Source organism: Eschrichtius robustus, chromosome 10 (genome assembly GCF_028021215.1).
Source record: "Eschrichtius robustus isolate mEscRob2 chromosome 10, mEscRob2.pri, whole genome shotgun sequence".
Taxonomy (NCBI): Eukaryota; Metazoa; Chordata; class Mammalia; order Artiodactyla; family Eschrichtiidae; genus Eschrichtius; species Eschrichtius robustus.
This window is the reverse complement of record NC_090833.1, coordinates 36,801,305-36,867,063: the sequence shown is the minus strand read 5'-3', so window position 1 is coordinate 36,867,063 and position 65,759 is coordinate 36,801,305. Positions and strand designations below refer to the sequence as shown.

The following is a 65,759-nucleotide window of genomic DNA, read 5'->3' as shown; positions in this document are numbered from 1 at the left end:
GAACTTGAAGTCAGCTGTGTCTAGTTCAAGCTGAGCCAGTTAAGACTGGGTAGGACCACTGACCCTCCAACTGCGTGTCTGTTCAGTGACCCTTTGACGTCAGAGGGCTGAAAACCCCACCCTTAGATCGTGCTAAGCATCTCCATTTTTGACTGTGCAGAACCTGTAGCTTAGTTATGCCTGAGCAGAATGATGATGACCACACCTTTTCCCAATCACCTTTCCCCGCGCTCGCCATGCTCCCCACGCCCCCTAAGCCTCAGACCACCCTGCTGCTTTATTCTTTATCCCATTAATACCCCGAGCCCTTTGCCTTCTGGGAGGCACATCTGAGACTTGTTCTCTGGTCTCCTTGCTTGGCTGCCTTGTAAACAAACCTCTCTTTGCTGCAAATCTCGGCATCTCAGCATTTTCACTTGCTGCACGTTGGGCAAACCAAACCTGGTTCGGTAATACTATTGTTTTTTTGTTTTTTAAGAATAGAAATGTATTCTCTCACAGTTCTGAAGGCTGGGAGTTCAAAATTAAAGTGACAGCACGGCTGAGCTCCCTCTGAAACCTGTAGAGGAGAATCCGTCTTCCCTCTTCCGCTTCTGGCGGCTGGTTGGTGATCCGTGGTGTTCCTCGGCTCACAGTGTAGCACGTCAGTCTCTGCCTCCCTGGTCACAGGGCGTTCATCTCTGTGTCTCTTTTGCTCGTATAGAGACACCAGTCATATTGGGTTAACGGCCCACCCTACTCCAGGATAATCTGATCTTTGCTAATTATATCTGCCATGACCCTGTTTCTTTCTTTTTTAAAAAAATATGAGTGAGGAAGCACTACTTTATTTTTATTTTTTGGCTGTGCCACTCAGCTTATGGGATTTTAGTTCCCTGACCAGGGATCGAACCGAGGCCTTCGGCAGTGAGAGTGAGAAGTCCTGACCACTGGACCGCCAGGGAATTCCTGATCCTATTTCCAAATAAGGTCTCATTCTGAGGTACTGGGGGTTAGGGCTCCAACATATCATCTTTGAGGGACACAGTTCAACCCATAACACTCAGGGTTGCTTCCTAGTCCTCTGTCAGTTCCCTTAGCCCTGCCCCTAGCTCTTCAAAGTATCTTTTCATTGAAACTTCTTCAATTACCCTTTTGTGTATGCTCTGAAGTGGATCTTTGCTCTGACCCTTACAGGCTGTGTGATCTTGGGTAAGACGCTTAACCTCTCTGAGCCATGGTTTCTTCACCTCTAAAGTGGAAATAATTTTCATACCTGCTTTATCTACTTTACTGTGTTGCTGAAAGCTCTTTATAAACCAAAAAGGCCCATAGCACTGACTGGGGTCATAATCATCCTGTGTGTGATGCAAGATACAGTTGGGAAAGGGCTGTGTCTAGACCAGAGAGCCCCAACCCCCGGGCTGTGGACCGGTACCGGTCCACGGCCTGTTAGGAACCAGGCCTCACAGCAGGAGGTGAGTGGCGGGCAGGCAAGCGAGCGAAGCTTCATGTGCCGCTCCCCATGCTCCCCATCGTGGGCATCACCACCTGAACCATCCACCCCCCCACCCCGTCCGCGGAAAACTTGTCTTCCACAAAACCGGTCCCTGGTGCCAAAAAGGTTGGGGAGCGCTGGTCTAGACTGTTCTGTTTGATCTGAACCAAACCTAGTACCACATACCGATACATGCCAAATAAACCCTTCTTGACGTTGTCAGTGATGTATCTCGTGCATCCTGGCCTGGCCTTGAGAGGCTGAACACTGAACTGCTTCTCAGAATACAATTTATCCAGGGCCATTTTTAAAAATTTCTTATATTTTATTTAAAATTTTTTTAATTTTAATTTTTTGTTGAGGTATACTTGTACAATATTATATGTTCCAGGTGTACAACATAGTGATTCACAATTTTTAAAGGTTAGTACTGTATCTTTATTTTTTTTTAAAGAATTGAACCACCTCTTTTTAAAAAATATTTATTTATTAATTTATTATTTATTTATTTAGGCTGTGCCGGGTCTTAGTTACGGCACGCAGGATCTTCGTTGCGGCATGCGGACTTCTTAGTTGTGGCACGCATGCAAGATCTAGTTCCCCAACTAGGGATCGAACCCAGGCCCCCTGCACTGGGAACACGGAATCTTACCCACTGGACCACCAAGGAAGTCCCACTACTGTATCTTTAGATAGACATTTCAGAAAGTTAGAGCTTTGGAAAGGCAGAGAGGAAAGAACCTGAGATTCAATGTCTCCAATCTTTCCCTCATTATGCATAGGGGAAACTGAGACACAAGAAAATTTGCTACGTTAACTTGCATATGCACATCTAAAAGCCCATGGGCACGCTATTCGGGGGGTGGGGTGGGGAAAAGCTCCCTTTGTATTAATGAGCTCCCACACACCCCTGAGGATAGCCAATCTGGTACACTTCCACTTTTGGGCATCCTTAAGCTGACACCAGTCGAGTTTATGATTCTGGAGTCTGGCTGCCCTCATCTTTGGTGAATGAGGTGGGTCACTTGGCCAGGATTCAGAACTATTCTGTTTGGGTGGCTCGGTTTCTGAATATTTTTCAAAAGCTATAACTTTTGTTGCTTTCATTATTCTACAAGTAACATGTTTATGGTTGAAATTTTAAAAATATAGGTTGCCAAAAATAAAAGTTGATCCCCTATAACCCTATCAGAGGGGAACACTGTTATGACACTGTGAGCAACTCAGCCCTTTGCCTGTGTGTTTACAGTTGTAACGTGAACAGTCCCAGCACTAACTGCCCCGAATGCACAAATGGGGTCACATTTTCATGAATTCCCAGATTTTATAGCGCGTATTTCCCATCCAAATAACATCAGTGTCTCAGTTTATCCATCTCTAACCCATCCTTCTGCAGTCTATTCATTTGTTTTGGGAGTTCCCCAGGGGCTGCCTCACAAATTTCATACTTCGTTCCTCTTTCTTCTCTCTCCTTTCTCCTTTCCATCATCACGTGGGGCCAGAAGAGACCAGGCTTCCCCTGGCCCTGGATATCATGGCCTTTATCTTCCTGAGAGCTTCAAACCTCTGCTACTCAGCTGTCACCTGTGGGATGGAGTGGCTTTCTGCATTATGAGGGAACTCCACGGCTGCGTCCTCAGCTTGGTTCTCCATTCAGTAGTAAGTCCCCTACGCACGAACGAGTTCCGTTCCGAGAGCACATTCGTAAGTCCAATTTTTTGTAAGTCCAACAGAGTTAGCCTAGTTAGCTAGTACAATCAGCTATATAGGACTGTACTGTACTGCATTAATTTTGTATCCTGCAACCTTACCAAATTCATTGATTAGTTCTAGTAGTTTTCTGGTGGCGTCTTTAGGATTTTCCATGTATAGTATCATGTCATCAGCAGTGACAGTTTTACTTCTTCTTTTCCAATTTGTATTCCTTTTATTTCTTTTTCTTCTCAGATTGCCATGGCTAGGACTTCCAATGCTATGTTGAATAATAGTGATGAGAGTGGACATCCTTGTTTTGTTCCTGATCTTAGAGGAAATGCTTTCAGTTTTTCACCATTGAGAATGATGTCTGCTGTGGGTTTGTCATATATAGCTTTTATTATGTTGAGGTAGGTTCCCTCTATGCCCACCTTCTGGAGAGTTTTTATCATAAATGGGTGTTGAATTTTGTCAAAAGCTTTCTCTGCATCTACTGAGACGATCATATGGTTTTTATCCTTTAATTTGTTAATATGGTGTATCACATTGATTGTTTTGCATATATTGAAGGATCCTTGCATCCCTGGGATAACTCCCACTTGATCATGGTGTATGATCTTTTAAATGTGTTGTTGGATTCTGTTTGCTAGTATTTTGTTGAGGATTTTTGCGTCTATCTTCATCAGTGATATTGGTCTATAATTTTCTTTTTTTGTGATATCTGTCTGGTTTTGGTATCAGGGTGATGGTGGCCTCATAGAATGAGTTTGGGAGTGTTCCTCCCTCTGCAATTTTTTGGAAGAATTTGAGAAGGATAGGTGTTAACTCTTCTCTAAATGTTTGATAGAATTCACCTGTGAAGCCATCTGGTCCTGGACTTTTGTTTGTTGGAAGATTTTAAATTACAGTTTCAATTTAATTGCCTGTGATTGGTCTGTTTATATTTTCTAATTCTTCCTGGTTCAATCTGGGAAAATTGTACCTTTCCAAGAATTTGTCCATTTCTTCCAGGTTGTCCATTTTATTGGCATATAGTTGCTTGTAGTAGTCTCTTATGATCTTTTGTATTTCTGCAGTGTCAGTTGTAATCTCTCCTTTTTCATTTCTAATTTTATTGATTTGAGTCCTCTCCCTCTTTTTCTTGATGAGTCTGGCTAAAGGTTTATCAATTTTGTTGATATTCTCAAAGAACCAACTTTTAGTTTTATTGATCTTTGCTATTGTTTCCTTTGTTTCTATTTCATTTATTTCTGCTCTGATCTTTATGTTTTTTTCCTTCTGCTAACTTTGGGTTTTGTTTGTTCTTCTTTCTCTAGTTCCTGTAGGTGTAAGATTAGATTGTTTATTTGAGATTTTTCTTGTTTCTTCAGGTGAACTTGAATTGCTATGAACTTCCCTCTTAGAAATGCTTTTGCTGCGTCCCATAGGTTTTCGGTTGTCATGTTTTTGTTGTCATTTGTTTCTAGGTATTTTTTTATTTCCTCTTTGATTTCTTCAGTGATCTCTTGGTTATTCAGCAGTGCACTGTTTAGCTTTCATGTATTTGTGTTTTTTACAATTTTTTTCCTGTAACTGATTTCTAATCTCATAGTGTTGTGTTTGGAAAAGATGCTCGATACAATTTCAATTTTCTTAAATTTACCAAGGCTGGATTTGTGACCCAAGATGTGATCTATTCTGGAGAACGTTCCACGTGCACTTGAGAAGAAAGTGTATTCTTCTGCCTTTGGGTGGAATGTCCTAAAAATATCAATTAAGTCTGTCTGGTCTATTGTGTCATTTAAAGCTTGTGTTTCCTTATTTATTTTCTGTCTGGATTACCTGTGTATTGATGTAAGTGGGGGGTTAAAGTCCCCCACTATTACTGTGTTACTGTCAATTTCTCCTTTTATGGCTGTTAGCATTTGCCTTATGTATTGAGGTGCTCCTATGTTGGGTGCATAAATATTTATAATTGTTATGTTTTCTCTTTGGATTGATCCCTTGATCATTATGTAGTGTCCTTCCTTATCTCTTGTAACACTCTTTATTTTAAAGTCTGTTTTATCTGATATGAGTATTGCTACTCCAGCTTTCCTGTGATTCCTTTTCATAGAGTATCTTTTTCCATCCCCTCACTTTCAGTCTGTATGTGTCCCTAGGTCTGAAATGGGTTTCTTGTAGAGAGCATATATAGGGTCTTGTTTTTGTATCCATTCAGCCAGTCTGTGTCTTTTGGTTGGAGCATTTAATCCATTTACATTCAAGGTGATTTTCGATATGTATGTTCCTATTAATATTTTCTTAATTGATTTGGTTTTGTTTTTGTGGGTCTTTTTCTTCTCTTGTGTTTCTTGCTTAGAGAAGTTCCTTTTGCATGTGTTGTAGAGCTGGTTTTGTGGTGCTGAATTCTCTTAACTTTTGCTTGTCTGTAAAGTTTTTGATTTCTCTGTCAAATCTGAATGAGATCCTTGATAGGTAGAGTAATCTTGGTTGTAGGTTTTTCCCTTTCATCACTTTAAATATGTCCTGCCACTCCCTTCTGGCTTGCAGAGTTTCTGCTGAAAGATCAGCTGTTAACCTTATGGGGATTCCCTTGTATGTTATTTGTTGCTTTTCCCTTGCTGCTTTTAATATTCTTTCTTTGTATTATTATTATTTTTTTAATATATATACTTATTTATTTATTTATTATTTATTATTTATTTTTGGTTGCGTTGGGTCTTCATTTCTGTGCGAGGGCTTTCTCTAGTTGTGGCAAGCGGGGGCCACTCTTCATCGCTGTGCGCGGGCCTCTCACCATCGCGGCCTCTCTTGTTGCGGAGCACAGGCTCCAGACGCGCAGGCTCAGTAGTTGTGGCTCACGGGCCTAGTTGCTCCGCGGCATGTGGGATCTTCCCAGACCAGGGCCCGAACCCGTGTGCCCTGCATTGGCAGGCAGATTCTCAACCACTGCGCCACCAGGGAAGCCCTGTATTATTTTTTGATAGTTTGATTAATATGTGTCTTGGCATGTTTCTCTTTGGATTTATCCTGGATGGGACTCTCTGCACTTCCTGGACTTGATTGACTATTTCCTTTCCCACGTTAGGGAAGTTTTTGACTATATTCTCTTCAAATATTTTCTCTACCCCTTTATTTTTCTCTTCTGCTTCTGGGACCCCTATAATTCGAATGCTGGTGCATTTAATGTTGTCCCAGAGGTCTCTGAGACTGTTCTTAATTCTTTTCATTCTTTTTTCTTTATTCTGCTCCCCAGCAGTTATTTCCACCATTTTATCTTCCAGCTCGCTTATCCATTCTTCTGCCTCAGTTATTCTGCTATTGATTCTTTCTAGAGTATTTTTAATTTCAGTAATTTTGTTGTTCATCACTGTTTGTTTGTTCTTTAGTTCTTCTAGATCCTTGTTAAACGTTTCTTGTAGTTTCTCCATTCTGTTTCCGAGATTTTGGATCAGCTTTACTATCATTACTCTGAATTCTTTTTCAGGTAGGTTGCCTAGTTTGTCCTCATTTATTTGGTCTTGTAGGTTTTTATGTTGCTCCTTCGTCTGTAACATACTTTTTTGTCGTTTCACTTTTTTTTTTTTGATGGTTGGGCTGTATTCCTGTCTTACTGATTGTTTGGCCTGAGCTGTCCAGCACTGGACTTTGCAAGCCGTTGGGTAGAGCTGGGTTTTGGTGCCGAGATGAGGACCTCCAGGAGGCCTCACTCCGACTGATATTCCCTGGGGTCTGAGGTTCTCTGTTAGTCCAGCGGTTTGGGCTTGGCTTTCCCACCACAGGAGCTCAGGCCTGACCTCTGGCCTGAGAACCAAGATCCCGCAAGCTGTATGGCGTGGCAAAAAAAAAAAGGAAAAGAAAAAGGAAAAAAGGAGCAGTACAATAACAAAGAATTAAAAAAAAGTAAAATTAGAAAGATAAAAAATATATTAGGAAAAATAAAAATATAATTGAAACAACTTCAACAGGGTAAAATAAAACCACAACAGAGAAAGGAAAAAAAAGGGGGAACAAGCCAAAAGGAGCAGAACAATAACAAACTATAAAGAATAAAATAAAATTAGAAAAATAAAAGATTTATTAGAAAAAATAAAAAGATAAACAACAACAACAACAAGGTAAAAGAGAACCCCAACCTGAAAGAAGAAAAAAAAAAGCCTTGGCTATGGGCGGTGGAGTTTTGGTGGGGGGGCGGGGTGGAACTTAGGTAGGGGTGGGGTTTAGGGTGGGTGGGGCCTAGGCGGGGGATGGGGGGGTGAGTTTCAAGCATGGGCGGGGCCTCTGCTTAGGACCTGCCCAGAACGGAAGAGGTAGCACATCCAACAGGGGGCTTCTGGAGTGTGGATTTCTGGAGTTGGAGGTAAGGCCCTGGGTGAGGGTGTGTGGGTGGGATTTAGGCCCAGCGTGGTTGGAGGGGGTCTCAGAGGGGCTACCTCTGAGTGTAGAGGTAGGGCCCTGGGTGGGGGTGTAGGGGTGCGGCAGGAGGGAGGCTCCGAGGGCAGAGGATTAGGCCTGGGAGCCCAACAGGCTCCCCGGTGCCTAAGTGGACAGGCAAAGTGCTGGCCGTGTTCCCTTCCATTCCTCTGCCCCCCACCCAGTGTCTCCCCTGTCCCCACTGGACCCCTAACCGTGGGTGGGTCCCGCTGGGTGTAGGAACTCCTCCCCTCCACCAGCCGCCCCTCAGGGGTGCCGGTCCCATAGGTCCGGCCTTTACTTTTGCTCTGCCTTCTCTCCCTCCCACTCCCTCAGGACCTGTGTGGCTGGAGGGGGCCTCGGTGGGCAGAGGATCAGGCCCGGGATCTCAGCAGGCTCCCAGGGGCCCAAGTGGGCACGGGAAATGCTGGCCATGCTCCCTTTTGATCCTCTGCCCTCCCAATGGTCCCTCCCTTTCCCTCTCTGGGCGTGGGATCCCTTTCCCTCCCCCAGCCGCCCCTCAGGGGCCCTGGTCCCATCCTGCCTCCACTTCTCCTGCCCCGTCACTCCCCCCAATGCCCAAGTCCTACCCGGTCGTTGGGGGTTCCTCCCATTCCCTTAGGTGTCAGTGGTCCCCCACCAGTGCCTGGTAGGTGCCCTAGTTGCGAGCAGACGCGAATTCCAAGTCCTCCTAGCCTGCCATCTTGACTCCGCCCCCCCACGAAAAAACCTCCTTGATTGTATTTCTGCATGCGATTCTCTACTTAAACATAACAAAAATGTTCTGTTTTTAAAACAAATTGTGATGGGCGATGAAAACTGGGTACTGTACAATAATGTGGAATGGAAGAGATCATAGGGCAAGTGAAATGAACCACCACTAACCACACCAAAGGCCGGTCTTCATCCAAAGAAGGTGATGTTGTGTATATGGTGGGATTGGAACGGGGTCCTCTATTATGAACTCCTTCTCGGGAAACCAAACGATTAATTCCAACAAGTACTGCTCCCAGTTAGACCAACTGAAAGCAGCACTTGATGAAAAGCGTCTGGAATTAGTCAACAGAAAATGCATAATCTTCCATGAGGATAACGCAAGACTGCATGTTTCTTTGATGACAAAGCAAAAACTGTTACAGCTTGGCTGGGAAGTTCTGATTCATCCACCGTATTCACCAGACATTGCACCTCCAGATTTCCATTTATTTTGGTCTTTACAAAATTCTCTTAATGGAAAAATTTTCCATTCCATGGAAGACTGTAAAAGGCACCTGGGACAGTTCTTTGTTCAAAAAGATAAAAGTTTTGGGAAGATGGAATTATGAAGTTGCCTGAAAAATGGCAGAAGGTAGTGGAACAAAAGGGTGACTATGTTGTTCAATGAAGTTCTTGGTGAAAACGAAAAATGTGTCTTTTATTTTTACTTAAAAACCAAAGGAACTTTTTGGCTAACCCTATACCTAATCCAATATTTCTACCTTTTATTTTATGCTCTTATTTAATTGTACTAAGCTGAAGTGGTGAGAATAAGTATGCTTGCTTGTTCCTGATTTTAATGGGAATGCCTATGTTTTTTCACCATTAATCATGATGTTGGCTATTGGTTTGAGATATTTTTCTTTTTAATCATGTTAAGAGAGTATCCTTCTATTTTTCTGTTCATTTGCAAAATTTATCAGGAATGCATAGTGAATTTTATCAAATGCCTTTTTGCCATCCGTTGAGATGATTATATGGTTTTACTTTTTTCATCTCTTTATATAAGTAATTACAACAATAGATTTCTAAAAACATCAAACCACCTGACATTCCTAGAATAAACTTTACTTGTTTATGGAGTGTTAGTCTCTCAATATTCCGCTAGGAATATAAATATGTTATTTGTTTTTTAGAATTTTGAGGTTTGTCTGCAGTGTTTTTGTACTGTCATTGTGAGGGGTGTCAGGGTTATGCTAGTTGTATAAAGTAAATTATATAAATTTAAAAAAATCTTTAAAGGTTTCTTTCTTTCTCTATTCTTTGAAACAGTTTAAACAGCTCCAGCTATTTGTAAGATTATTTTCTTTATTCTTTTTTTAAAATAGACTTTATTTTTTAGAGCAGTTTAAGTTCACAGCAAAATTGAATTGAAGGTACAGAGAGTTTCCATATACTTCCTGTCCCCACACACAGGCAGTCTTCCCCACTATTAACATCCCCGTTTGTTACATTTGTTACAATTGATGAACCTACATTGACACATCAGTCACCCAAAGTCCATAGTTTACTTTGGGGTTCACTGTTGGTGATATATATTCTAAGAGTATAATGTATCCACCATTATAGTGTCCCATACAATAGTTTCACTGCCCTAAAAATCCTCTGTGCTCCACCTATTCATCCTTCCCTCCTCCCTCCCCCCCTGGCAACCATTGATCCTTTTGTCTCCATAGTTATGCCTTTCCTGGAATGTCAGAATGTCGTATAGTTGGAATCACATAGTATGTAGCTTTTTCAGATTGGCTTCTTTCACTTAGTAATACACATTTAAGATTCCTCCATGTCTTCTCATGACTTGATAGTGAAGTAGGAGATAGATGGGCTCCTGGGCCAGACAGCTGGTGTTTGCCAAATGGAGCAAAACTGAAGTTTTGTCCTCAGCCAGACAAGAACAACACCCGTTTCCCTTCCTCCGTTGATATGGAGGGAATGAAGTAGCAGTGGGGATTTTGTCGCAGCAAAAATAGAAATGAGACTTTTCTTTTCTGATAAACACGGAAAATAAGGAAACAATAAACAGGCTAGGGAAATAACATAAACAGGCCTTAAAGAGTTAAGCAATCTTGGTTATTCTTTAGATGTTACTACTAACAAACACTTGTAGCTAGACTTGTCCTTCACAAAGCTGATTGCTCTCTGACTCCATATGAATTACCCTTTGCACCTGGCGTTTCTTCTCCCCCTACACTCCCTCGTAGCACTCTTCATTTCGGAAAGAAGGTCACGGGCCAATAACTTCAGGGGCACCAGACCCGGTTGCTCAGCCACTTGACACCAGCTTTGGCCATGAATTTGCAGAAGAAAAGAAATGCAAGACCTTAATTACTTTGAGCCTTATCACCTACCCCAGACCATGAGCCCCAGGCTATATAACTTTTTCCTATTCCCCAGGGAATGGGGACACAGTTCTTGAGGTGCTAGCCTGCTGTGTTTTCCCCTTTGCCAGGTAAACATTAAAGCCATTTTTCTTGAGACTTCCCTGGTGGTCCAGTGGTTAAGAATCTGCCTTCCAACGCAGGGGACTGGGTTCAATCCCTAGTCGGGGAACTAAGATCCCACACGCCGCGGGGCAACTAAGTCTGTGTGCTGCAACTACTGAGCCCATGCTCTCTGGAACCTGCGTGCTGCAACTACTGAGCCAGTGCTCTGGAGCCTGTGCGCCACAACTAGAGAGAAGCCTGCGTGCCAGAACGAAGAGCCCACGCACTGCAACGAAAGATCCTGCATGCTGCAACGAAGATCACGCGTGCCACAACTAAGACCCGATGCAGCCAAATAAATAAATTTTAAAAAAGAGTAAACATTAAGGGGCGGAGTCAAGATGGCGTACTAGGAGGATGCAGAATTTGCGTCTCCTCACAACTAGGGTACCTACCAGGCACCGGTGGGGGACTGTGGACACCTAAGGGGATGGGAGGAACCCCCAGTGACCGGGTAGGATGTGGGGCATGGGGGGAATGAAGGGGGAGGAGAAGTGGAGGCGGGATGGGACTGGTGCCCCTGAGGGGTGGCTGTGGGAGGGGAAGGGATCCCACGCCCGAAGGGAGAAATTGGGGAACCATTGGGAGGATAGAGGATCAAAAGCGAGCGTGGCCAGGTTTCCCCTGCCCACTTGGGCCCCCAGAAACCTGCTGAGATCCTGGGCCTGATTGTCTGCCCACCGAGGCCCCCTCCAGCTGCGGGTCCTGAGGGAATGGGAGGGAGGGAAGGGGGAGCAAAAGTAAAGGCCAGACCTCCAGGGCCAGCACTCCTGAGGTGTGGCTGGGAGAGGGGAGGAGTTCCTACATCAAGTGGGACCCACCCACGGTTGGGGTCCAGCAGCAATAGGGAGACCCTGGGGGAGATGGTGGGGGAGGGGAGCAAAGGAACAGAAGGGAATGGGGCCAGTGCTTTCCCTGTCCACTTAGTCACCTAATCCTCTGTCCTCGGAGCCTCCCTCCTGCCACGAAGAACCCAAGACCCACCCCTACACCCCCACCCAGGGCCCTACCTCTACACTCAGAGACCCCCTCCAATGAGCTGGGCCTAAACCCCACCCACACACCCTCACTCAGGGCCCTACCTCCAAACTCCGGAACTCCACACTCCAGAGGGCCTCCTTTCCATGCACTGCCTCTCCCCTTCCACACAGGTCCTAAGCAGAGGCCCTGCCCGATGATTGAACGTCACCCTGCCCCACCTACCTAGGTCCTGCCCCACCCTAAACCCTGCCTCTGCCTAAATTCCACACCCATCTAAACTCCACCCCCATAGCCAAGACTGGTTTTTTTGTTTGTTTTTTTCCTCTTTTAGATTGGGGTTCTGTTTTACCTTCTTGATCCATTGTTCTTGATTCTTTTATATTTTTATCTTTCCTAATAAATCTTCTATTTTTCTAAATTTATTTTATTCTTTATACTTTGTTATTGTTCTCTCTTTCTGGCTCCCCCCACCCCCCCTTTTTTTTTTCTTTTTTCTGTTGTGGTTTTATTTTACTTTGTTGCAGTTGTTTCAATTATAGTTTATTTTTCCTAATATATTTTTTATCTTTCTAATTTTATTTGTTTTTTATTCTTTGATATTGTACAGCTCCTTTTTTTCTTTCTTTCTCCCTCCCCCCCCCTTTTTTTTTACTACACCATGAAGCTTGCGGTATTTTTGTTCCCAGGCCAGAGGTCAGGCCTGAGCTCCTGTGGTGGGAGCTCTGAGTCCAAACCGCCGGACTAACAGAGAACCTCAGACCCAAGGGAATATCAATCGGAGTGAGGCCTCCCAGAGGTCCTCATCTCAGCACCAAGACCCAGCTCTATCCAACTGCCTGCAAACTCCAGTGCTGGACGTCTCAGGCCAAACAACCAGGAAGACAGGAATACAGCACCACCCATCAAAAAAAAAAAAATGAAATGACAAAAAAAAATGTTACAGACGAAGGAGCAAGGTAAAAACCTACAAGACCAAAATAAATGAAGACAAAATAGGCAACCTACCTGAAAAAGAATTCAGAGTGAAGATAATAAAGATGATCCAAAATCTTGGAAACAGAGTGGAGAAAATACAAGAAACATTTAACAAGGATCTAGAAGAACTGAAGAGCAAACAAACAGTGGTGAACAACACAATTACTGAAATTAAAAATACTCTAGAAGGAATCAATAACAGAATAACTGAGGCAGAAGAATGGGTAAGTGAGCTGGAAGATAAAATGGTGGAAATAACTGCTGGGGAGCAGAATAAAGAAAGAAGAATGAAAAGAATTGAGGACAGTCTCAGAGACACCTGGGACAACATTAAATGCACCAACATTCGAATTATAGGGGTCCCAGAAGCAGAAGAGAAAAATAAAGGGGCTGAGAAAATATTTGAAGAGATTATAGTTGAAAACTTCCCTAACATGGGAAAGGAAATAGTCAAGTCCAGGAAGCGCAGAGAGTACCATACAGGGTAAACCCAAAGAGAAACATGCCGAGACACATATTAATCAAACTATCAAAAATTAAATACAAAGAAAAAATGTTAAAATCAGCAAGGGAAAAGCAACAAATAACATACAAGGGAATCCCCATAAGGTTAACAGCTGATCTTTCAGCAGAAACTCTGCAAGCCAGAAGGGAGTGGCAGGACGTATTTAAAGTGATGAGAGAGAAAAACCTACAACCAAGATAACTCTACCCAGCAAGGATCTCAATGAGATTCGATGGAGAAATTAAAACCTTTACAGATAAGCAAAAGTTAAGAGAATTCAGCACCATCAAACCAGATTTACAACAAATGCTAAAGGAACTTCTCTAGACAGGAAACACAGGGGAAGGAAAAGACCTACAAAAACAACCCCAAAACAATTAAGAAAATGGTAATAGGAACAAACATATTGATAATTACCTTAAATGTAAATGGATTAAATGCTCCAACCAAAAGACATAGACTGGCTGAATGGATACAAAAACAAGACCCGTATATATGCTGTCTATAAGAGACCCATTTCAGACCTAGGGACACATACAGACTGAAAGTGAGGGGATGGAAAAAGATATTCCATGCAAATGGAAATCAAAAGAAAGCTGGAGTAGGAATTCTCATACCAGACAATATAGACTTTAAAATAAAGACTATTACAAGAGACAAAGAAGGACACTCCATAATGATCAAGGGATCAATCCAAGAAGAAGATATAAAAATTGTAAATATTTATGCACCCAACATAGGAGCACCTCAATACATAAGGCAAATGCTAACAGCCATAAAAGGGGAAATCGACAATAGCACAGTGATAGTAGGGGACTTCAACACTCCACTTTCACCAATGGACAGATCATCCAAAATGAAAATACATAAGGAAACACAAGCTTTAAATGACACGTTAAACAAGATGGACTTAATTGTATTTATAGGACATTCCATCCAAAAACAACAGATTACACTTTCTTCTCAAGTGCTCATGGAACATTCTCCAGGATAGACCATATCTTGGGTCACAAATCAAGCCTTGGTAAATTTAACAAAATTGAAATTGTATCAAGTATCTTTTCCTACCACAACGCTAGGAGACTAGATATCAATTACAGGAAAAAAACTGTAAAAAATACGAACACATGGAGGCTAAAAAATATGCTACTAAATAACTAAGAGATCACTGAAGAAATCAAAGAGGAAATCAAAAAATACCTAGAAACAAATGACAATGAAAACACAATGACCCAAAACCTATGGGATGTAGGAAAAGCAGTTCTAAGAGGGAAGTTTATAGCAATACAATCCTACCTCAAGAAATAAGAAAAATCTCCAATAAACAACCTAACCTTACACCTAAAGCAATTAGAGAAAGACGAACAAAACAAAACAAAAAAAACCCAAAGTTAGCAGAATGAAAGAAATCATAAAGATCAGATCAGTAAGAAATGAAGGAAATGATAGCAAAGATCAATAAAACTAAAAGCTGGTTCTTTGAGAAGATAAACAAAATTGATAAACCATTAGCCAGACTCATCAAGAAAAAAAGGGATAAGACTCAGATCAACAGAATTAGAAATGAAAAAGGAGAAGTAACAACTGACACTGCAGAAATACAAAGGATCATGAGAGATTATTACAAGCAACTATATGCCAATAAAATGGACAACCTGCAAGAAATGGACAAATTCATAGAAAAGCGCAATCTTCCGAGACTGAACCAGGAAGAAATAGAAAATATTAAGAGACCAATCACAAGCACTGAAATTGAAACTGTGATTAAAAATCTTCCAACAAATAAAAGCCCAGGACCAGATGGCTTCACAGGCTAATTCTATTAAACATTTAGAGAAGAGCTAACACCTATCCTTCTCGAACTCTTCCAAAATATAGCAGAGGGAGGAACAATCCCAAACTCATTCTACAAGGCCACCATCAAAACCAGACAAAGATGTCACAAAAAAAGAAAAATACGGGCCAATATCACTGATGAACATAGATACAAAAATCCTCAACAGAATACTAGCAAACAGAATGCAACAGCACATTCCAAGGATCATACACCACAATCAAGTGGGGTTTATCCCAGGAATGTAAGAATTCTTCAATATACGGGAATCAATCAATGTGATACACCATATTAACAAATTGAAGGATAAAAACCATATGATAATCTCAATAGATGCAGAAAAACCCTTTGACAATTCAACACCCATTTATGATAAGAACTCTCCAAAAAGTAGGCTTAGAGGGAGACTACCTCAACATAATAAAGACCGTATATGACAAACCCACAGCCAACATCGTTCTTAATGGTGAAAAACAGAAACCATTTCCTCTAAGATCAGGAACAAGACAAGGTTGCCTGCTCTCACCACTATTATTCAACATAGTTTTGGAAGTTTTAGCCACAGCAATCAGAGAAGAAAAAGAAATAAAAGGAATCCAAATTGGAAAAGAAGAAGTAAAGCTGTCACTGTTTGCAGATGACATGATACTATACATGGAAAATCCTAAAGATGCCACCAGAAAACAACTAGAGCTAATTAATGAATTTGGTAAAGTAGCAGGATACAAAATTAATGCACAGAAGTCTCTTGCATTCCTATACACTAATGATAAAAAATCTGAAAGAGAATTTAAGGAAATACTCCCATTTACCATTGCAACAAAAAAGAATAAAATACCTAGGAATAAACCTATCTAAGGAGACAAAATACCTGTATGCAGAAAACTATAAGACACTGATGAAAGAAATTAAAGATGATACAAACAGATGGAGAGATATACTATGTTCTTGGATTGGAAGAATCAACATTGTGAAAATGACTATACTACCCAAAGCAATCTACAGATTCAATGCAATCCCTATCAAACTATCAATGCCATTTTTCACAGAACTGGAACAATAAATCACACAATTTGTATGGAAACACAAAAGATCCCGAATAGCCAACACAATCTTGAGAAAGAAAAATGGAACTGGAGGAATCAGGCTCCCGGACTTCAGACTATACTACAAAGCTGCAGTAATCAAGACAGTATGGTATTGGCACAAAAACAGAAATATAGATCAATGGAACAGAATAGAAAGCCCAGAGATAAACCCACGCAAATATGGTCACCTTATATTTGATAAAGGAGGCAAGAATATACAGTGGAGAAAAGACAGCCTCTTCAATAAGTGGTGCTGGGAAAACTGGACAGCTACATGTAAAAGAATGAAATTAGAACACTTCCTAACACCATACAAAAAATAAACTCAAAATGGATTAAAGACCTAAATGTAAGGCCATACACTATAAAACTCTTAGAGGAAAACATAGGCAGAACCCTCTATGACATAAATCACAGCAAGATCCTTTTTGACCCACCTCATAGAGTAAGGGAAATAAAAACAAAAATAAACAAATGGGACCTATTGAAACTTAAAAGCTTTTGCACAGCAAAGGAAACCATAAACAAGACTAAAAGACAACCCTCAGAATGGGAGAAAGTATTTGCAAACGAAGACCTAAATAGACATTTCTCCAAAGAAGATATACAGATGGCCAACAAATACATGAAAAGATGCTCAACATCACTAATCATTAGAGAAATGAAAATCAAAACTACAATGAGGTATCACCTCACACGGTCAGAATGGCCATCATCAAAAAATCTACAAACAATAGATGCTGAAGAGGTTGTGGAGAAAAGGGAACCCTCTTGCACTGTTGGTGGGAATGTAAATTTATACAGTCACTATGCAGAACAGTATGGAGGTTCCTTAAAAAACTAAAAATAGAACTACCGTGTGCCCCAGCAATCCCACTACTGGACATATACCCTGAGAAGACCATAATTCAAAAAGAGTCATGTACCACAATGTTCATTGCAGCACTATTTACAATAGCCAGGACATGGTAGCAACATAAATGCCCATGACAGATGAATGGATAAAGAAGATGTGGTACATATATACAATGGAATATTACTCAGCCATAAAAAGAAACAAAATTGAGTCATTTGTAGTGAGGTGGATGGACCTAGAGTCTGTCATACAGAGTGAAATAAGTCAGAAAGAGAAAAACAAATACTGTATGCTAGCACATATATATGGAATCTAAAAAGAAAATGGTTCTGATGAACTTAGGGGCAGGACAGGAATAGAGACACAGACGTAGAGAATGGACTTGAGGACATGGGGAGCGGGAAGGGTAAGCTGGGACAAAGTGAGAGAGTAGCATTGACATATATACACTACCAAATGTAAAGTAGCTAGCTAGTGGGAAGCAACTTCATAGCACAGGGAGATCAGCTCGGTGCTTTGCGACCACCTAGAGGAGTGGGAGAAGGAGGGTGAGAGGGAGACACAAGAGGGAGGGGATATGGGGATATACGTATGCATATGCCTGATTCACTTTGTTGTACAGCAGAAACTAACACAACACTGTAAAGCAATTATACTCCAACAAAGATGTTAATAAAAAAAAGAGTTAAACATTTAAAAAAAAAGCCATTTTTCTCGTTCCTCCAGAACTCTGTCTCTGTATTTCTTTTCGACATTGATTCACAGAGAGCCAAGATTTTGGCAACAACAGCTCATTTCTTTTTAGTGCTGAATAATATTCCATTGTCTGGATATATCTTAGTTTATCCGTTCACCTACTGAAGGACATCTTGGTTGCTTTCAAGTTTTGGCAATTATGAATAAAGCTGCTACAAACATCCGTGTGCAGGTTTTTGTGTGCACATAAGTTGTAACTTTGGGTAAATACCAAGGAGTGTGATTGCTGGATCATACAGTAGATAGAGTATGTTTAGTTTTGTAAGAAACTGCTAAATTGTTTCCATAGTGGTCTACCATTTTGCTTTCCTTTAAACCTGTTTTTCACATGACATTTTTACTATTAAAATTTCACCTGGATATACCTAGATGGTCTGGTCTGGCCTGTCCTGGCCTCTTCAAATAGTTTGCCTAGTACTCGGTGCAACTTTTGATCTAAAGACAATTCTTCAGGTAGGAAATTTTCTTTATTTCTTTAACAATTGTTTCTCCATGGCTCTGTTCTCTACTTCTGGAATGTCTATTATGCAAGTATGCAGTTGACCCTCCAACAACATGTGTTTGAACTGCATGGGTCCCCTTACACGTGGTTTTTGTTTCCAGTACTAAATACTACAGTACTACACGATCCATGGTTGGTTGAATTGTGGATGCAGAACCCCTGATATGGAGGGCCACCTATAAAGTTATAGGTGATTTTCGACTGTGGGTGGGTTGGTGCCCCTGACCCCCCATGTTGTTTAAGAGCCAACTGTGTTTGATTTCCTGGGCATTTCTTCTCTCCCTCTTTCTTTATTCTTTTTCAGAGTTATGGGGAAGGTTTTCAAAGCAGTCTTTCTTGAGTGGTTTTTAATTTAAAAGTAAATTTCTTTTTTTGCATATTTCCCAAACTCACATATGGACTGACCTTTTGAATATTATTTAGAATATAAATTTGAGAATTTTACTAAGTGTCTGTTTTCAAGATTCTAGCAATTCTGGTAGTAAGGATACAATACCTTATATCTTTTTTCATGTGTCTAGTAATTTTTCTTTCTTTATTCCCTTTACAGAAGGACCTACCTAGATCTATGTTTGTTTGGGATTAGAATTTGAAGTGGTTCTAGAAAAGATTATGCAGATTATTTTCAAGCATATTGGTTCCAGGCAATGGAGAAAGGAAAAAAAAAGCCCACTTGTTTATGGTGTAGTTTTCTAGGTAGGGGCATCCAGTTGGCCATGATTAGTGCAGGGAGGGCTCTTGAGAGAAGTTTGCCACTGCGCTGGGCAACTTCTTTTCAGTATTTATAGAGGCAGCTCAAGGTTTGCTGGAGGAATTTCTCCTTTCTCTAACTGGCATAAGCACACAGGTTAGGAACCTTGTGGCCAATGTCTCTGCTTTTATGTGCAAACCAAAAGATGGGCTAAGTCTTGGCCAACTACCTTGCAAGCAGACACTTTTGCAGTTCCCAGCATCACCCAAAATGTTTCCTGCCTGTGCCAACCTCACCCTAATGCATAGTCCTGGCTGTCTATCATGGGGCTTAGGGTGGCTCTGCTGGGGCAGCCCCTCAGTTGGGCTCCCTGGTGATGCCCTTCCTTAGTCAATACATCCATCGGTCTGGTTCCATCTGCACTAGATCTTGTAGAAATTCCTTACAGTTTCTGGACCAGAATTTGGGACAGAAAGGAGTTAAGAGGATGGGTTCAAATTAAGATCTATAAGCAAAGATCAGGGAACTATAACTTGACAGGTCCGAATACAAAACTGATTTATTTACCGTGTCACCGCTAGGTGGTGCCACCAATTAGTGAAAACAATGGTTGCTGTCATGGGACAACCGAAAACCACTTGCAGCCAGTAGAAGCACAAGTTTGTGAGCTTGTAGGGAACTTGTGTGCACTTGTGCACTTGTGTATAAGTGTGTGCACACACAACTCTTGGTGCATGAGTTTGCTCTCCGTGCAATGTTGGTTTACAAGTGTACACATGTGTGCAAGTCCATGCAGAGGCCTGTGCACCCTGGAGAGCATGGGCGTGAAGCTAATGATATGAACTCCAAAAGTCTTGACCCATCAGCCGTATGTATTGTCTGGAACTCTGGCCCCTCATCTTGGAAGGCTGCTTGTGGAGCGTGCAGAAGCCCCGACCCTAAGGGAGATATACAGCGACAACGCCACGGGACAGCTTTTCTGAGGCAGGGAATCCCTAGATACAGCCACACATCCTCTAAGGTCATCAGTCCTGCAAGCCCTCCAAGGAGGTCTCAGTCACTTGTGATGTCCTGGAGGACCATGGTCTGAACACCTTCCCGAGTGCCCAAAGCTTGCAATCAAATGCCCACCTTAGGATTGTATCTTCTGTCCAGATGGGGAGTGACCCTGCACTTAAGAAAATAAATGTGTGTGTATGTGTGTGTTGGATGGGGAGCTCCCCCAATTCCCTGCCCCCCACAGAGTCATCCAAATCCACACACCCTTTCCCTGTTATCTCTGTGGACGGTCCTCAGCTGATCTCAGCTCTCACTCTGGAGCTCCCCCTCACTCCAGGAATCGTGCTGTCTTGATCATTTGCTGTCTAGAATAGCCCACAAAGCTGGGGTACCTTAGGCAAGTCCCCTCCCTCAGTTTCTCTGGCTCTCAGTGAGGGCTGGGTCTGCGTGATTCCAAGAGGCCCTTAGTGCCGACTGGAGTTCTGCCAGTGGCAGGGCCCTGCCCCCCTCCCGTGGCTGGTGTGGAGTGGGAGTCTCCTTGCAGAAGCTCCCAAGAAGGAGAAAGTTCTGTTTGGCTTCCTCCTCCTCCTTCCAGCACACTTCCCTCCTAACAGGCCCCCAGGGAAGGCAGCTGGGCTCGCAGGCCTCTAGAAGCCACAGGAGGGAGTTCTCACTTGAGCATCATTAAAAGTTCAAGTGGCTTCCTCCCTCCACACGCACCCCCCCGCCCCCCCGCCCCAGGGTGAAAGCCCCAGGACTCATTAGGCCCGCTGCCCCCAGAGCCCAATTTGGTTGAAGGGAATGCTTGGCTTTTCCATCCGGAGGAGGTTTGCCCTAAGGGTTTGGGGCTTCCCTGAGAGAGCTCGTCTCAGATTGAGGTCAGAGAGGGAAGGTCCCCAGAGGTCACCTCTTACCCTGGCACTTTTCCAGAGGAGGAAACAGGCTGCAGGGGAGGGGCTTGTCCAAGGTCCCACAGAGGTGGGCTCACTGTGGAGGGCCCCCGGGCGTCCGTGGTCTCAGGATGGAGATGCAGAGCTGGGGGCTTCGGGGAGGCCCTGCAGCATGTGAGCAAGAGCTGTGAGAACAGTCCGACAAGCCCACAGCAGAAGGGGCTGCCCGGGGAGATAGTGGGCGCCCATCCCTGGACATGTGGGTGGGACGGGTAAGCGCTTGTCTAGATGAACAGAGGATTCAGGACCAGGACGGGGAGAGGGATCCGAAACTGCTCAGGTCCTGCCCCCTCTGTAAATTCTCCCCCAGGCAGGAATGGCGTGTCACAACTGCTGGGCAGGGAGGCTGGGGTGGAGCGAGGGCCTGCCGTTTATGGCCAGTTGAGCCTGTTGGTTGGAAGCCAGGAGGCTGGCACTGGGCCCTCTCTGACCTCAGCGGCCTCCTTCCTGCCTCCTGCAGCCCTGGGCTAACACCCAGACCCTCTTAGCTCCCAGATCCAGCAGGACTGAGGACGCAGAGACAGTTGTTCAGCTTCCCTGGATGATAAAACCCTGCCTGCGGGGCCTGCCTGAGGTCCGGAAGTGTGGGACAATTGCACGATAGAACCTGACTAGTCCAGGAGGCCTCTGTGGGCTGCAGGACAGGGAGCCGCAGACTCTCAGATGGCACGAGGTCTCCCAAGTCGACTGGTGCAAACTGCACTACCTTAATATCAGTGGCAAACGTGTCAGGACCTGGTTTAAGTGCCTTATAAATCTTAACTCCTTGAATCCTCAGAAAACCCTATGAGGAAATATACTCTAATGAGCCATTTTACAGATGAAGAAACTGAGGCACAGAGAGTTTAGGAGACTTGTGCACAATCACAGGGCTAGTGAGTCATGTGGTTCGAGAACCCATGTGCTGTGCTCTAAGAGAGGAGGGAGCAGAGGCCCAGGGAGGGGACAGAGCTGGCCCAGTCACTTGGCCAAACAGCAGGATTGGGGGCGTAGACTCTTATCTCCAGCCTCCGGCCTCTCCCCACCCCGCAGCCCCTCCTTTCAGCTTCTCTGTCCCGACCAAGCCTCGCTGTGGGCCTCCCCAGAGCTAACAGTGGCCAGGCCTCCCCTTGGCTGGCAGCTCCAGCCCAAAGAGGCTGCACCCACATTCCCTGGCTGCTCTCCAGCCCACAGGAGCTGAGAAAACAAAGTCCAGTGACTGTGAGGGCTGAGCAGAGGCTGCCGAAGGGGAGGAAGCAGCGAGGAGCCACCGAGCGGAGGCCGCTGTCAACTCCCAGATGCTGGGCCTCCTGGGGAGCACGACCCTCGCGGGCTTGATCATAGGCGCTGCTGTGGCTACTCTGCTGCTGCTGCTGCTGGCCGCCTGCTTGTACTGCAGGCAGGAGGAGCCTGACGTGGAGAGGAACCACCCCGCTGCAAGGAGAAACCGAGTCCGGTGGGCCCAGCCTCCGATCTCCTCAGGCCGGGGCCACCTGGGACGCTTGCACCATTTCCGTTATTCTGGCCGTGTGCCTCACATGCCCCACACGGCCCTCCATCACCACCATCACCTCGCCCACCACCACGCCCACCAGGCCCAGCGAGGCCGCCGCTGATGCCTGAATGGCAGCCTGCCCCACCATCACCAGGATGCAGGGACCCCGAGGTTCCCGTGCAGAAGGGCACCTCTCGGTGGTGAACGTCAGGACATGCTTGGGCTTCATTCGCCTACTGTGCCCTGTGTGCTACGGAGGCGGAGAACTGAGGAGCACCAGGGGTGGCCCTGCGCACACCGGAGGGTGACAGGGCTGAGAGCAGGGGTGGCGGTGGTCCTTTGGGGGCGGACGCCACCTTGTGACTGTAAGTCCCAACGGGCACCAGAAGTGACGTCCAGTCTGGTGCAGGTGCACAGGGGTGTGGGGATGCGCAGAAGGTGTATCCTGCTCTCTCCGAACAACCAGGCCTCTGGCCGGGCGTAGCTGGGAGGCGCCCTGGTAACGCCCTTTCATTTGCAGAAGGCAGTTTGAGGCTGCACAGTCAAGTCAATGGTGCCTTAATACAAGAAAATAAAAACCACTAAGAAGCTTTTGTGAAGAGGCTCTTGATTGTAACTCAAGTGGGAGGGAGGGAGCGGCCAGCCCTGTGTCTGCCTTGCCCTGGACCTTCCTCTCCGGTGGGAACGAGTGCCTGGTGCGGGCCCTGCAGTGGGGGAGATTGGGCGGCTCTGCAGGGCTCGTGGACAGTAGGTGAGAAGGCCTGGGGCCTGAGCTCTGATGAGGGGGAGGTTAGGGTTTGCAGGCAGCCCTGCCCAGAGAGGGCTCATAGCGAGGAGGAGCGAGGCCGTCCAGGCTGGCCCCTGGGCTCTACCTCCAGGGCTCTTTTCAGTCCATCTCTAGGACAGACTGCGCTCTGGAATTGCAGAATCCCCCTTCCATGGGCTGTGCTGAATTAATGTTTCTTTGGTAACTGGGTCAGGGTTTCCTATCCAGGCCTTGAGTCTCCAGCCAGCCTGACCCGCCCGTGCGTGGCTGGCACTGTGTCTGGGAGGGAGGGTGTGGTGCTGGGTGGCCTTGGGAGAGAGCTCGCCTCCTCGGAGTCTCAGTTTCCTCTTCCCTAAAATGGGATAGATGACAGAAACTTCTTGCCAAAGCCTGGAGGCCTGTTCCCAAATACCCCAGAACAGCTGACGGAATTCCAAAGTGAGCACGGAAATCTTGTTCTGAGGCCTTCCCTGAGGAAGGAAGTCCTGTGAGCCAGGGTGGGAAGTGGAGGGGGAGAGGCTTGGGGGCCAGGCCAGGTGGTGGGGAGGGGCTGGAGAACAGGCCAGAAAGTCCGGGGCCTGGTGACTGACTCACTGGAACAGAATGTCCTGTTTCTTTTCTATTTCCTGGTGGATTCTCTGTGAGGGCTGGGATGGGAAGGGGTGGGAGGGGGAGAGGGAGGCAAATTCACACTGAGAGCTGGACTAGACTTCAGGCTTGGGAAAGTGGATCGGGGTCTACGGTGCCTTTTGAACCCACCTCCCCTCCCCTCCCGCTACGGCTGCCCTTAGCTCATCCCCAGCCTGGATTCCTGCCACAGGCCCTCCGGGTCTGCCTACCTCCAGCCCTGCCCCTTTGTGAAGCGTCCCCACACTGTAGCCTCCTCACTGCCCTTGGAACAAAGTCTCTGCCCCTTGGTTGGCCATTCAAGGCCCCCTGGTCTGTTTCGTGCCTACCCGTGTTCCTTTTGTCCTATCCGCACTGCTCCAGTCCTCAGGCTCAGAAAACACCCTGCACCTTCCCTTCTCTGTGTCTTTGCCCAAGACGAATTCGTTACTCACTCCTATGGGTTTCCAATTTATTATTATTATTGTTGTTGTTATCGCTACTTCTGTTGGCACACTGAACACACTCTCTTTCCCTAGAGATTTACGGCAAGATTCAAAGGCCCCTGCCCTCATAGGTCTGAGAACTCTTTGAAGGCTCCCCACCGCCCAGGGTGGAAGCAGTCCACACAACAGATGCTCAGGAAGGATTCCCAGAGCCTCATGCTCTCTAGAAAAGTAAATGTGCTTGGAATAACTACTGCCAGAAGCTTGGGGCTTCAGGGACACCAGGTATAGCAGTAGGACCCTGCAAGGATTAGGCCGTTGAGCTCCTGGGGCCTTGCTGAGGGAGCTTGTGTTCCTACCCTATCTCCCCAGTGTTGGAGGTGTGTGGAGGTCTGTAGCCTGCTGGCTTGGACCATGCCCCCCATCCCTCTGCAGAGCCCCATGTCAGCCTTGGCTGGCCTGTCTTTCCTAAGTGTGGCTTCAAGCATCCTCTGGGAGAACCAGGATGCCTGCCATCACCTTTTCCCTTGTTAATATAAGTGGGATGTATGGGGGACTTCCCTGGTGGTCCAGTGGTTAAGACTCTGAGCTTCCACAGTAAGGGGTGCAGGTTCGATCACTAGTGGGGGAATTAATACCCCACATGCCACGTGGTAAGGCCAAAAACAAAAAACAAAAAACCCCACTATATACATACATATATATTTTTATATATATATATATATATGGAATGTATGGGGCGTGGTCTTTCTTCTGACCAGTAGACAGTGATGGATGCTGGGATGACAGATGTGTGTCTAAGTGGTAGACATCTTTGGGAGCCCCATTGCATCTGGGGCTCATGGGCAGGGACTGTCTATCATAGGATTACAGAACTCGCAAGAAGAGAAAATACCTGGAATAAACCCTTAGGACAAGCAGTTCCCCTGGTGCCCTCCATCTCCCAAACTGACTAATTGATTTTGGTAATTCAGTCTGAAACCACAGGCCCCACAGATTGGCTCATCATGTTTCCTGTCTCCTTCTTCTGGTCGCCCCAGTTAATACAAATAATTCGAAGTGTCCAGCTTCCTGTCACAGCCCCCGCTGGCTCCGGGCTCCTCCTCTGTGTGGGTGTCCGGTCATCTTAGAAAAGGGAAGAGAGAGAATTTAGCAGGGTATCATTTACTCCGAATAGTCACTCTCCCATTCTGTGTGTAGGCAGTTTCCTACAACTAGTACCAAAGAAAGTTCACTGGGCCTTGGAGAAATTGAAAAGGACCCAGGCTGTGTGACCCTGGGCTAGGCCTTGGCCCTCTCTGGGCCTTTGCACTCTGATCAGTAAAACTGTAGAAGGAGGCAATTGCTCTGTGGACTGGTGGTACCTAGAGAGAGCATCGAACTAAGAGGAAAGGGAGGAAGCCTCTCCTAGACTATTTGGTACTCTAGTTATCACTACTAACTAGCAGTAGGCTGTGGGCAGGTCATTTAACCTCTGTGACTATGGGCACTGTTATCTCTGAAATGGAGATAATATCACTTCGCAATGTTGCTGGAACCATGATACTAGATAGTGCCTGACTGTGTCTAGTACCTGGAATTCTTGTTTCTCACAATACCTTTTCTCCAAGGTTGGGTAAAGTGGGGCTAATAACCCAGTCTACTTTCTGGAAGTGGTGGTGGTCTCAGGAGGTGTTGGCTGTGGAAGGGCTGTGACCGAGTGACAGTCAGGATGGAGCCCCTTCTGGCAGACTTACTCATGGCCTGGGCCTGGCTCACCCCCTCCCCCGAGCCGGTGAAGTGGAGACCCTGGCAGGGAGCAGGGCTGGAGTGGCATGGGTGTGCACGGGGGTGAGGTGAGGTGAGTGCAGTCACCAAGGGGGCCGGCAGCTGTGCGGGTCCTGGGCCCTCACTCACAATTGGAGGAAGGAATGCAGGAAGTGCTCACAGCCGCTCAGACATCTCAGAGCCTCGTCCCCGGCAGGACCAAGGCTGCGGTACCCTGGGAATGAGTGTGCCATGGCCTGGCCCCTGGGGTGGCCACCGGCTCAGGAGCCCACGGCACTGCGTACAGCCAGAGCTGTCCCTTGCGGAGCCCAGGGTAAGTTTTCACGGCAGCTGAGTGTGAGCAGCTGGCACGAGCAGGCAGCGAGGCGGGCTGCGGGGAGGCTGGAGCAGGAGACGGAGAGAGGGACTAAGGAGCCCACAGTAGTTACTGAAGGCTCAGATATCCCGCCCGGAGCATGACCTGCCTTATCTAAACAGCACTCTCCCAGCCCGTGCAGAAAAGGAGGCCGAGTGAAAGGGCACTTGTTTCCTAGCAGCACTCCCTGCATCTGGCCCAGAGCTGCCATTGTCTCCTCCCCACTTTCGTCCCTGCCCCCAGCACAGGGCCAGGGGTTCGAGAGGCAGCAGATAGGCTGATTCAAGGACTGGCCCAAGGTTCATCCAGGGGAGGAGCCTGGGCTCATCTCGGATCCACAGGATGGGGAGTATTTTGTCTTTTGTCTGAGTGTACAAACACTCGTGAAATCCATATGCGTCATCAGAGGGCCGGGTTAGTGAGGCTCCCTCTGAGCAAAGTCTTCTGCCTTCTCCTTGCAGCCCCCTGCATCCAGGGAGTCTTGAGCTCACATCTCTCAGGACAGCGCTTCTTCCAGAGCTGCCAGGGGAGTTGCCCATGGCTCTTAGAAACCTGGCCCGAGGCTTAGAAAACAGTGACAGAGACCCACTGAGGTCGGAGTAGAGCCATGTGGGGCACCCAACGGCCCAGAGGGGGCACCAGCCAGGGCCTCAGACCGGTATCTTCTTAGAAGACCACAGGGAGAGCAGCTGGAGGAGCAAGGGTACCTGCCATCACCAAGAGCCCCTCGCTTCGGATGGGGAGCTAAGGTCCGAGACGCATCCCGGGTTGCTCAGCGGGTCAGTGGCCAAACGGGGCCATGGAAACGGCAGTGATTGGAATGGTGGCCGTACTATTCGTGGTCACTGTGGCCATCACCTGCATCCTTTGCTGTTTCAGCTGTGACTCAAGGACCCCGGATTCTCAGGGGAGCCCACGCCCTAGCTTCACGGTGGCCACGTTTCGCCAGGAGACTTCTCTCTCCACGGGGCCAGGTCATCATGCCCAGCCAGTGGCGGGTGTCCGGGACTTCTGGACCTTCATGTGAGACCTACCAGCCCCCAGGATTTGCTCTGCTGGTGGTCAGACTCATCTACCCCCCAGCAAGCCTTCTCTGATGACCCACTCCTCCAAGCCCGGCATTCCTGTCCTTCCCTGCCTGTATCCAGAAAACTGCCTGTCCCATCCCATCCCAGCTTGCCATGCCCTCCAGTCTGGGAGATCCATGGTGATGGGACCAGGTGGGAGTCAGCTCTGACCCCTGAGAGCTCAGCTGGACCCAACCCACAGGATGGGGCTTAGGAGAGGTCCGGAGCTTGAGTGGCCGGGCAGTGTTGGATGGCATGGTGGGCCAGCTCTTCTGAGCTTCATGGTGAACTGAAATATCACTGGACTTTATTGTGAACAGAGTGTTGGTTAACTCAAGTTATCCCAGGATGCCTATGAAACTGGTTCTATTGCCACCAGAGGAAGCAGCGCCCTCAGTGGACAGTTTTACAAACCACTTCTTATCTGTTCCTCTAATTGAGTCATTTTGCTACTTGCCTGTGCATATCCTGCAGAGCCCACCCCTGAGATCTGCCTCCTACCCTTTACCTGAAATCAGCCCTGAAATTCTGAAACCAAAGGGCTGCTTCCTGGGAACTGGCGATTTATTTTATAATTGAAAATGCATATCCTTTTATGGGTCTCCCAAGAATCAGAGTTGGGGAATCACAAAAGGAAACAGAAGAGAAAAATAGAGTCACAGAAAGTACAAGATGTTTTATTAACAGGAAAGCCAGAAAGAAGACTTTGAAACATATTTTGAATGAGACTTTATTATTATATTCTTATAGGTCACTTCTATTCTTAGAGACTGTAAGTGACTTGTGTCACTCAGGAATGATAGAAAAATGATAGAACTCCAAATGACAGAACTGAAAGTTAATTTCGAATAAGTTAAAATGTTATGTTATATTGACAGTATGTAACAAAGCTCTTGTTTGCATCACAAATAAATAGATGTTCAGTTTTTATTTATAGAAAATCTGTTTTCTCTGTACCCATGAAATAAATGCCGGGCCATATTTAGCATATGGTTTGAAGGGTGCAGAATTCTGAGTCTCCTGACTCATGTCTCCAGCCAGCCCTGAAGGAATGACTCTCCCAGGACCTGCCTGTTGAAGGGGGCAGGACTGACCTTGAGAGGAGGTCTGGCCCCTGAGGGTGCCCGGATGGGCCACTCTGGCCACGTGGCTGCCATAGGAAGGACTCTCAGAGAGAGAGGCTTAGGGCTGCAGAGGTGCAGAAGGGTAAGGGGACAGGGAGAGAGTCAGGCTGGTGGAGAGGTGTGGAGTGGGGTGAACATGGGGAGGGAAGAGGCACAGCCCAGGGACAGGAGCTCCTGGGGACTGCGTCTTGGTCACTCTGGACCCTAGAGCCCGCAAGCAGGGCCTTCATAGAGCATGTGGAGGGTACCGGCTGCAGGGAGGACCTGGAGGCCCTCAGTTGAGTAGAGTGAACTGTTCAGGTCATGTTCTCTGAAAGTGAAGCCCAGACAGAGTTTGGGGTACAAGATGTTTATAGGGGTCAACATCTGTGAGGGGAAGGAGGAGGAAGCAGGATTAGATAGAGGAAAGAGACAAATAATGATGCAGGCCCTTAATATCCCCCCACCTTTGCTGACTCTGAGTGCTCCCCCCAGCCCCCCAAGTTTGACCTCAGGCAAAGCAGCTCTGCAGCTGAGGCTGGCCCTGAAGTCCTTCCTTGAAGGGGTCCTGGGTGGTGCATCTCCACAGGAGCTCAGCAGCGGCCTGTTCTCAGAGGTGCGCAGACCAGTCAGAGGTGGGTGAGCGTGTCCAGGGACAAAGAAATAACGGGCACAGGAGCCCCAGCTGGGCAGAGATGGCAGTGCGAGATCTGGGAGGGGAGAGAAGAGTGGGCCTCAGCCTCTCTCTGATCTCAAGCAGAGTTAGCTCTGTTCTAGGTCGGGCATCTTCAGCTGGACCCAAGTATCAGGACCCAGGCCCAGGGCTTTGCCTCTGTATCGTGTGGTCACATCCTTCCCTGGGTCCATGGAGGGAAGGTCTGTAGGCTGGACTCACGCAGCTCTGAAAACAAGCAATGTGGGGGGCAGCCTCACTCTGCAGGCGGGCAGTCTGTCAAGCCCTGAGGTCTCCTTATTTGCTCATTCGCTCATCTACTCACTCATCCATCCACCCATCCACCCACCCATCCACCCATCCATCCACCCATCCACCCATCCATCCACCCATCCACCCATCCATCCACCCACCCATCCACCCACCCATCCACCCATCCGTCCACCCATCCATCCACCCACTCCATCTACTCACTTAGCCTTACTTCCTCATCTACTCATGCATTCATTCATTCATCTCATCACTCATTCACTCATTGTCATTCACTCCTCCATTCAATAAACACTGGCTGAGCACCGACTGTGTACCAGGCCCCGCCCAGGGAATGTGGGAGTCAACCAGACCTGGTCCCAGCATTCGATGAACTCCCAATATAGTCACCTGGACAAGGGTGCAAATAACACAGGTGCTCAAGGGAGGGAGAGCTGGGAGACCCAGGGAAACCTGGGAGGAGGTGGCTCTTGAGTTGGACTTGAAGAAAAGTTGGCACTTCAGCAAGCAGAGTTTGGGGGAGGGTGTCCAGACAGAGGGAACGGCGGCATGAATGGAGGTTCAGAGAACGTGCGGGCAGGGAGTAAGCAGTTCAGCCCGAGCGGGCGTGAGGAGACGAGGCTGGGCCACAGCCAGCTCCTGAAGGAACCACTTCTTGCCACATCTGGCCAGCATGTTTCCGGGCAACAGAAGATGAAGGCAACAAAGAGGCAGCCTTCCTTGTCAGGCTGGGCAGGAGCAGTCTTCCCTAGCGTGCACGTACACACACGCGCGCGCACACGCACACACACACACACACACACCAGCGTTGCAACCTGCTGTTGCTACAGGGGAGAGGTGGCTCCTGCAGCAGGAGCTGAGAGAAGGTTCTTGGAGACTCAGGGGGTGGCCGGCCCACAGTGGCAGTGGAGCCAAGGGTGAGGGAGAGGCTGTTCCAGGAAAGCAGGGAGTTTGAGAAGGGCAGGCAGTCAAGGCCAGCACCCTGGAGCAGGCTGACAGAAAGGAGGCACCATGGAGGAGCAGCTAGAGAAGGGGCAGGAAGGTGGGGAGCGAGGGGGGCAGAGAAGTGGGGAGTAGGGTTACCCGATTTAGCAAATAAAAATACAGGACATCAGTTAATTGTAATTTCAGGTAGACAACAAATAAATTTTAGTATACATAGGTCCCATGCAGTATTTGGGACACACTTATACTAAAACGTTACTCGTTGTCTATCTGAGGTTCAGATTGAACTGGGTGTCTGGTATTTTATCGGACAACCCTACGAGGGAGAGTGGTTCTCAGAGAGGGCGGGTCAGTGGGTTGAAAGCATCAGGGGGGCCAGCGAAGGTGAGCACCCAGAAGAGGCCTTGGGTTATGCAACGTGACAGTTGACAATGACCTTGACGAGAACAGTTTGAGAGGAGTGAAGGGAGCAGCCCTACGGTGGTGTGCGTGTGCGTGGGCACGTGCGTGCACAGGGGCGGTGGAGTCAGTGGGAGCTGAGTCAGCAGGAGATCACAGCTGAAGATAATTTGAAGGGAAGAAGGGCGATGTATTGTGGCCAGAGGGAGAGTTTACTATTGGTCTTTTTAAGAAGGGGAGGGAGGTTGAGCATATGGAAGGCCCGAAGGAGAAGGATTGCAGAGCGAGACACTGACAGTCGCCAGCAAGGCAGGGACCCACAGAAGGGTGGGGCTGAGAGCTGGAGCACGCAGAGGGGCTCCGAGGGGTCAGGTCTGGATGGCAGATGGGGGGCAGGGCAATGCTGCTGGGAAAGATGCTTGAGGATATGGGTAGATGCTCATGTTGTGTGGGGGGCACGTGGGGAAGGAGGGAGATGAGGGCATCATGCCAGATAGTCTGTTTCCTTGGTGAAGCCGGAGCATCTGCTCAGAGATGGGTCTAGGGGAGCTGGGGTCAAGGAGAGCCTGGAATGATGCCCCGGAGAAGGGAGGAGCAGCTCCGACAGTCCTGCTTTTCTTACGTGTGTGGATGCGAGAATGTGTGTGGTTTGGGTGTGGTGTGTGCGTGTGGCATCTGTGTGTGCACGCTGTATGCTGTGAGTGTGTATGTTGTGCACGTGTGTGTGTTGTCAGGCGTGTGTGTGAGTATGTCAGGCGTGTGTGTGAGTATGCCGTGCTGTGTGTTGGCCTGAAGTGCTCCTGCCGTTCCTCCCAGTGCAGCCCATTGTGTAAGAAGAGGGAGGGGTTCTCTAGCAGGCCAGCACGGAGCCCCTCTATCCTCAAGGGAGGAGGTGGCAGTGTAAGGACAGAGGCTAAGGCTGGCCCCAGGAGGCTGGCAAAGCCGGGAGTGTTTACTTGGTGGCGGTGAGGGAAGAGGCTGCTCAAGGTCACCTGGAAGTCTGGGTGGAGCCGCACTTGAACCCCCAATCTCTCAGTCTCCAAAGGCAGCATTCTCTCTGTTCATTCTGCTAATACTAGTTCTTATTTACTGGACTCCTACTGTGTGCCAGGCACTATGCTTTCTGCGTTTCATCTTGTCTTTGCTCACAGCGACCCCCTCATCTCCATTTTACAGCCGAGGGACCTGAGCCCCCGCTGTGGGTCGCTCTGGGCCAATGCATCCCAGCGCTGCTAGAACCTGCAGACACAAAGTGAACCTGCCCTTTTCCTCTGTAAATGGGGTCTGCAAGTCTAAGCCGACCCATTTCATATCTTCAGGATGAAGGAAAGGCTGGAGCACCAGGGATCTGATTTGCCCCGGGTTTCCCTGTACAAGAGCCTTGCTCACACGTGACCCACCTGGATCTGTCTTTGAAGAAGGAAGAGGTCTTTGCCATATACTGTTTGAACAGGCAGCCCAGGAAACCTCACCCCAGATAACTCTGCCAAGGGTTGGACTTCTGGGTTAACAGGCCTCAGCCCCGGGCTGCCCAGCCAAGGCCTCCCTGCAGAGGTATGGACTGTGCCTCTCCACGCCCAGGTCCGTCCCCGGACAAAGGGGAGGGAGAACCCTGCCCAGCTCTGTCCCAGCGCTGCCCACTCCACTCACTGGCTGGGCCTCAGCCTGGTGCAGAGGAGGTGAGAATCCTGCCCCCTTGTCTAGAGGCCACGTGAGGGAGGGAAGAGCCTGGAAACCCAGCTGTCAGGAGCCCCTGCCCCTCCGCCTGCCCTTCCTCCACACTCCTGACCCTGCAAGCAGCTTGGGGTTTCTCTCTGGGACAGGCTGGATTCTGGAATCAGGAGACCCTGAAATAACATGTTTTCCGGAAAAGTACCTTCCTTAAAGGAAACCACTTGTTCCAAGGAGTTGAAAAGGGCCATTGTGCTCTGCCAGTCCCCGCTCCCCTCAGGACACGACACTTGAAAAGACACACACTGCTATATGCGCACACACACACACACACACACACACACACACACACAGATGCATTCATCCAGTGCATTTGTAAGTGTGAAAGTTAGGAGCAGACTAAACACCAATCAGAGGGGGGCCGGGCAAATCCTAGCAGAGACACAACATGACACTAGGCAGGTGTAGAAACAATGAGGTAAATTTAAACTCATTACCATAAAAGGGCATTTATCATATATCAGTAAGTAAAAAGTAGAGGGAATTGGAGAACTATAAACGTGCCCTGTGGTAAAATTCTATTTCTGTTAAAATACACTTAGATGCATAGAAGAGGGTGTGGAGAGCTACGTGCCCAGGTATTAAGTAGTGATTGTCTCCAGGTGGGCGGGATATTTGTACGTTTCATGTTTTCCCTTTTTGTTTATCTGTATTTCCTGTAATAAATGGTTTGCTTTTGGATAAGAGACAGCAAGAAACTAACAAAGGAAAAGAACAAAATTAATTTTTCTAAGTTATAAAATGAACCAACTCCAATCTGAGGAAGAGATATAAAAACCCAGTCAAACACAGACGTAGAAATGGTGACAAATTCTCAGGACCAACAGACAGACACACACATATTCTGCGTAATTCACAGGGTTGAGGTAGAAAAGGCTGAGGAGTGGGGGGATGGTTGCTAAGTTTCTAGGAAACGCTGGGAGCTGGATGTGAGGGTGACTGCGGGGACTTCAGGGCCTGGGGGGTGTGTTTGGGTGGCTTGGGGAGGGTAGAAGGAGTGTCCTGGGACTCAGCCTAGCCTGCGGGAGAGGCTTAGCTAGACACGCACCTACCTTCTGCCTCCTGAGAGGGCGCATGGATTCTTATCCCCGGTCCCCAGTTCAGGGAAGGCTGAGAAACCTGCCAGGGCCTCTCCCGCCTCTGGCCCCTCCTGCCTCCGCCCCACACTGTTGTGGAGGGAGATAGCAGGGCCCACTGCTGGCAGGGGCTGCCCTGCCACCACTCATATTACATGGCAAAGGGAATTACAGTTGCTGATGGAATTCCACTGGCTCATCAATTGACCTTAAAATAAGATTATTCTGGATTGGGACTTCCCTGGTGGCGCAGTGGTTAAGAATCCGCCTGCCAATTCAGGGGACACGGGTTCGAGCCCTGGTCCGGGAAGATCCCACATGCCGCGGAGCAACTAAGCCCGTGTGCCACAGCTACTGAGCTTGCACTCTAGAGCCCGTGAGCCACAACTACTGAGCCCACGTGCCACAACTACTGAAGCCCGCGTGCTGAGAGCCCATGTTCTGCAACAAGAGAAGCCACCGCAATGAGAAGCCCGTGCACCACAACGAAGAGTAGCCCCTGCTCGCCGCAACTAGAGAAAGCCCACGCACAGCAAGTGAAGACCCAACGCAGCCAAAATTCAATCAATCATTCAATCAATCAATAAAAAGATTATTCTGGATTATCCAGATGAGTCCAATGTAATCAAAAGGGTCCTTAAATGTGAAAGAGGGAAGCATGAAAGTCAGGTCAGAGTGATATGAAGGCCACCAGCTAAGAAATGAGGGCAGCCTCTAGAAGTTGGAAAGGAAAAGACAAGGAAACAGACCTAGCGTCTCCAGATAGGAACTCAGCCCTCTGACACGAGTCCCAGTGAGTCCCATCTTGGACTCTGGCTCCAGAACTGTAAGATAGTACCTCTGTATTGTTTTAAGCCACTAAGTTCGTGGTAACTTGTTACAGCAGCAGAGTATCCTTGGCTCTGCCATTAGTGTTCACCAAGGTCGGAATTTGCCCATCAGGAATCCCATTCCTGGCTGTCAAGGAACAAATAAGGTGGCATCTGAGGGGATGCAAGTATTAGAGCTGAAGAAGTCAGTTGGGCTCGGGGGATGGATGGGCTGGACTACTTTAGAGAAAAGGATGGGAAGATAGGAATCATACTTGTCAGATGAGTAGGGTGAGAGTAACAACACGGTGACCGTCAGGCTGTGCTAGGTGTTATGCGATGTGTATCTCCAACAATCCCAGCCCTGTCCTGTGGAAACAGCCATACAAGCACGCAAGGGTGTTCTTGCAGTTTTATTTTTGATAGCAAAGTATTATAAAGATCCAAGTACCACCAACAGAGAAATATATAAACAAATTGTGGTACAGCCACAAAATGGAATAATAGTCATTACAAAAATGCACTGACTTGGAAACTGCCTACTAAAAATAGAGAAAGAAAAGTAAGTTACAGAATGGTCTTATAAGAAGAAAGGGGGAGCAAATAAATATCCTTTCTTCCTAAGGAAAAGAAAGAACCAAAAAACTCCTAAATTACACTTATGTGTATGTGTTTGTATAAACATAGAGAAAAGTCTGGAAGGATATGATTACCACTAGGGATAGGCTCGGAGGGAGAAGGAAACACTGTTTTCTTTATATTCTTCTGCATCGTTTGAATATATTTTAATAAGAATTTGTTGCTTTTTTTCCCATGTAACATTATTTTTTAATAAGATGGTACAAAGGTTAAAAAGAGCAAACTTTACTATTACTGTTGTTATTTGCAAAAAGAGCTCTCTGGCCGGAGGAACGCCAGAGCTCCACTTAGCAGGAACACTCTGGACGCAGATGAACAAAACTGATTCCTTTTCCTGTGTGAGCTTAGCTGGGGAACGAGGCAACATGAATCCTGTGAGTGGAAAAACGGAGTCATCCTAGCCCGCCTGGCCTTTTACAGATGTGTGACCTGACGTTCTGCGAGGGACCTGACATTTCTCTAGACTGTATGGCAGTTCCAGGCTGAAATACAACTTTCTGGCCCCCATTTCAGTGAACTTGGAACTTCCTCAAAATTCAAACCCCCTTTTCACAATTCATAATTTTCGTGTGAGGAATAAAAATGTCTGTGTTTTGCTGCCTGATCCCACTTTAAATCTGAGGTCTTGTTTACGTCTTGAAACCCCAGCTCTTAAAAGGAAGGGACACTGGCAGAGAGAGAGTCCTAGGAAAGTAGCCAGGGTGGGGCGTGGAGTCTGGGGTCCTTGCTCTTCCATCAGGCTCATAGCACAAGGGCTGGATCAGGTGTGTGGAAGTTCTGTCTGTCCAGCACTTGAAGCTCTACAAGGTGTCCCAGGTTTGCAAAGCTCTTCTGCAGTATCATCGCAACTGTCTCCTGCGATATGCACGGGGACCCAGCGGAGCGGTATCGACCGTAGTTTACAGATGAGAAAACTAAGACCTCGAGGCAGTAAAGTGATGAACCCCAAGCCATTCAGCAATTTGGTCGCAAAGTTTAGGACAGAGTCACATCTCCTTATTCTCCCGTCTCCTTCAGCCAGAGTTTCATTTTTATCTCCTTTGTATCTTCTATTTCCAAGGTAGATTTTGTTTGATTAAAAAAAGGTCTGCTGCTTCAGAAAGTTTGAAAGTCAATGATCCAGAATGATGTTTCCAAATTCCCAACTGATACTAATGTTCAGCAGTCAGGAACGACAAATTGCAATTTCCAGGAATTCTTGAGAATTTCTGAAATCATAAATTATTATGCACTATTCATAACACTTATTTACATGTCTTTAAATAATGAGTGACTTAATAATAAACAGTGAATAATTTTCTGTGATAGAATGATGCTAAAAGTTTCAGAAGTTTTCAGTAAATAACATAGTTTTATAGTTTGTTATTATTATGAATCAATATATTATGCCAAGATTATTTCAATAACATGGAAAAGTGATCTCTACCTAATACAGACATTGGATATAGAAAACGTTAAAAAGGAAGGAAACATTAACCCCAAATAAATGCCAAACAAAATCACTTAAAATTGAAAGAGAATACCACAAATATCTGATATTTAAAAGTTATAATTTGAAAAATGAACTTTAAAAAGACAAAGAATTAATTGCTCCAACTTTAAAAAGACAAGAATTAAAGATAATCTTGATCTTTGCTTTGTGACAGATATTCCAGACATAGAAAACTTTCATTTTGCATTGATGTTGGTTGAATTAAGAGTGCATCCCGGGCTTCCCTGGTGGCGCAGTGGTTGAGAATCTGCCTGCCAATGCAGGGGACACGGGTTCGAGCCCTGGTCTGGGAAGATCCCACATGCCACGGAGCAACTGGGCCCGTGAGCCACAACTACTGAGCCTGCGCGTCTGGAGCCTGTGCTCCGCAACAAGAGAGGCCGCGATGGTGAGAGGCCCGCGCACCGCGATGAAGAGTGGTCACCGCTTGCCGCAACTAGAGAAAGCCCTCGCACAGAAACGAAGACTCAACACAGTCATAAATAAATAAATAAATAAATAAAAGAACGTGAATTTCTTTTAAAAAAAAAAAAAAAAAGAGTGCGTCCCAAACATCTTCAAGTTGAGTGTTAGGGTGCATGTTGCTTCATAGAAGCTCATTTCCTTTTTTAATTATAATTTTTTTTTTTTTGGTCTGCTTGCCTCAGTCTTGATTTTGCCATTGAATTTAATATTGCCCTTGCTGGTGGCTACTGCCTGGACCCGATTGGAGACCCCTGTTTGGTAGTCCTTACTTTACTGAAAGTTGTAGAGATGGTGGGATGTGAAAATGAATAGTGAGCAAATAAATCCAGCGCTTGGGTTAAAAAAAAAAAAAATTGCTCTTGCCAATTCAGATTTTAGAGCAGTTTCTGATTTCATGTTGGAGTGTTCTACAACAACAATCACATCTTTTTCTTTTGCATCTCTTCTGTTAAGTATTTACAAAGAACTGTAGCCTATGGTGAATACTCAAATATTTGGAAATGCCAACTACATTATTGGAAAGTTTTCATATAGTATTAATGTTCAGACCTGCTAGCAACGTTAATAGCACTACACAGAATCACTTGTTGAAACTGCCAATATAAGGACTTATATTGCTTCCAAAGTTTGTTATTTTTTTCTGACACCACTCATAGGATTTGTATAAATATCCTATGTGTATGAACTTACTAATATTTATTTTATTTGTAGAAATGACTTGCTGTTAGAAACAGACCAGGCCACAAGCACACACTTATAACCAGTGTGTGCTGGTAAACTGACTCCCTGGGCGGGGGGGCGGGGGGGGGAGTCATAATATGTAGCTTTTGTCAATTTCTGAGGGGAGATGTAAATATTCCCACTAGGGTCAATTTCAAGCTACCGACGTGATGTCACCGAGAGTCAGAAAGAGATGCTCGTAACTGGCTGCTCTCTCTCTCTCCTTTGTGAGACAGCTCTACCACACCACAGGCAAGACCGATTAGATTGTGACCACATCTCTCCTTCCTGCTCCCATTCCATTCTGGAACTGTCGACCTTAATTTTCCAATACATGCTTTTGCGTTTTCTACTCTCGCTTTCGATTTGGTATTAATGGATTCCTTTGAACTAGTGAGATGTCTATGTTGATCATTAAGTTTTAATTCTCACAGGGGAATAGTTTTCTCAGGTTTCTAGATTCCTCAACTTATTTTTATTAGGATTTGGGCTTTGGAAAAACATAACATTTCTGAGAAATGCTGGGAAGGAATTCCTGCAGAGAAACACTAATCCAGAAAATCTGAGTTAAAACATCCCATTTGTTTGAATGATCATGATTCTACTGGGTACGTTTTCATTGGTCCCAATTTTGGCCACTGGTCATTGTGATTCATCTTATTTTAGGGCGTTTTAGGTGTGGAGTCCTATACAGTTTGGTGTTAAGTTTAGTGATTTTCCAGAGAGGCTGACCACCAGGATTGATTAGTAATCACTTGACCTCTGTCTGATCTTGTACACGTGGCACAAGTTAGTCGTCAACATAGCTGGTTGTCTCCAACCTGTTTTCTCCTTCATTCTTTTTTTTTTTTTTAATATTTATTCATTAATTTGGCTGCACTCTGTCTTTGTTGCGGCATGCGGGGGATCTTCGCTGTGGCTTGCAGGATCTTTGCTGCGCCATACAGGATCCTTTTTTAGTTGTGGCATGCGGACTCTTAGTTGAGTCATGTGGGATCTAGTTCCCTGACCAGGAATAGAATCCGGGCCGCCTGGGTTGGGAGCGTGGAGTCTTAGCCACTGGACCACCAGGGAAGTCCCCCCCCCTTCATTCTTATTCTTAGCACAAAAACAACACAGCCTCCCTTGGAGCTAGGAGTGGCCAACAAAGTGGGGTGCAATGTCTGGGAAATGTCCTTAAATAGGGAGGGCGTACTATTCTTTTCTTTTAATCACTCACAGCTAAAATGAATTAAACGGCAGACTAACCCATCTGTTCCTATGGAAAGCACAGACCACTAGCAAGAAACTTAGAAAGGTCAGTAACGGAGTATGATCAATGAAAGAACTCAGCATTATTCAGGGCCTCGGGAGGCCTGGGGGAGGAGATTTGACCTAGACGTGCAAATGATATAATTTGTAATGTAAGAGACTGTAGCCCCCTGGGTGCCTGCTGCCTGTCTGCCAAGGTTGACGAGTAAGTAAAATTTTTTTTAATAGATCTTTACTGGAGTATAATTGCTTCACAATACTGTGTTATTTACTGTTGCACAACAAAGCGAATCAGCCGTACGCATACACATGTCCCCTCCTTCTTGAGCCTCCCTCCCACCCTCCCTATCCCACCCCTCTAGGTCATCGCAAAGCACAGAGCTGATCTCCCTGTGCTATGCTGCTGCTTCCTACCAGCCAACTATTTACTGCTCTGAGTTGGTTAGCCTGGGGAAAGAAGTTTTCAGATTTCTAATCCTTCACGGGATCTTTTCAGGAATGTCTGTAATCTTAACTTTGTAGCAACCAGACTTCTGGAAGGCATAGAATGTACTTTATTGCTCCGCCAGCTGAGAGTATAAGTACTGGCTGAAGGAACAAGGGGATTCAGCCTAGGGAAGAGATCATGAGAGGTGAGCGCTGGGGATCTGAGAGCCACTTTCACACGTCAAAATAAAAAAGAGTTTAGGCTTCTTCATGGAGACCCCCCAGGCCAAAATCAGGACCCATGCGTAGAGGCTGCCAATTTTACCCTTACTTAAAGAGAAACCTATCTAGCAGAGCTGGAAGGAGGTAGTGGAGGGGGGCACCTCTCCACTGCTGGGAACACTTAAGCCAAGGACACTCTACTGTAGAAAGAATTTATCAATTGAGCACCAGTTCCCAATTACCAGGCTATACATTGGTACCTGTCCATAAAGATTTCCAGGTCTCATTTTCCTATTGAAGAAAGAAAAGACAATGTGGAACATTTTTTTTTTTAAATAATCATGAATCTCAATGCTTTTTAAAATTATTTATTTATTTATTTATGGCTGTGTTAGGTCTTCGTTTCTGTGCGAGGGCTTTCTCTAGTTGCAGCAAGTGGGGGCCACTCTTCACCACGGTGCGCGGGCCTCTCACTATCGCGGCCTCTCCTGTTGCGGAGCACAGGCTCCAGACGCGCAGGCTCAGTAGTTGTGGCTCATGGGCTTAGTTGCTCCGCGGCATGTGGGATCTTCCCAGACCAGGGCTCGAACCCGTGTTCCCTGCATTGGCAGGCAGATTCTCAACCACTGCGCCACCAGGGAAGCCCCCTGGAACATTTTTTATAAAGTTAAATATTTGATATTTGAAGTACATTTCCTTTGTTCTGAGATTATGTTCTATTTATTGTTAGATAGTAGGTGGTATTTGTTATTGTTGTTGTTTAACATGCTAACTCAACAAAATAAAATCTCGACAACTCCATGTAAGTCTCCATTAAAAATAAATTATATCTCTGTGAAATCTGGAAATCTGGTAAACCGCAAGGTGGATGAAATGACACCCAGGCTCTCTCGGACTTGACCTTTCAAGGAGCTGTAGTTTATGCTAGTGGCCACTAGATGCCACTCTTGTTTAGTTACAGCTGCTAGATAATTTCATGGGGCAACTAGAGAAGCCAGAAATGGGATCCACTTGCTTTACAGTAAATTAAACTTTATTAACAAAGTATTCATTTTTTCCATATATAGCTACTTTTTAATAAACACTGATTTTTTATTAGTGTTTGAAAACAAAATTAATTTTCAAAGTTCAATTCTTAAAATTGAAATGATTACCTTCTTAAATGCTTTCTTTGAATAAAAGTGTCCAATAGTCTCAGAAATTTAGTGTACCTACAATAAACTGTTTCCCTTGATCAAAAGCCTTCTGTGAGCATCTCAACTGGCTGATGACTTTATTCACGAGAGCAGGGTCTATGTCCTGTCCATTTTACAGAGCACACAGCATCTAGCACGATGTCATATTAATGTAATGATAATAATCTCCATTTGTCTGGTGGTTTACACTTTACGAAGCCCTTATAGTTTATTCCCTCTCAATGGCAGTTCAAGTTGCAGAGAATGACCTTTTCTTTGTTCTTCTTTGTTATAAGCCAAAGTGAATCTAATGCACATTCTTCACAATGAAAGCTTTCTTCCTCCCTCACTCATTCATTCATTCAACAAACATTTATTGAGCACTGCTATGTGTTAAGCACTATACTGTGCCCTGTGCTGGGCACCATGTGTTAGTAAGAAACACAGCAGATGAAGCCCCTTCCCCCATGGAGTGGACATTCACATGGGGAGATAGTAAACAAATGAAGAGATTACTTGTCGGGTGGTAATGAGTGTTATGGGGAAGAATAAAGTAGTAGGGGGAGGGAAAGCAATGGCAGGGTGTCCATCTTAGGTAGATGAGAAGCTGTGCTTCATGCAGATGCCTGAGTGATGTGACAGAGAGCGAAGTTTGGCAATCTGGACAAAGCACATTCCAGATTTTGTGGCAGAAAGGAGCTTGGGAGTTTGGTGTCAAGTAAGGAGCTTGGGAGGACGTCAGTGTGGCTGGAGGGAAGGGGAGGAGGGGCGAGTGGTGGGAGAGGAGGCTGCAGAGGTGGACAGGACATGGATTGTGTGGGAATTGGGATTTATTTTCCCAGTGCGACAGGATGCCATGGGTGGGTTTTGAGCCGGGGAGGAACATGCTCTTAAACATGAAGAATGGGAAGCACGTGCACCTGCTGAGTAGGCTCAATTTGTATATATTTTGAAAGAGGCAGACAGGACTCCCTGATACACTGGATGGAGAGGGTGAGGGAAAGAAGAGTCAGGAAGATACATAGGTTTTCAGCCTGAGCAACCAGGTGGGTGGTGAGGCCCCATTTACTTATATGGGAAAAATTGGGGAAGGAGCAAGTTGGAAGAGGGACATTGAGAAACTGAGAGTTCTACTTTGGACTTATTAAATTTGAGGATCCTACTGTACATCCAAGTAGAGATGTTGAGCAGGCAGGTGTTATTCTAGTCTGGACTTTGGAGGATGGGTTGGGGCTGGCAAAGTTGCTCTGAGATCCATTCTTGTGGACCTCTGCTACCTGGGCAACTTAGGTACAATAGGAGCTATTTAACTTATTCTAATGGCACCTGGGAATTTAGCACGACCCCATAATATCTTCACTGAATTTCAACTGGAATATTTAGTAAGTTTTACACCTACTGAAGCTGTCAGACATAAGACCAATATGTTTCAAAACATACAAAGTGGGCTTCCCTGGTGGTACTGTGGTTAGGAATCCTCCTGCCAATGCAGGGGACATGGGTTCGAGCTCTGGTCCGGGAAGATCCCACATGCCGCGGAGCAACTAAGCCCGTGCACCACAACTACTGAGCCTGCCTGCCACAACTGCTGAAGCCCGTGCTCCGAAACGAGAGAAACCACTGCAATGAGAAGCCCGCGCACTGCAACAAAGAGCAGCCCCCGCTCGCCGCTACTAGAGAAAGCCCGCGCGCAGCAACGAAGACACAACACAGCCAAAAAAAAAAGAAAGAAAGAAATACAAAGCATATTTTGAAAAGTTAAAGATTACACTTTTCTATTAAATTTACTTAACTAATTTAACAGTTACTTTGCTTCTGAATGACAGTTGTATCAACTGGAGAGGGCTTTCCTTTGAGCACCTCCTGCTGGTGAGAGCATCAGGGATCCGATGATACCTGTTGAACCAGCAATCCCCTTCTAGAACTCAGTCCTAAGGAAAGCATTTAAAAAAATGAATCAAGTCTTCTCAACAAAAATGTTCATCTCATCATCATTTACAAGAGAAACGTTGTAAACAAAGTGTCCACCAATAAGTGGCATACTCAGTAACTGTGGTGTAGTAATGGAAATGGAAAATTATTCACGCATCAAAAGATGTTAACAAAGGGTTTTTAAATTATTTAATTATTTATTTATTTATGGCTGCATTGGGTCTTTGTTTCTGTGCGAGGGCTTTCTCCAGTTGCGGCAAGCGGGGGCCACTCTTCATCGCAGTGCGCGGGCCTCTCACTATCGCGGCCTCCCCTGTGGAGCACAGGCTCCAGATGCGCAGGCTCAGTAATTGTGGCTCACGGGCCCAGTTGCTCCGTGGCATGTGGGATCTTCCCAGACCAGGGCTCGAACCCGCGTCCCCTGCATTGGCAGGCAGATTCTCAACCACTGCGCCACCAGGGAAGCCCTAACAAAGGGTTTTTAGTAACATAGTAGGGCTGGTTATGATATAAAATTAGGTGAATCATAAGATATAAATGTGCACATACAATAATATTCTCAATCACATAAAAATGTGTATAAAAATGAACAATTAAAAAATTGTAATACATTAATTATACCACAATAAAACTACAAAAAATTTAAAAAAAAATTAACAGAGGGAACTTATTTCAAACTTTTTAGAGCAGTTAACTCTAGGAGATCAAACTCCCTCTTATACTGCTTTGGTTTTGTCCAAACTTTCTACAATGGGCATGTGTTATTTTGTGCTCTGAAAAAAAAATCATCATTTGGATTGAAAATAATGAAAAAGAAATGGGAAAATGGAAAGAACTAGCTTTGGCCTGGGGATCAGGAGCTAAGGATTTGGGTCCAGAGTCCTGGCTCACCCTCTGAGCAGGGCAGACTCCCTTCTTTCTCTGAGCCTCAGGTTTCTCACTTGCAGAATGTGGATAGGAATCCAGCCTGTCTCTCTCCTGGAGTAGATGTGAAGATCTAGCAATGATGCCAGCAAAGGCGCTGATCCCAGAGGTAATTCAAAGTCTGGAATGTGAGGTGTGCTCTCCAAGGCTCTAGGGACGATGTCCTGCCTTCCCACGAGTGCAGAGTTAGTGGGAGAAGGTAACTGAAGGGGGAGAAGGTTCACAAACACAGTGGCTCCTCTGGGTACCCTGTTCTGGGCCCCAGGGAAGAAGGTCTTCAGTGTCCACTGGATGTGAGCCTGATCCTAACTCATTCATGCCTTAGAGCTTTGGTGGTTAAATGGGAGAGATCTCGGCAAGCATCTGATAATAATACTAATTTTATAGTTGTAGTTATTGAAAATTCCCGGTGTGTCAGGCACTGTGCTTGGTGCCTTTTACTAATTTTGTTCATCAGTTCTACCCAACAAATATTTACTGTGCACATTGTATGTGTCCTGCCTGTGCAGTTTGTGTTAACTCCATTTTTATGTGGCAGGATTTCCCCACTCCTTACCCCTTTATTAGGGCCCGTCACACACCGTCTCCCTTTTGGCATGAGTGAGACACACCACACCAAGGTGGGATAACAGGAGTTCACCTTTTTGTAGCACAAGTCGAAGCACAGAAAGAGACAGAGACTTTTGTGGCATAATAATATACACACGATATATTAAGGGTATATCAACTCATATGGTAGTCAAGAAACTTGCCTACATTTCCGCGGTTATTAAGTGATGGAGCTGGGAACGGAACCCAGGACCGTTTGTCTCTACAGCCTGTGCTCTTTATGACTGTGCTACTTCGCCTGTTTCTAGCCCATCCAGGGCGGAAGCTGTTCTCCCCAGCATCCTCTACTCAAGCTCTGCCCTCTGGATACCTCCTGAGTCAGGGCATCCCACTGGAAGGTTTTTTTCCAGGATGAGCGGTAACTTCGATCCCCTCTTCCTGTCTCATGCCAGAGGAGCCTTCCCTGACCACTGCCACACTAGGCTAGGTTAGGCAGCCCATCCTGGGTTTCCAAAGTGTTCTGTACTCCTTCATGGTGAAACGGAGCAGGACCCTATGATACTCCCCCCACCCGCCCGCCACGTCCTCAGCCTGCCTTTTGTCTGTGGAAAAAATTTAGCCAAAGAATAAGTTTAATCAGAGAAGTGAGATAATGCAGAAACAGAGGAAAACAGTCAAAGGAGACCAAATAATAATAGTTTAGTCATTAAGCATAGTCAAGGACTTCTATTTCCTCCTTAAGGGCTGTAGATAATATTCTGAACCATATCCTGGGAGCTGTCTTGTAGATACTGAAGCCCCCATCAGGAGGAAGAAGTTAACTATATGGTGACCAGGCTATAGCCATGACATAAGCTGCCACAATTCTAAGAATCGGCCTCAGAGAAATGGAAACAAACCGACAGTAGAACTGAAGATTAACTGTACCTAAAACAATCGAGATGACGCTGGTCAGATCACCGATGACCAACTTCAAGATGACTGTGAGAGCTGACTGTATTGTTTCTGCATGTAGCCCCCTCCCCTATCTATAAAAGCTCTTGCCCCCTGATTGTCAAGGGGGGAGTCGGCCTTTGGACAGGCGTCCGCCCTCCCCTCCGGTGGCCGGTCTCAAAAATAAAGCAACCTGTCCTTTCCTACCAACACTTGTCTCTCGAGAATTGGCTTTTGAGCAGCGAGCAGCCAGACCTGGGTTCGGTAACAATGGCACTCTCCGCACTTAGAACTCCTTCAACGTTCATTTTCTCCTCTTGGCTCTAGCTCCATGGAAGCAGGGTCTTCCTTGCTACATTCACTGCTGTGTTGCTTGTCACTCGGGCTGTTTGCCTGATGTGGAGGAGGTGGACCCTAGGCACGGCCAGGTCACTACATGAGGATGAGTTCCCTGGAGGGCTGGCATCCTGGAAGGCCCCAGTCAGAGGACCCATAGAGTCCTCAGCCCTAAGCCCGTGGTGCTTGCTTTGGATTGGAGACACATGTGGTGGGATGGGTACTTAGGGAACACTGCAAGAATTAGATTATTTCCATGGGCTTTGACATTTTAGAGGTAACCGAATATTGTCAGTTATCTTTCAGGGCAAGAGAAAATGAAAAACAGTGACTGCAAAAGCAGGAGATGTTTAATCTTGCGAGCAAACTTGTCATGTGGATCCTAGATAGTAATGGGATTTTCTTAGAATTGCTAAAGAATTGCTGCTTTATCATTTTATCTGTTTTCTGCTTTTGTTTTTTGTGGTAAAGCTCCTGGTATTTGGCCAAAGGGATTGGAATTACAGGTAATGACCCCTAGTATTCAAGATGACTATGGAAGAGCAGCTGGGTATGGGTGGTGGGTGCCCAGCACAGGGATTTCAGCCATATGGAACGGCTCTCACCTGACGTTTGTGGTCTGGTTCTTAGGGAAAGTGAGGACATAGGGGCTTACGGGAATTGTCATACTTACTGTCTGGGTAAAAGCCATCTCATGGCAAGGCTTGCTTTCTATGATAATTTTTATTTATTATTTGTATTTCTTTTTATTTTGTACATTCAAAGATAAAAGGAAATTTAAAATTTGCTATCTGGGGAGACTAAGAGGATAGATTTTTTTTCCATCTTGAAAAGAACATGTGTTTATTCTTCAAGAATAAAAGTTAGTTTCTAATTCCCTTACTTATATTTTATTGCTATTTTCCGTTTTTATTTTTGCTATGCATTATGAAAGTCGCCCTCTTTACTTACGAAACTAAATTGATATCATTTTTTACTGGGGTAAAGTATACACAACATAATATTTATGATTTTAAAGTGTACAGTTCAGTAGCATTAAGTACCTTCACACTGTTGGGCAACCATCACCACCATCCATCTCCAGAACTGTTTGCCTCCTCCCAAACTGTAACTCTGTACCAGTTAAACGCTATCTTCCCATTCCTCCCATCCTCAGCGCACCATTCTACTTTCTGTCTCTATGAATTTTAATACTCTAAGTACCTCATATAAGTGGAATCATACACTATTTGCCTTTTTTGACTGGCTTATTTCACTTAGAATGTCTTCAGGTGTCATCCATGTTGTAGCATGTGTCAGAATTTTCTTCCTTTTTAACAATAATATTCTGTTGAATGGATAATTTTTATTTTAAAAATTCTAGTATGGCAAACTTCAAACATACATAAAAGCACAAAGAATAGTATATTGTGCTCCTAGGTACCCATTATCCCAGTGGAAGATTGTTTATTCCATTTATACTTCCACCCAGTCCACAGCCTACTTTTGGAAGCTAATCCCAGAACTATCACTTAATCTGCAAACAGTCCAGGATGTATTTAAAAGATAAGAACTTTAATTAAAAATGTAACCACAATACCATTATCACAACACCCTGAAACACTGAACAATGATTCCCTACTATCATCAAATATCAAGTCATTATCCAAATTTCTATATAATTTAAAATGTTTTAGTTGATTATATTTTCTTATATTTGAAACTGGCCATTTCAAGCCTCTAAAGATCTGGTGGTAGTAGAAGGGGGTTAGTTCTAAATCAAGGTAAATGAGATTTGAACTAATCAGGCTCCAGGTAAACTTCATGTACAGGTACTTGAAAGAATCTTTTCCTGGCTTGTCTGTTCCAAAGGATGTTTGCTTTCTTCTAAAAGCTCCAAGAGTAGTGAAGCAATTGTGTCTTTGCAGTTGAGCACCCCCAAAGATTTAGCCTTTTAATTATTTGTGCTCTCTCATTTGGATTTGGCCTCTTATGCCCTTCCCTAGGGAAATTTAGTAGTTTCTAGTTTTGAGATAGGTAAGAGGATGGACTCCGGAATATACCTGGTGCTGTTAACTGCAACTTGAAATTGAAAAGGCTTATGAATGCAAAGAAAAAGGAAATGAATGACGGATATTGGAGGATATTGTAAGACAGACTCAAGGATAAGGGTAAAATAAAGGGACTAGCTGAGCAATTCCTGTTATAAATGGTTGGCAGTAGTATTCCCTGGGGGAAGGGACAACATAAAAGAGGAGACTCAAGGCAGGATTTTTAGCAACAATCCAAGGTACAACTTTCTTCTTCTTCTCCTTCTTCTTATTGTTTTATATTAAATTAGGGCTGCCAGATAAAACATAGGTTGCCGGTAAAGCTTCAATTTCAGATAAACAGTGAATACTTTCTAAAGTATTATAAGTATGTCCCGAAGTGTCCTGGGTACTTTTGCCGTAAGCATTTTTGCTGTAGATATCTTTGCCGCAGGCATTTTCACCGCAATATTTTTGCCGCATCACTAATTGGCCGTAAGGCAATTTTGCCGTGAAAGAGAAAATAACGGGTTGACAGTTCTGGGTTTGACAGGTTGGTTAACTGGTTGAAATGTGTTAGCATTTCTTCCAGTTGGCGACATTATTGATGGCTTTATCGAGCTGACAGATGAGGATGGGATGATCTGCCCTCCGGAGTTGGCTTCCAATTTTGAAACACACTAGGGTGGAAGAGAAAGACCTCGGAGTGTCTTGAAGGCATACCGTTGAACCCACACTTCCCACAGAACTTTGGAACGTCTATCAATAGACATGTGACAATGTGCCAAGAACAAACAACTGTGTAGAAGCTTTCATTATGCAATACAAACCTCGGTCACAAACGTGCACTCTAGTTATTGGGAACTAACACCTCTCTTTTAAGTTTATTTTTATCTTTATTGAAGTACAGTTGATTTACAATGTTGTGTTAGTTTCTGGTGTACAGCAAAGTGATTCAGATATATATGTATATGTATATATATATATATATATATTTTTTTTTTTCTTTCCCATTATGGTTTATTACAGAATATTGAATATAGATCCCTGGGCTATACAGTAGAACCTTGTTATTTATCCATTCTGTATATAATAGTTTGCATCTGCTAACCCCAAACTCCCAATCCAACCCTCCCCGCAACCCATCCCCTTGGCAACCACAAGTCTGTTCTCTATCTGTTGAGTCTGTTCCTGGGAACTGACACCTCTCTTTTTGGCCTGCTGCACCGCTTGTGGGATCCTAGTTCCCTGACCAGGGATTGAACGCCCGGCCCTCGGCAGTGAGAGCATGCAGTCCTAACTGCTGGACCGCCGGGGAATTCCCGACAGCTCTCTTAACAAGGGAACAAATTTTAGCAAAAAAGTGTGATGCTGAACAAGGACAGGAATCAACAAAGCAAAAAAAAAAAAAAAAAAAAAAAAAAAAAGGGCGGGGGGAGGGCGTATAAAATACTATGAACGAGAGACTCAGAAGAGAAGTGCTTCGGTACAATGCACAAATAAAGTCAGTTATTTGTGCATTATTGCCATGAATCTATACACATTTTAAATGTATTCAAATGTTTTGTATTTTGCAATAAAGTCTGTTTAATTTTGTTATGCATTTCTCATGCTTCATTGTGTCCTTTTTAATGTTCGTTCCCCTTTTATTTTTCGTTCTTATCTTTTACGGCAAAATTGCCTTACGGCCAATTAGTGACGCGGGAAAACGCTTGCGGCAAAGATGCCTCTGGCAAAGATGCTTCTGGCGAAAATACCTGACACGGTCCTGGGTACTTGACATCTTTATACTAAAAAAAGTATTCGTTGCTTATTTGAAATTCAAATTGAATTGGCTATTCTGTATTTTTATTTGCTAAATCTGGTAACTTGGCCATCAATGCGTAGGGACTCCACCTGTGAAACAGGGCTTTTGACCTTTAGGCCCCTTAGTTTTCTTAGAGGATGGTTGATGGTTGAATTTTCGTTTCTTTATTCAGTCTCCTTGTCCTGCATGTACTACCTAATATCATAGCTTTTTATTAAAAAAATTGACGTAGTTTACATTAGCACCAACAGAATATGAGTACTTATTTCTCTCTATCCTCATCAACATCTAAAGCTATTGTTAGTCTTTTAATTTCTGCTAATTTTCCGGACAAATGTTTGAGAATTGCTGGTTTAGAGCACTTCTTAAATGAGACGAACTTTTCTTTTGTGACGCCTAGTATCAAGGTTTTGGTTAAAAAGAATTTTAAATTTTATTCTGTATTGTAAAGAATTTTACAATGGAATGTAATGACTTACAACACGTTAGCTGTTTTTAAATTCCAACAGTGGATTTTCCAGCTGCTTCCAACAAAACTGATCTTTTCTGTGCATACTCAAGGCAACACTCAAGAATTTCAAATTAGCTTTAGCAAAATCAAATATTTATATTTAAAAAGAAAACATTTGAACTTAGAACTCGTTAAGATAAAAAAGTTAACAAGCTGAAGATGCCTTGTTATTTAATGCCACTAATGGCAACATCTAGGTCAGATAAGTTATAGTGATTTAAAACAGCATTCCCACTAGCTTTGTGTAACCATATTTGTAATTATTGCCATAAGTGATTTAAAAAGTCCCATAGTCTCTTTAGTCTCCATTTCCACAAAAAGCTCTTGAAAGAACAAATTCTGCTCAGTTGTTTTTCCCTTTGCTTAAAAAAAAAAAAAAGTGCCAGGAATCTCACCCCACCCTGCTGCTGGGTAAAAGTCAATCATTTATTATTCCTGGATCAAACACAAGCATTCATGTCTAGGAAAACATTTTGCAATGAATGGGATCTTGGTCTCTACTAAAAACAAAAAATGGCTAAAAAGAGACTTCAATTTATTTTCAAATTCTATGGCTAAATTCCTATAATTCCTAACTGGTGAAAATATTGGCAAGCTACTAGATTTTACTTAGGATCAGATTTACTTCTTTGGTGTCTGCCCAGAGGAGCTATTGAGAGCTACTTGTGGCTAGCTTTTAAGAGACCAAATGGACCTCGAATGGAATGAATATTGACACTAGTGTACAATGCACAAGGAGAAGCAGAAGAAAGAATTGAATACTTTTATTTTTTGAATAACTAAGTATAACCAACTTTCACTTCAAAGTTTTAACATTTGGCAAACCAAACAGGTTACTTCTCAAAATGACCAAACATAACTGAACCCTTTCTTTGCATTTTGATATTAAGTTGGGAGTTATATAGCTTATCAAAATTCTTATCTAATCAACTAATTCAGGCTCACCAAATACAATCACTGTCAATCCAGACATACTCAGTGGTCTTCCTTTCCTTAAGCCTAATCAGACCTAAAGCTAATTAATCCCCCCAAAATAATCAGTTCCCCTCAAAGTGATCAAATCCCTTCCCCCAAGCATTCCCAATCATCTAGTCAACCACTAGCCATGATCTAGCAATCATCCATTAAATAAATGTCATTGTGGCAGGGACTGATAATCTTTCAATATCCATTTTTCATTAACCCTTTCACTAATAGAAACCTCTAAATTTTAAGCATCCGGCTTCCTGGCTAGACACTATATTTCCCACCATCCTTTGCATCTGGGCATGTCCACGTGACTAAATCTGGCCAATGGGATTGAGTGGAAATGATGTTTTCAACTTCCAGGTCAAGTCCTTGAGAAAAAAACTGTCCACGCCTTCTCTGTCCCCCTTTCTTTCGGCTGGAATGTTTGAATTAAAGTGGTAAACCAGCTTTGATCAGTTGGATGAGGACAACAACATAGGGGAGAGTGGAGCAAAAAGAAAGAAGTGGGTCCCTGGATCACCTTGTAGAGCAGCATGACAGAAGTGCCAGTGAAGTCTCATGGTCATCCAGTCCAGATGCATGTAGGCCAAGGGCTGTTTCCTTACACCTACAGTCACGATGCAGTGTCCTTCTGTCCCACAGGTCAGATCTCAAGGTGTGGCCAACCACAGAGGGGTTTTGAAGGGCTCAGTACTTTCCAAGTCCTTGTCACTCAGATGCTGAAGCCTGTGATTAACCAGCAGAAAAAGAAGTTGGCCCCCAAGTACCCCTCTTGCAGTCTAGGAAGGTGAAGTCACCTAAGACTTCTGGTGAGAAGTCCTTGTGTTCCCTTAGAGGTGAGCATTGGTGAGAGACCAATGAGATACTTTAGAGTTATGGACTATTAAAACTAAATCTGGGTAGAGTAGAAGCCTTTAGCAAGACCTATGGGTCATACCTATAGACATTTAACATCTGTGGATGAGTCAAAATGTTATCAATTCTCAATATTTTCAAATGGATGGTGAACCAGCTTCAGACACCTCTTTGTGGTTCCTGCCGCCTCCTTGTATGCCCTTGAGTTTGGTGAAATTGGTTTCATTATATCATTAGGCCCAGCTGCCTCTTGAGACAGGATTTCCTGCCAGAACATTCAGTTGTGCACTTTGAGGACTGTTTACAAGAGTTGGTGAAGTTGAACAGTGAAGTGTTTTATTAGTGGGGGAATCAATTCCGCTCCAAAGTCATCTTTATGCTCTTACACTAGGAACATTATTAGAGAATCACAGGGTACTCAGAGACATTTAGTTAGAGCACAGTATATGGAGAAGACAAACTTTGCATAGATTGTCTCCTTGGACAGAGAAGAAGGTGAGGTTTATAAAAACAAAATCTGCAGATGATCTTTGTTTTTGGGTAAGTTCATTGGCTCCAAGGAAGGCAGTTTGTGCTTGAAAAGGGCTGACAGAGTTATGAGGAAAGACAATTCTTAGTTGTATGTGGGTTTTTCTGAGAAGCCTTATGATTTCAGCTGTAGTACGTTCGCCGTGTGTGCCTCTCTGTATCCTAGCAGCCAGTGTCCTTCCATTGGTACCTGCATGATTTTTCTCATTGGAATTTCTTTGGGGAATTAATAATATGGAAATTTCATGATGGTGCTTTTGGACCCAAACTGAAACATAAACATATACATGTATGTCATGGCTGTTGATCCCTAGCTTACAGAAGGGGGCATGAAGCGAGCATACTGCCTTTGTTATAGGACTGTGTGGATCATCTGGCTGTGTGTTTGATGTAGTACAACACGTGATGAGATCTTAGGCAGCCTAGATAATAGGATAGGGAATTGTGATAACTATTATCAATACATTTCATCTTCTCTGAGAAGCACAAAGTGAAGCTTTACTGTCATACTTGCTGGGAACATGTCCCAAAAGATGAAAGACATTTTAATTATCTGGATCCAGTCAAAGAACCTGATTCCACATCCAAACATATTACTTATTATTTTAGATGTACACGACAAACCAGTATCCATAATCCAAATCACAATTATGCTGCCCAGCTCCATCTCTGATGAACCTGAATGAGAATTAAAGGTGAAGAATGTGTTGATCACTTGATGAAGAAATTCGTAATGCCACATTAGCTAAACTTGATGTGTATTGCCCATAGTTCAAAGTCTTATGATAGCTATTTTATCATGAGCTAGCATTGTCCTGGCAATTGTGTGACCAGCTGGGAAACAGATACGTATGGAGATAAAATTTCTAAGAAACTGTTTTGTCAACTCTTTTATTTTTTTCCCAGTGTAGCTGAGTAAGTTTCTATAGACAAGGGGCTTTCTGGGAGTGAGTGGCAGCTCTTACATTAAAAACAATATAATGCAGAATTAGAATTATGGAGGATTTTGTGGTAGAAACTGTTTATTGTTCCACAATATCTGGTCATCTCTTCTTTCAGAATCAAAGAATCCCCAATTTTTAACTAGGTCACATGTTTGCACAGAATTAAGGCTGTATTTCTCAGCATCTCCTGCAATTAACTACAGCCACGTGACTAAGGCGAATGGATTGCAAATAGAATTGTAGCATGACAGCTTCTAGAAACCTATCTTATAGGACAGCTGGCATATGCCCTTTGCTCCCTTTATTATTCAGGATTCTCCAGAGAAACAGAACCAACAGGAGATATTTATTTGTTTATTATGAGGAATTGGCTCACAAATTATGGAGCCTGGGAAGTCGCACAATCTGCTGTTTGCAGATCCTGGAGACTCAGTCTGAGTCCAAAGCCCTGAGAACCAGGGAAGCTGATGATGTAAATCCCAGTCTGAGGCAGGATGAGATGGGATATCCCACTGAATTCCTCCTTCCTCCACCTTCTGTTCTATTTAGGCCCTCAACATATTGAATGATGCCCACCCTCATTGGGAAGGGCAGTAAACTTTATCAAGTTCACAAATTCAAGTGCCAATCTCATTGGGAAACACTCTCACAGACACATCTAGAAACTGTTTAATTTGAGCATTCCATGGTCAGTCAAGTTGACACATAAAATTAACCAGCATCCTCCCCTTCTTCTTTGTCATTCTTTCCATCCTACCACTTGTAATGTGGCATGAGAGCTGGAGCTCTAGCTGCCTTCTTGGACTATGAGGATAAGGACTACACCACTGTAATAAGAAAGCAGTAAACTAGAAGGAGGTGGAGTCTTTGAGGAACAGAGATTCCACAATATCCCTGGATTACCTACCCTGCACAGAGAAATGAGCTGCTATCTTGCGTAAGCATTACTAATGTGAGGCTCTGCTATATTTGATTAAACCTAATCCTCACTGATACAAAGCCTTATCTTTATGTTTACTTGATTCTTCATGGGCCTTAGTCAATGGGTCTCTAGCCATTTCCCCTCAGTGGTAAGAGGCCAAACCTTGGTTCTTAGGATAACAAACTCAACATGTTAAGAATAGGGACAGGTCCAATGAATCTTAAGGACTTAAATTTTCCAGCTGCTTCAGTTGGTTCTGAAGATAATAGCCACGAGCTCTATGAGGCAATGTGACTACATTTTTACTCTTCAGAGAGCATTGCTAATGCAAAAAGTATACCTATCCTTTGCCTAAGGATGTCAATTCATTCCTGAAAACCTTGCTGCTAAGGGAAAAAAGTCAATAGATGGAAAAAATTTTCTAATGATTTTAACACGAAAAATTAGGATATGTTTCATCGTGACCCAAGATACCCTAAACAGTATTCACAGATAGAAGAATATATTAATTGAACAATGAAAACAAGTTTATGTAATAAACAGCAGTTAGAAAGTAAATAAATAGAGTTTATATGTAAAATGTAATATAATGAAGTTTACAGTACTTTCCAAGGGAAGAAGAAGGACTTGATAGTGGGTGGCGCTGGGGGGAGAAGGGATTCTTTGGAAAGTGGAGTCTTCTTTCTGCCCTATTTTCTTCAACAATATTTCAGCATTTTGGGGGTTCGTGGTAATCTTGCATTCAAACTGCACTATAAATAAAATCATATCACAGAAAATATTTCTAGGGCAAAATAAAAATAAATACACGAATGCTTCAAAACATGTAAAAAATAGTGCATGTGCACAGCGCACTGAAGAGTCACAGGAGGTACTGCCTCTTCATTCGTCTCGCTTGGCAATACATTTGGGTTCATCCCTATGTGGCAAACATCTCCTGTTTGTTCCATATGATATTTTCCAGCTAGAAACTGCTGTGCTGAGTAGTAAGTTGGTGAGTATGTCTTTGCCTGAAACCAAAAGTCAAAAATCTTGTAGTATATGACATTGGGTGAGAACATTGTTATTCTGAAAAAAAATTTTTTAAATTTAAATTATTTTAAATTTTTTTAAATTTAAATTATTCCACTTTTCAGACAGTGACTCCTTTAAAAAATTAAAGGAGTCACTGTCTGAAAAGTGGAATAACCTTCAAAGCCATAATGGCAGCAAGTCATTACTGACTGGTCATTATGTGGGGTATGTGTATGGCTGGGGAGGAGGGGTCAGGAAGAGGCAGCAACTCAAATCTCTTTACAGGGGTCTTACACTTGGTAACAGTGAGCTAAGTCCTTATGAGGTGTGGTAAGAATGCCAAACTGCAGGCAAAACTGCCACATCTAGCCTTTTTGCCAGGGCCCTAGGCCTAAAATCGCTCCTGTGTTTTCTTTCAGCCAGACTTGAGGGATGCAGGGTGTGTGTTCCCCCGTCTGGGAGAAAGAACAGGATAGTTCACCTGTACCTGTTTGCTCGCCTCCCCATTTTCCTGAAATCTCTTGAACGCCGGCTGGGTCTATGCTCGCTCTTTTCCGGCTCTGAGCCCCACCGGAAACCTCGGTAAGTGCTGCTGGAGCCAAAAGGCATGGGCTTTGGAGTCAGACGAAGTTGGATTCAAATCCTGGCATTTCCTTCTCTGAACACTTTTAAGTCTTTCTTATTCACCTCCTCCCTCTTTTCCCCCCAGACCTTCCTCTGACCTTGCATTCTCCTCAAGTTGCATAGTGTCAAGTTTTTTCTTCTCTAACTTCACTGTGTTACACGTGTTCAATCTGCCATCTTATCAGAAAGACTTTTTGTGCTGGACTCGACTCTCCTGGAGTGCTCTTGGCATGTTTTTGTTCCTCTGGCGGTTCGCTCGCATCAGGAGACTTGTTTCTCTAGGTTCTGTTTACTCCTCTGTCTGGCTGCTGGGTGCTCTGCTGCTGGCGCTCTTTAGGCAGCCGCATCCTGGGAGTGGGCCAGGCACTGTAGTCTGCCCGTGTGCGTTAGGGTGTGAGACACTGGCCGCTTGTGAGTCCTTTAATAGGCCCCAAGCTGCCAAGACGAGTAAAACCTGCATAATTCTCTACTCTGGGCCAGAGAGACAGACCCCTGGGCTCTTCCAGCGACCCTGACATGGAAGCAACAGCCGTGCCCCTCTGTGGTCCAGAAATCGCCCAACCAGACTCTCTTAGATACCACAGCGTTTCCTCTTTCTTGCCCCAACATGTGATGCTTGTCTCCAGGATCTCGTACAGAGGAGTAAAATTCCTGCACCACTTCCATCTTTTAGGACTCTCACATAGCCTCGGCATTGCCCACGGCTCTGAGTCTCAGCAGCTGCCTGTTCTAGGAAAGAGTAGCTGGATTGGGGTTGGGTTGTGACGCATCATGGATTCTACAGAACAAACTGCTGTTTTCCCAGAATCCTCAGAGGATTCTCTAGTAGAATCTTTTAAGATTTTATTTTTTTATATTTTAATCTTTGACTCCTCTGGAATTTATCTTGGTATTTGGGGAGGGGTCTTATGGAACTGAGACCCAGAATAATGAGCCCTGAGAATGTGGAAAGAAGCAGGACATTGGAACCAACTGATGTAAGAAGCAACTGCTGCTGCTCAAAGGCATTGTGGCGCAACAAGGACGGGAATAGGGAGCAAACCAGAAGGAGCAAGTCCCTTTTTCCTCCTCCAGCCTTCCACTCTCCCTCTAGCGCCCCCTGTGGGCAGCACCTATAGGGAGCCAGCTGGCAAAGCAGAAATGTGGTTTGGGATCCCAGCCCAGCAACATAAGACTGAATAGTATAGAAGGATAGCTTTGGAGCTGAGAGGCAATAGCTTAATAATTAGCATGTATTAAATGACCATATATATTTGGGTCTATTTCTAGACTCTATTCTGTTCCAATGATCTATTTATTTCTTCACTAGTACCAAACTTAAAAGAAAAATTACTGTACTTTTACATACATTTTGATATCTAGTAGGACTAATTTCCCATTGTTGGTCTTTTTCCAAATATTTCTGGCTGTTCTGACATGTTTTTCTATATGTATTATATTATATATAATATACAATTTATTTCTGTGTGAATTAGAGTTAGCTTGTTAGTGACTGGGATTGCATTGAATTTCTGTATTAATTTCGGGAACTTGAGAAGTTTACACTAGCAAGATTTCTTATCTGAGTTATATTTTTCAATTTATTCAATATTCCTTTGAATTCTTTCAATAGAGTATTATGCATTTATTCATGTAAGTATTGTGGATTCTTAACTTTATTCTTAGGTATTCCCCCCTCCAATTCATTGCTAATATAGACGAATTCTTTTTCCCCCGTAATATTTCCTCCTGGATACTGTTTGTATGAAAAACTTGATTTTTGCTTGTTAATTTCATAACAACTTCTTCGTTGAATTCTCCTATTTTTAAAAAAAATTTATTTGTTTACATTTAAAAATTTTTTGGCTGCATTGGGTCTTCGTTGCTGCGCACGGGTTTTCTCTAGTTGCGACGAGCGGGGGCTACTCTTCGTTGCGGTGCATGGGCTTCTCATTACGGTGGCTTCTCTTGTTGCAGAGCACAGGCTCAAGGTGCACAGGCTTCACTAGTCGTGGCTCGTGGGCTGTAGAGCGCAGGCTCAGCAGTTGTGGCGCACTGACTTAGTTGCTCTGCGGCATGTGGGATCTTCCCGGACCAGGGCTCTAACCCTTGTCCCCTGCATTGGCAGACAGATTCTTAACCATTGCGCCACCAGGGAAGTCCCGAATTCTCCTATTTTAGAAAAATTGCTTTTCAATCAATTTTCCTGTTTCATCGAGGTATAAAATTATTAGTATATGTTATCAATAATAATAAAATTATTCCCCACTTTCTTCTATTTTCACTCTATATTTCTTTCTGTTCTCTAATTAAATGGTTGGTATTTCCAGAACAGTGTTAAATTGTAATGGGTTTGATCTACTGATTCATCATTAAGCATGTTGCAGACTTTTAAAATTAGAGACATTTTAATTTTGTTAAAGAACACACCTGTTCCGATTTTATTAGAAGTTTTATAAAACTCAGAATTTGATTTGTTAAACTTTAAAAAATGACTTTGGGGGAGCTATTGAAATGGTTATTTTTTCCTCCTTTGACCTGTGAATGTGATGAATTATCCCAGTAGGTATCCTTAAAATTTTCCACCTTTACATTTTAAAAGTAAATCCACTTGGACATTATTTTAATGTATTGCTGAATTCTATTATATATGTATAATACCTATAATATATGTATATACACAGACACATACATTTGTGAGATGGGTCTCTGGTTTTCTCAGTTGTACCTTCTTTGTCATGTTTTTCATGTTTCAGTATCATTGTTATGCTGGCTTGGTTAAAGGAATCTGGAAGATATCTTTCTCACTGTATGCTCTGAAATAATTTAAACAGTATTAAAACCTTTTATTTAATAGCATTCACCTGTGAAACTCCCTGGGTCTAGAACATCTTCAGGTGGTCAATCTTTGACAATTTCTCAATTTCTTCTTAGGTAGTTGGTGTTTTAAGATTGTCTAAATCTTAAATGGTTAATTGGGTCCTTTATTGTTTCTTAGAATACAATTTTTCCCCAGATTCTCACATTTATTTCTGAGAGTAGAGCAAAAATATGCTTTTACAATGTTTAATTTTCTTGGCTACAGTGGCATGCATCATAATTGAGTTGGGTGGTCCATCCGGATTGGGGACCCCTGGGGGGTGGAGATGAAGGGCAGGCTGAGCAAGTGGAACCCGCCTCCCTCCACTGTCTCCCACCTCCATTCTGCCCCCAACCCTGCCCTGCTTCCGCCAAAGCAGATCCACTTTATATTTGAAGTTTCAGCTGAAAGATTTCATTGGGGATTTGGTCAGTAAAATAAAAGCCTGAAAAAGCACAGATCCAGAACTGTAAAGTTGAAATAATACATTTGTTTGAATAAGTATAATAATATGATAGTATTCCTGTCCCCCCAAAGAATTTATCCATTCTAGTCATTTTCATTTGGGGGATTTTAGGAATGAGTTCCTATATTGTATGATGTCATATCAATACTTTTTCAGAAAGACTGATGACCTAAGTCAGTGAAAAATTTCCTCAGTCTGGTTGTCTCTTCTTGTTCCTGTTAATGCATCTTGTTCTTTTTGAAAGCGTCAGCTAGAAGAAAGGTGACTGACATTGAAAGGCAAGAAATGTGAAGCTGGAGTAGGGTTAGACATTGTTCCTAGAGAAAACAATTTATGTGATTTCTAATTTAACAGTTACATCAGGATCATGTAGTTTGTAATATAAAAGGACACAGCTGCCATTAGAGGAAAAGAAAGTAGAGGACAGCCTACCAAGAAGGTAGACTTGTTCTCGGTGTTTCTCAACGTCAGTCTGATCTCAGTTACCCTGGGGAAATAGAGTTAGCTTAGTAGTGTTATTATTCCCAAGGTATTTTCAGAAATATCACATCCTTTCTATTGCTGGAATGAACGAGATGATGCTTTAGACACAGTTTGGTACCTCCAGTTGGGTAATGTTGGGTGATTTTGGCACAGGAGGAGGGGCTGGGGCTGTTTGGGCTGGAGGGGAATAGCCTCGGGAAGAACTATCTTTATATGTCAGAGGGAAAGGGATTAGGTGCATTTCATATAGAGGCACAAAGCTGAATTAGGATGGGAAAGTAGAGGCTACAGGAGGATATATTTTCGTATAATTCAAGGAAGAATTTGCTAGTAGGGCTGAATGAAACAGCTAGAATCTGGAAGTATTGAATTCTTCGTCACTGGAGGTATCCAAGCAGATGCTGGGTGACTGGCGTCAGGGATACTGGAGAGGAACTCCATGCATCATGTAGCTCTGGTTGAACAAGAAGACCTCTGAAGCCTCATCTAAGGATGATGTTGCACGGCTCCACAAGTGTCTGAAGTTTGCTTAAATTGCCACTAGATGTCACTCTTGTATGTTTGCAATAGCAAGATTTTTTTTTTTTAATAGGTTTATTTTTTATTTATTTATTTTTGGCTGCATTGGGTCTTCATTGCTGCTCTTCATTGCTGCATTGGGTCTTCAAAGCTGCAGGCTTTCTCTAGTTGCGGCGAGCTGGGGTTACTCTTTGTTGCAGTGTGCGGGCTTCTCATTGCCGTGGCTTCTCTTGTTGCAAGCATAGGCTCTAGGTGCACTGGCTTCAGTAGTTGTGGCACGCGGGCTCAGTAGTTGTGGCTCGCGGGCTCTGGAGCGCAGGCTCAGTAGTTGTGGAGCACAGGCTTAGTTGCTCCATGGCATGTGAGATCTTCCCGGACCAGGGCTTGAACCCGTGTCCCCTGCATTGGCAGGCAGATTCTTAACCACTGCGCCACCAGGGAAGTCCTTTTTTTTTTTTTTTTTTTTTTTTTTTTTTTTTTTTGCTGGTGCAAAGTAGAAATCAGGAACATGACTGATTAACATAAGACAGTGAAATTTTATTAACAAAATGTGCATCCCTGTCTTATACAATTCGTTTTTAATAAATATAAGAAAACTTAAATATCACTTGAAGCAAAAATTTCCAAGATCTACTCTATTCTCAAAATTGGATTCCTTTTCTAAATTCTCTTTTAGTTTTCCAATATTCTCAGAATTTAATATAACTTGCCATAAAACCGCTTCTGTTCATCCACTGCCATCTCGAATGTCTCATCCATCTTTTGTGTCTATTGTTCTAGATAGGAACTATATCTTGCTCTCTTCCACATGGCACATTAGCACTCTGCGGCACTCATAATAATACTTCTAGCAATATCGTACATTTCTATGCTGCTTACTATTTACAGAGGACTTATTTATAGTGTCTTATCTAATCCACGTAAAAAAAATAAAGTGGTTAGGTTTTTAAAATATGAAGAAATAAGCTGAGAGATGTTAAGCAACCTGCCCAAGGTCATAAGTAAGAAAATACTTCCCAGTTTTATTGTGCTAAACTATGGAGGCTCAGGAAATGCTACAGACTTTATGTCTCTTGGACATTTGCAGTGTACATTAGTATATTAAAGTCTCTGAGAATTCCTGGCAACTTTAACCCCCCACCCCAAAGTCTTCAAACATATGTAGCCACTATCTGTTTCTTTCTTTATCTATCTACCTGTCATCTATTTTTTTTTTCAGAATGTGAGTTATTATGTAACAGACTACTAGCTTTTCTATTGGGAATTGCTGTAAGTGATGAATATCAAATTCAAACCCTATACTCCTTCTTCAATTTAATTTGATTGACTAGCAGTGTTTCAAAATGTGCAGTGCATCAAGAAAAATATAGCTTCAATTTTCTCATAGATAAAAAAGAAATTTATTTAATCAAAATAGGTTATTCTCACCCAAAGTCTTTCTATGTGGCAAATTTTGTCTCTTCTGAGCATTTCAGGCAAACTCAATCTAATATACAGAAGTCCAAGATGAAAATGTCCACTTCCTCCTTGTTCCTCTGACTCTCCCTGTGATTCCAACAGGGGTGGCAAAGCTGCTGTGAGAGCCGTCTTACCTCTCTGAACTAACTCTGCAGTTTAGGCACAACACGGGCCATTAGGCTTGCTCTAATGGTCCCTGTCTCCTTGGTTTTAGCATGTTATCAGAATGTCTTCATCATTCAATTAGAGGATTTATTGTCTGGCATCTGTTGAATGTCAGACATGTGGCCAAAACTCAGGAAATACACTCTGGAAAGTTAAACATTCCCTGAAAATGGACTTAAGGGGAAGAGATCATTCCAGTTAAGTTGACTTGGCTTTAGAATGGCAGCTGTAATGATTGAAGTCCTTTCTTCCATGGGGGTGAGAACCACAGAAGGCTCCTCCTACAACACTGACTGAAGGATTTCTGACTCACCAGTTTCCTCACAGCGGCCTTCACATCCTTGTTCCTCAGGCTGTAGATGATGGGGTTGAGCATGGGGGTCACCACCCCATAGAAGAGAGGGATGAGCTTGTCTGAAAGATCCTCTTTGTCTACCCCCAGGGGGTGCTTAGACTTGGGCTTCCCATACATGAAAAATAAGGTCCCATAGAATATTATCACCACAGTGTGGTGGGCAGAGCAGGTGGAGAAGGCCTTTTTCCTCCTCTCAGCTGAGGGGATCCTCAGGATGGTAGCAATGATGAAGACATAAGAGGCAGAGATGAACAGAACTGGGACCCCCCTGGAAGATCACATTGGTCACGCCTATGCTGATCACATTGATGGAGATGCCAGCACAGGCCAACTTCAGGACAGCCAGGATCTCACAGGTGAAGTGGTTGATGATGTTGTCCCCACAGAGGGGCAGCAGAATTGCCAACGATGTGTGTACCAGAGAAGCAGCACCACCAATAGCCCAGGAGCCGGCAGCCATGGGCACATAGGCAGCCTTGCTCATGACCGCAGGGTATCTAAGGGGGTTGCAAGTGGCCATGTAGTGGTCAAACGCCATCATGCTCAGGAGCACACACTCTGTCCCTGCCATGGCAAAGGAGAGGAACATCTGCACGGCACAGGTGGAGAAAGAGATGGTTTCCTGGGGGGCCAGGAAGCCATCCAGGACCAGAGGGACTGAGGAGGCTGTGTAGCAGATGTCCAGCAAGGAGAGGTTCCTCAGGAAGAAGTACATGGGCTTGTGTAGGCGGGAGTCAGGGATGGTCACCAGGATGAGGACCCCGTTGCCCAGCAGGGTCACCAGGTACATGGGCAGGATGAGCACAAAGAATGTTTTCTCCAGCCTTGGGTGGGCTGAGAGGCCCAGGAGAATGAACCCCACTGGGGGGAGGTCTGATTAGCTTTTTCCATGTGATATCCCCTCTGTCCTCAGCAAATTACAAAAGTAGCACATCAGGCTTTCTTGAAAAGAGTCCCAGGCATCTGGTATGCGGTCACTTCTGCTGCGTGATAGGAGAGCATATGTGTGTTAGAGAAAAACAACTGAAAGAGACAGCAGGGTGTCCTCAGCTCTTACACGAGAGAAGGTCAGAGTTGGAGCAGAGCTTACAACGGGCCAGCATTGGGCGAGGGCCTCAAGTAGTCTAGGTGTGTGAGGGGTTTTTCCGGAGTTGCTACATCCTCTCATTGCCCGTAAAAGCAACTGAGACCTCGAGAGGGAAGTGACCTGTCCGAGTCTTCTAAGTTGGTGACAGAGACAGGACTTGACCCCAGCGGACCTGATCCCCAGTCAAGGAGAGATTTTCCTCCACATTATGACTAGCGGCTGGAAAATCCTATGAATGATTTCTCTTTAATGTAAATGTGTAGACATTTCATTTAATCTGAGTTTTCTCAGATTCTCAGGGAGGAAAATCCCCAAGCTGATCCAATTCTTAGAACCAGTAAATTTTAAAGCCTCTTTAAATTTTGACTACAAAACTTGTATAAAATGTCAATCCACTTCCAGACAGAGACAAGCCCAGGTAAAGACTCAACCATACTGAGGATGACTTCTCCAGTCTGCCTACCATAAATGACACAGACTTGATGTTGTCAGCATTGGAATCTGCCTGTTTTAATACAGATTGATAGCAATATATGCGGAGCTTCCTATATGGGGAGGAACTTTATGAAGTCAACACAGGATTGATTGGAGTGATTGAACACACACTATGGGCTGACAACTGTGCAGCTTACTAACCAGTTAACTCAGTGATCAATAACCATATGAACTACACATACCAGATAGTAGGCTGTACAGCATTAACTTCTAACCTCATCTCCCTGGAATATTGGTGAACTTCTTAGCCAGAGGTAACTAAGAAATGTTTTTCCTTTGTCCTTTTATGCTATATTTTATCCTTGTGTAATATTCTGGCTTTCTGACCCCATCCTTGGGTTCCGTACAAGCAACTAGCTTATAGGGAGACCTATATGCCTTTGTGTAGAGGATTTCTAGTCTCTTAGCTGCAATTGCTCAGACTCTAAATTCAGAATCCTCATTGATAATATTTCTCTAGCTCCTTCTTAATTGCAATGGGTGTGTGTGTAGGAGTGGGGGCATGGTGGAAGATGAGTAGTAAATATTAAGGAGCATCTACTCTGTGCCACATTCTTTGAAACGCCCCAAGAAGAAGATACTGTCATTCAAGGTTTATAGATGAAGTAACCAAAGCTCGGAGGAGTGGAAGATTTTCTCTCTGGGGTTGAATGACAGATTGGGGTTGAATGATTTTCTCTCTGGGGTTGGATTGCAGGCTCCAATTCTGAGTTCTTTCCACCAAATAGTTGCCTTGATGTCTTGGTGCACAGATTTTTGAAAGCTCCTGTCTCTCCAATACCAGCTCTATATATTCTCTGATCCATCTCTTTGTTCAGCATGCCTTTGCTTCACTCATGGTGGAAGAGTTTATGTCAGATGTGTTGTCAGGCAGTTCAGCTCCTGCCCTGAATTGAATCCAGTGTTTCTCAACCTCAGCACTATTGGCATTTGGGGCTGGATAATTCTTTGTTGTGAGGGGCTGTCCTGTGCATTGTAGGATGTTTAGCAGCAACATCCCTGGCCTCCACCCACCAGTTGCTAGTAGCACCTACTCCCTGAGTTGTAAAAGCTAAAAATGTCTCCAGACATTGCTAAATGTTTCTGGGAGGAGAGGGGTGTGCAGAGTTGCACCCAGCAGAGAGCCATTGACCTAACCCAGGAGACGGCTCCCCCATTATGCAATCACGGGTTTCATTGTATTTCCTGTGCAAGCCTATTACCCTCCCCCCAGTCCCTCAGCACATGAGGATGTTTCTGTTTGCTCGAGGCAGGTCCACTCTGTGTGCCCCGCCATGAACTTCTGCCCCAACTTATCTCGCATTCCTCCCAGTGTCTCTCCCAGCTCTTCCAGGAAATGAAAAGTAAACATTATGGTCAGTGTCACAAACAAAATTTGATAGTGACAAGGACGTGCTGTGCTGGCAGAAGCCAAGGAAAGTGGCTTCTGTTAGAGAAGCCGTCGTGTCCACTCCCAGCAGACAAATCTGTGCACACAGAAAGTCCTGCCCATGAACAATGCGATGTGGGCCTGAGTGATACACAGGATTTGACCTCCGTGAGAGCTGCATCCATGGAAATCTTAGTGCCTGTCACGTGGGAGATGCTGAATAAAAGTTGGTTCAATCAGGATGAACTGAACAGCTAGGAAGACCTTGCACACCGAGACCGGAGCTGTGGGACCCGCCCCTGCCCATGACATGGGTCTTCTCTGTGGCTTGAGCGAGTCCCTTCTCCTCCTGAGGTCTCAGTTTCCCCATGTGCATCCCGAGAAGGCTGAATCAGGTGCTTCCCTGGGCATCCCAGCTCTGTTGTGGACTATCCCGTGCTGGGAGCAGTCTTTGGTAAAGGTGGCTGCCCACTCCTTTGGGTGTGGTGTGTGTGCATGTGTGCGTATGCGTGTGTGTGTGTGTGTGTGTGTGTGTAGGGGAGATAAAGTAGGGCTGTGTCAGGCTTTGGAGGGGACTCAGGATGGAAGAAAACAAAGAGCTCTGACTCATACAGCCCAGTGAGAGGAGGGAGAGGAGGCCAGCCGGGAGAGCAGGGAGAGGAACAGAAGCTTTCACCTTTGTGGGGCTGTACGTGCAGGTGTGGCTCCTTGGCTTGTCCCGAGGACCTGGCCTGGCTAGTGGTCCCACCTCTACCTGTCTCTGGAGCCAGCAGGTAGCTGAGGAGTGGAGGCAGCTCAGGGTAGTCAAAAAGCCCCTTACATGTTCATACAGCCTGTCTGAGGAGC

General features: G+C 44.7%; 3 protein-coding genes across 3 annotated transcripts; 2 read left to right on the top strand and 1 right to left on the bottom strand.

The window, feature by feature from the left end:
* Positions 1-22,080: 22,080 nt before the first annotated feature.
* HRCT1 (histidine rich carboxyl terminus 1) lies at positions 22,081-22,991 on the top strand. The gene has a single exon (XM_068553360.1). The coding sequence runs from the start codon at positions 22,221-22,223 to the stop codon at positions 22,536-22,538; it is 318 nt and encodes a 105-aa protein (XP_068409461.1). The 5' UTR covers positions 22,081-22,220; the 3' UTR covers positions 22,539-22,991.
* A 3,273-nt stretch (positions 22,992-26,264) lies between these two features.
* On the top strand, positions 26,265-28,247 carry SPAAR (small regulatory polypeptide of amino acid response). Its single transcript, XM_068553111.1, has 2 exons — positions 26,265-26,315; positions 26,819-28,247. The coding sequence occupies exon 2, from the start codon at positions 27,157-27,159 to the stop codon at positions 27,382-27,384; it is 228 nt and encodes a 75-aa protein (XP_068409212.1). The 5' UTR covers positions 26,265-26,315; positions 26,819-27,156; the 3' UTR covers positions 27,385-28,247.
* A 33,574-nt stretch (positions 28,248-61,821) lies between these two features.
* Positions 61,822-62,853, bottom strand: LOC137770928 (olfactory receptor 2S2-like). The gene is given in 3 exon segments (XM_068553977.1): positions 61,822-62,232; positions 62,234-62,826; positions 62,829-62,853. Coding segments are annotated over 3 exon segments (1,029 nt in total).
* Between the last annotated feature and the right edge of the window lie 2,906 nt (positions 62,854-65,759).

Bases quoted from the DNA above. Each gene is read 5' to 3' on its own strand.
- SPAAR (XM_068553111.1), top strand. From the start codon at position 27,157: ATGGAAACGGCAGTGATTGGAATGGTGGCCGTACTATTCGTGGTCACT.
- HRCT1 (XM_068553360.1), top strand. From the start codon at position 22,221: ATGCTGGGCCTCCTGGGGAGCACGACCCTCGCGGGCTTGATCATAGGC.